The sequence below is a fragment of the Amphiura filiformis genome, chromosome 17 (assembly GCF_039555335.1).
Source record: "Amphiura filiformis chromosome 17, Afil_fr2py, whole genome shotgun sequence".
NCBI classification, from domain to species: domain Eukaryota; kingdom Metazoa; phylum Echinodermata; class Ophiuroidea; order Amphilepidida; family Amphiuridae; genus Amphiura; species Amphiura filiformis.
This window is the reverse complement of record NC_092644.1, coordinates 13,523,072-13,595,160: the sequence shown is the minus strand read 5'-3', so window position 1 is coordinate 13,595,160 and position 72,089 is coordinate 13,523,072. Positions and strand designations below refer to the sequence as shown.

Genomic DNA, 72,089 nt, shown 5'->3' with positions numbered 1-72,089 from the left:
GGAAATTTTTTTCAAGCATTTGTATCTACAATTATTTGTGACATATTTATATCGTGTTGCATAGATCGGGTTACTCAACTTAAAATGAATCATGTTTTTAAATTTTTTAATGGCACCTCAGTTTCTTATCTTTCAGACAATTTCAAACTCTTTTCTGATAAACATGGCTATAACACTCGTTCCAGTGAGTTTAATTTTATTCTTCCCCGTGCCAAAAGTCAAGCGTGCAATACTTTTTATGTTACCTCGATCCAAGATTGGAATTCACTCCCAAATCATATCAAATCCATCAAAAATCAGAATTGTTTTAAAAGTGCAATAAAGACCTACCTAAGTGAAATCAATTCATAATTTCATGGTATTTTTTAAGTGTTTTTATATATGCTTATTTTTCAATTTCTCTTTAAATATATATATAGATTATTTCTTGATTCTGTAATTGAATTTAGTGTGCTTTTCTTATTATATAATATATGTTTTTATAATTGGACCCCAATGGAAATAAGCCCCCTTTTGAAGGCTTTCTTGGGTAATCCAAGATTTTAATTCAACATTGTTTGATACATTGTATTGGTAATTTAAAGTTATATTGTATATTCTGTTTTTTGCTGTAATTTTATGTTGAATTTTAATCGAATAAAATCAATCAATCAATCTATCACTAGATAGCTACAATACTCCCCTTTACAATGACACGGCTGAGTACACGCCTTGTGAATGTAGTGGGGTCTCAAACAGAATTTGCCAAATTGACCATTATTCTGTGCTCAAACAACGGTAGCCACTAACCTCAATAGCGGGTGGAAAAACCACAGGCAGCCACAATAGTCAGGCACCTTCTCCCCATGCTGCTCACCGACCTGGTTACACGTTACTGTGGGATAGAATTCCATTCTTCAACAAGGATTCGTCACAGGTCATTCAATGTGGTTGCATATGGGCTTCTTTGACACGCACAGCACGATCAAGCTGGTCCCACAATAGACTATGAGACAAGACCTGCTAACTGCTCTGCAAAGTGATTCTTGTTGTCCAACTCGGGGCAGAAGATGAAACGTAGTGTAAAGCGAAGCTAATATTATGTCTAATCAATAATTTATCTGTTCCCACTTTCAAAAAATACTGGTTAGCCTGTGTTCAATCGGGTTGAGGTCTGGCCCCCGGGTCTGGACTCTACTCCCATATTCTGTAGGTAGTCGTTGACTACCGTGGCTATGTGGGGCGAGCGGTGTCATCTTGGAGGATTGCATTAGGTCCCAGATTGTGAAGTTATGGGATTGCAGAATTTGGCAAATTCTTTTTGACACCCCACTACATTCACAAGGCGTGTACTCTGCCGTGAAAAATGTTATTGCTTCAAATGGGGTGTCATTGTAAAGGGGAGTATTGTAGCTATCCATTGATATGCAACACGATATGAATATGTCAAAAATAATTTGAGATACAGATGCCTGAAAAAGCTTTCCAAACTTTTGTTGAGGAGTTTATATAATTGTTGTGAGTTAAATCTCCTTGTTGGAATCTCAAGGAAGGAGAGGTACTTGTAGTATTGCAGATTACAATAAGCCCAGGGTGACACAAATCACAGAATTGTGGGTCACTTATTGGAAGAAAAAACGTTAGCCAATTCAAATTCCAAAATGGTCACCATTTTTCGTCATAGCCGCCTTAAATGGTAAATAATGATGCTTATAAAAGATCAAATGATCATAAGAGCACCAAAAGTTACCCTCGCTTTGAATCACTTATTAGAAAAATGTTAGTCAATAAATTGTTAACATTATTGTTCCAAAGGATGAAATGATCATCATGATCATACAAGCTTAAAAAATCGCAGTTAGCCTCCTTTTGATTCACTTGTTTTAAAAAATTCATTAGCCACTTGAAATTTCAAAATGGTGACAATTTTTCAACATGACCGCCAATGAATGACAACCATCTTGACAATTTGTTGTTCTCCTGCATATAAGTTATTCAAATGGAAAATAACTGCAATCGTGCTTATATGGCCGTTTTATCATTTCGAACATTAATATTTCTCATTTACGGTTGAACTTCTGGAAAAAAATGATGCCCACTTCATTGAATATTAATCACACAAACACTTCCACCACCAATTCCACCCTAGCGGTAGGAACTTATGACAACTTCTTGTAAAGCTAAGGTATATTCTCATAAACGTATCGCCATATTCTCCTAAACGTATCTTACAAACCCTTATTAATGCAGATTAATCCATTTTTGTCCAGCTGGCTACATGACTGGCACGTGTGCATTCCATGTAGGTTACCCTAAAAAGGGGAAAGCTTAGTCAATTGAAAATTCAAGATGGTCGCCATTTCTCCAAATGGCCGCCACTAAATGACAAAATATTAATGTTACAAAGGACCACGATGTATTATACAAGCACCATAATTTCAAGTTGCTCTCATTTTGAATCACTTTTTATGAAAAATAGCCAGTTCATTCAAAATCCAAGATGGGGTGCAGGGGTATATGCGTGTGCGGTGTTGGGGTGTTCGCCTAGAGAGGGGTGCAAATGTATGTGTTTGAGCAAGATATATGTAAACGAAACTAATAATAGCAGCATTAACAAGAAACCTAGTAACGGTGTGCTCCTGTAATATACTGTGCCAATAAAGTATCCTTACACTTGGAAAAATAATCACAATTTCCAAACTGAACAATATTGGGGTAAATTTGTTTTCTTAACACTATCTAATTCTGCACATTATGACACCACATTGAATCCAATGCGACTTCAAGAAGCAAAGTTACAAGCATTTGATTTGACGAAGGTCCAGTTTTAAAAGTGACAAACTGGCCTATTCTAAACTCCACAGACTAGACATCTGGTTTGAGAGTGGTGAATGGCTAATTTATGCGTTTGGCTTTAATTTAAAACAAAAGGAACAAAAGAAAACTGAAACAAAAGAACTGACAAATAAAATGAAAGTTATGAAAAGTAATGAAAAAGTATGAAAAATAAAGTCTGCTTTAAATAACGCTTCATTGAAGAAACTGTGTTGTCTCTTCTTGGAATCTTTGTATGGGCCAGGTTGTCACTTTTAAAACTGGACCTTCGCCTGTTCAATTGCTTGTAACTTTCCTTCTTGAGGTTACATTGGATTCAATGTGGTGTCATAATGTGCAGGATTAGATAGTGCATCTATTAAAAAATAAATCTACCCCAATATTGTTCAGTTATGAAATTGGGATTATTTTTCCAAGTGTGAGGATACTTTATTGGCGCAGTATAGAACCTTGCATTACATTAGTAGAGACGTAACAGTCCTAACATTTCATTGATATTTAAATTATGAAACCATTCCAATTCAATCTGTAATATTGATAAGGGCAACTGTAGAAAATTTCTATAGATACCAGCTCCTCATATTCCTGGGGAGCCCATCATAAGTAGATTTCAGTGTGATATAATTTTGTGACTGTATATTTTTATTTACAATATACAGGGAAATATTGTGTTCAAAATTAACTCAAGTAATTTAATTGATAAAATGTTTATAAATATCATAAATATTTTAAAATCAGTAAACTAATCACACACGTATTCAAGCCTCTAATTTCTTAAAATATACCAGAAGTCATAAATAACGGTCCCCTGGTGTCACTACGGTAACCGACAACGTCGTTATAACAATGTCTTTGGGTGGAGTATCAGTTTCCTCCTTGCCTACCTGAGTGAGGAGGGCGTGTATGTCATTATCGGATATCAAATATATATGGAATGGGAAGATGACTTAGTGTTACCATATTTTCTTCAACATGTCAAAGGCGATTAAAATCGTCATAGCGGCTTTGACAGGTAAGTAGCCTTGAACAATAAACAAACAAACAAATAATCAACCACACAAACAAATATACAAACGTTAACACCCCACAAACAAACAAATAAACAAACAAAAACAGACAAAGAGAATGATAAGGCGATTATTCAAATTAAGTGTTTATAAATTGTTATTGTTTTCGCGGACTTCTTCCATGGACACCCGGATAGAGTACCAGCTCATGGGTGGGTTAATGGTAGGGCATGCGCCAAAGGATGCGACTGAAGAATCATGTCCTTTAGCACTCTCTGGTTAAGACACTGTTGGTTTTGTTTGTGTTATTATTACACAGCCGTGACGTTAGTCACGGCTGTGTCTTTTTTCTTACAGGTTCTTCTTTCTTTCTTCTTCTTCTTCTTCTTCTTCTTTTTACACAGCCGTGACGTTAGTCACGGCTGTGTCTTTTTTCTTCTTAGGTTCTTTACACAGCCGTGACGTTAGTCACGGCTGTGTCTTTTTTCTTACAGGTTCTTTCTTTCTTTCTTTTTACACAGCCGTGACGTTAGTCACGGCTGTGTCTTTTTCTTACAGGTTCTTTCTTTCTTTCTTTCTTTCTTTCTTTCTTCTGTCAACCATTACATTTGCTCTAGCACTCACACACTTACATCTATTTTGACCTAACTTGGTCACAATGATCATTGACCATGCCCCTACATGTCACATGAAACTTGTGGGGTCAAAGGTCACGCAGGGGTCATAGGGGTCAAAAACGTGATTTCAACTCAAAATGCATCTTCTCCCACAACTTACGTAGGACAGTGATGCCACTTGCACACATGCATTGTTATTACTCAGTGTCTATGGGGTGTACACAGATTTGGGGTCAAAGGTCATTAAGGGGTCACTTCCGGTATAAAACGAAATACCTTCAAAAATTTTTATTAGATAAGTAAAACATGGGACAGTAACGATATGTTCACACATGATCTGCAGTCACCCAATGTATATGTGGTATTTTTTTATTTGGGGTCAAATCTCATTAAGGGGTCACTTCCGGTATAAAACGAAATACCTTTAAAATGCATCTTCTTCCACAGATTCTGTAGGACAGTGACGCCACTTGCACACATGCATTGTTATTATCCAGTGTCTATGGGGTGTACACAGATTTGGGGTCAAAGGTCATTAAGGGGTCAATTCCGGTATAAAACGAAAATCTTGAAAATGCTTCTTCTTCTTCTACTAATTACGTTGGACAGTGACGCCACTTGCACACATGCATTGTTATAACACAGTGTCTATATGGTGTACACACATTTGGGGTCAAAGGTCAGTAAGGGGTTACTTCCGGTATAAAACGATATACCTTCAAAATATCCCTTCTGCCACAAAAAGCATAGCAAAGTGATGCCACGTGGACATGTGCATTGACATTAACCGATGTCTATGGGGTTTTCATATATTTTGGGGTCAAAGGTGATTAAGGGGTCACAACACGGCTGTGTTCGTGGTCTTAGACCACAGCTAAGTCTAGTTCTTTCTTTCTTTCTTTCTTTCTTTCTTCTGTCAACCTTTACATTTGCTCTAGCACTCACATGCTTACATCGATTTTGACCTAACTTGGTCACAATGATCATTGACCGTGCCCCTACATGTCACATGAAACTCATGGGGTCAAAGGTCACGCAGAGGTCATAGGGGTCAAAACGTGATTTCAACTAAAATGCATCTCCTCCCACAACTTACGTAGGACAGCGACGCCACTAGCACACATGCATTGATATTACCCAGTGTCTATCTGGTGTACACAGATTTGGGGTCAAAGGTCATTAAAAGGTCACTTCCGGTATAAAACGAAATACCTTCAAAAAATTTTATTAGCTAAACAAACAATAGGGCAGTAACGGTATGTTCACATCTGAGTTGCAGTTACCTAGTGTATATGTGATATTTTTTTATATGGGTCAAAGGTCATTAAGGGGTCACGTCCGGCATAAAACGAAATAACCTTTAAAATGCATCTTCTCCCACAAATTACGTAGGACAGTGACGCCACTTGCACACATGTATTGTAATTACCTAGTGTCTATAGGGTGTACACAGATTTGGGGTCAAAGGTCATTAAGGGGTCACTTCCGGTATAAAACGAAATATATTCAAAAAATTTTATTAGCTAAGAAAAACGTAGGACAGTAACGATATATGCACACATAAATTATGGTTGCCCAGTGTATATGTGGTATTTTTTAATTTGGGGTCAAAGGTCATTAAGGGGTCACTTCCGGTATAAAACGAAATACTTATAAAATGCATCTTCTTCCACAAATTACGTAGGACAGTGATACCACTTGCACACATGCATTGGTGTTACCCAGTGTATATGGGGTGTACACAGATTTGGGGTCAAAGGTCATTAAGGGGTCACTTCCGGTATAAAACGAAATATCTTCAAAAAAATTTATTAGCTAAGAAAAACGTAGGACAGTAACGGTATATGCACACATAAATTGTGGTTACCTAGTGTATATGTGGTATTTTTTAATTTGGGGTCAAAGGTCATTAAGGGGTCACTTCCGGTATAAAACGAAATACTTATAAAATGCATCTTCTTCCACAAATTACGTAGGACAGTGATACCACTTGCACACATGCATTGGTGTTACCCAGTGTATATGGGGTGTACACAGATTTGGGGTCAAAGGTCATTAAGGGGTCACTTCCGGTATAAAACGAAATACCTTCAAAAAAAAATTTATTAGCTAAGATAAACAAAGGTCAGTAACGGTATGTTCATATATGAATTGTGGTTACCCAGTGTATATGTGGTATTTTTTTATTTTGGGTCAAAGGTCATCAAGGGGTCACTTCCGGTCTGAGACGAAAACCTTCAAAATGCCCCTACTGCCACAAGTAACATGGCATAGTGATGCCACATGCAAATGTACATTGACACTAGCCAATGTCTATGGGACTTTCATATATTTTGGGGTCAAAGGCCAATAAGGGGTCACAGCACGGCTGTGTTCGTGGTCTTAGACCACAGCTAATGTGACGTTAGTCACGGCTGTTCTCTTACAGGTTCTTTCTTTCTTCTTTCTTCTTCTTTCTTCTTTCTTCTGTCAACCATTACATTTGCTCTAGCACTCACATGCTTACATCGATTTTGACCTAACTTCGTCACAATGATCATTGACCTTGCCCTACATGTCACATGACACTTGTGGGGTCAAAGGTCATGCTGGGGTCACAGGGGTTAAAAACGTGATTTCAACTCAAAATGCACCTTCTCCTACAAATTACGTAGGACAGTGACGCAACTTGCACACATGCATTGTAATTACCCAGTGTCTATAAGGTGTACACATATTTGGGGTCAAAGGTCATTAAGGGGTCACTTCCGGCATAAAACGGAATACCTTCAAATTTTTTTTATTAGCTCAGGAAAACATAGGACAGTAACGGTATGTTCACATTTGAATTGCAGTTACCCAATGTACATGTGGTATTTTTTTATTTGGGGTCAAAAGGTCATTAAGGGGTCACTTCCGGTTTAAAACAAAATACCTTTAAAATGCATCTTCTCCCACAAATTACGTAGGACAATGACACCATTTGCACACATGCATTGTTATTAATCAGTGTCAATGTGGTGTACACATATTTTGGGTCAAAGGTCATTAAGGGGTCACTTCCGGTATAAATCGAAATTTCTTCAAAAAATTGTATAAACTAAGAAAATCATAGGAGAGTGATGATATGTTCACACATGAATTGTGTTTACCCAATGTATATATGGTATTTTTTTATTTGGGGTCAAAGGTCATTAAGGGGTCATTTCCGGTATAAAACGAAATACCTTTAAAATGCATCTTCTCCCACAAATTACGTAGGACAGCGATGCCACTTACACACATGCATTGTTATTACCCAGTGCCTATGGGGTGTACACAGATTTGGGGTCAAAGGTCATTAAGGTGTCACTTCCGGTATAAATCGAAATATCTTCAAAAAATTCTGTTAGCTAAGAGAAACATAGGAGAGTGATGGTATGTTCACACATGAATTGTGTTTACCCAATGTATGTATGGTATTTTTTTATTTGTGGTCAAATGTCATTAAGGGGTCATTTCCGGTATAAAACAAAATACCTTTAAAATACATCTTCTCCCAAAAATTACGTAGGACAGTGATGCCACTGACATACATGCATTGTTATTACCCAGTGTCTATGGGGTGTACACAGATTTGGGGTCAAAGGTCATTAAGGGGTCACTTCCGGTTTGAGACAAAAACTTTCAAAATGCCCTTCTGCCACAAATAACATGGCAAAGTGATGCCACGTACTCACATACATTGACATTAGCTAATGTCTATGGGGTTTTGATATATTTTGTGGTCAAAGGTTATTAAGGGGTAACAACACGGCTGTGTTCGTGGTCTTAGACCACAGCTAAGTCTAGTTCTTTCTTTCTTCTTCTTCTTTCTTCTGTCAACCATTACATTTGCTCTAGCACTCACATGCTTACATCGATTTTGACCTAACTTGGTCACAATGATCATTGACCGTGCCCCTACATGTCACATGAAACTCGTAGGGTCAAAGGTCACAGAGAGGTCATAAGGGGTCAAAAACGTGATTCTAACTAAAAATGCATCTTCTCCCACAGCTTACGTAGGACAGCGGCCCCACTTGCACACATGCATTGTTATTACCCAGTGTCTATGTGGTGTACACAGATTTGGGGTCAAAGGTCATTAAGGGGTCACTTCCGGTATTAAACGAAAAACCTTCACAAATTTTTATTAGCTAAGTAAAACATAGCACAGTAACGGTATGTTCACATATGATCTGCAGTCACCCAATGTATATGTGGTATTTTTTTTATTTGGGGTCAAAGCTCATTAAGGGGTCACTTCCGGTATAAAAAGAAATACCTTTAAAATGCATCTTCTTCCACAAATTATGTGGGACAGAGACGCCATTTGCACACATGCATTGCTAATACCCAGTGTATATGGGGTGTACACAGATTTGGGGTCAAAGGTCATTAAGGGGTCACTTCCGGTATAAAACGAAATACATTCAAAAAATTTTATTAGCTAAGTAAAACATGGGACAGTAACGGTATGTTCACACATGATCTGCAGTCACCCAATGTATATGTGGTATTTTTTTATTTGAGGTCAAATCCCATTAAGGGGTCACTTCGGTATAAAACGAAATACCTTTAAAATGCATCTTCTTCCACAGATTCTGTAGGACAGTGACGCTACTTGTACACATGCATTGTTATTACCCAGTGTCTATGGGGTGTACACAGATTTGGGGTCAAAGGTCATTAAGGGGTCACTTCCGGTATAAAACGAAAAACTTTCAAAAATTTTTATTTGCTAAGAAAAACATAGGACAGTAACAGTATGTTTACACATTAATTGTGGTTACCCAATTCATATGTGTTATTTTTTCATTTGGGGTCAAATGTCATTAAGGGGTCACTTCCGGTCTGAGACGAAAAACCTTCAAAATGCCCCTTCTGCCACAAGTAACATGGCAAAGTGATGCCACGTGCACACATGCGTTGACATTAGACAACGTCTATGGGCGTTTTCATATATTTTGGGGTCAAAGGTCATTAAGGGGTAACAACACGGCTGTGTTCGTGGTCTTAGACCACAGCTAAGTCTAGTCTTTCTTTCTTCTGTCAACCATTACATTTGCTCTAGCACTCACATGCTTACCTCGATTTTAACCTAACTTGGTCACAATGATCATTGACCATGCCCCTACATGTCACATGAAACTCGCGGGGTCAAAGGTCACGCAGGGGTCACAGGGGTCAAAAACGTGATTTCATCTAAAAATGCATCTTCTCTCACAACTTACGTAGGACAGCAACCCCACTTGCACACATGTATTGCTATTACCCAGTGTCTATGTGGTGTACACAGATTTGAGGTCAAAGGTCATTAAGGGGTCACTTCCGGTCTGACACGCCAAACCTTCAAAATTTGTATTAGCTAAATAAAACATAGCACAGTAACAGTATGTTCACATATGATCTGCAGTCACCCAATGTATATGTGGTATTTTTTTTATTTGGGGTCAAAGCTCATTAAGGGGTCACTTCCGGTATAAAAAGAAATACCTTTAAAATGCATCTTCTTCCACAAATTATGCGGGACAGAGACGCCACTTGCACACATGCATTGTTATTACCCAGTGTCTATGGGGTGTACACAGATTTGGGGTCAAAGGTCATTAAGGGGTCACTTCCGGTATAAAACGAAATACCTTCAAAAAATTTTATTAGCTAAGTAAAACATGGGACAGTATCGGTATGTTCACACATGATCTGCAGTCACCCAATGTATATGTGGTATTTTTTTATTTGAGGTCAAATCTCGTTAAGAGGTCACTTCCGGTATAAAACGAAATACCTTTAAAATGCATCTTCTTCCACAGATTATGTAGGACAGTGACGCCACTTGCACACATGCATTGTTATTACCTAGTTTCTATGGGGTGTACACAGATTTGGGGTCAAAGGTCATTAATGGGTCACTTCCGGTATAAATCGAAATATCTTCAACAAATTCTATTAGCTAAGAAAAACATAGGAGAGTGATGGTATGTTTACACATGAATTGTGTTTACCCAATGTATATATGGTATTTTTTTATTTGGGGTCAAAGGTCATTAAGGGGTCATTTCCGGTATAAAACGAAATACCTTTAAAATGCATCTTCTCCCACAAATTACGTAGGACAGTGATGCCACTTACACACATGCATTGTTATTACCCAGTGTCTATGGGGTGTACACAGATTTGGGGTCAAAGGTCATTAAGGGGTCACTTCCGGTATAAAACGAAATAACTTCAAAAAACTTTATCAGCCAAGAAAAATATAGCACAGAGACGGTACATTCACACATGAATTGATGTTACTCAGTGTATACGTGGTATTTTTTTATTTGGGGTAAAAGGTCATTAAAGGGTCACTTCCGGTCTGAGACAAAAAACCCTTCAAAATGCCCCTTCTGCCACAAATAACATGGCAAAGTGATGCCACGTGCACACATATATTGACATTAGCCAATGTCTGTGGGGTTTTCATATATTTTGAGGTCAAAGGTCATTAAGGGGTCACAACACGGCTGTGTTCGTGGTCTTAGACCACAGCTAAGTCTAGTTGATACTGTTTTTGGATCGTATGTAAAAGTTAAATCTGGATAATTGTGTTCATTATAGCCATTATCTGTGCCTGCGGAGCCAATGTCTGCTTCATGGAGCAGCAACCCATCCCAGGTCGTCCTGAATTAGGCTTACGTTGGGTTCTGCCTTATACTAAGGACGTCTTATGTACTTGTACCAAGATTCTGTTCGGAGGAATAAACCTGACACCTCTTTACCATGAGGATCCGTTAACGCTGGTCAACAAGGACGATGTTATGGAGTTACGTGAGATAGTAGGGTGTGCAGCAGCAGATTCGAAAGGTATTTATGTGCATGCAGTATATAAAATGATACACTCTAAATGAAACGGGCGATAGGTTATTGAACTCTCGCAGTAGCGTAGCCAGCAGGGAGGAGGGGCAGGCCCCTCACAAAAGAAGCACATCTTCCCAATAAAGCCTTTTATGGAAGCTCGAAGACATGTACATGCAGTCTCTCTAAAAATCAAAACCGGTAAATATATTGTATGATACAACTGCAATTTATTTTGTCTGTTGGAACATTTTCCAGGGGTCAGATACCTCCACAACACCAACACGCCCCAGCTAGGTTTGTGGTCTATGACCACCATTTGCCACTAGTTTTAACACTTTAACACTTTATCAATATAAAATATTAGGTTGTATTTAATATAAAAACTCCATGTCACTATTGTTTGACGTTATTATTGCGAATTTCTTAAATTAAACGATGTTCTATACAATAAATACTTCGTGTCTTCATCTACTGACAATGCATTAAAAATATTGAATGCTGTTATAAATTTAATTGCAAGTCTATAGTTATCGATATTAAAATTTTCCAATGAAAGATAAACGTGACATGAGTGCATTAATATCATTATTATTATTAATATTATTATTATTATTATTATTATTATTATTATTATTATTATTATTATTATTATTATTATTATTATTATGTCACGGTTGTTGGATGAGATCACTTATTACTTTTTCTAACAAAACATTATCAGTTATTATTCTAAACCTGAATAATACCAACAGCTATCACACTAATAAACTATATAAACACATATATTTTGTAGCAATTTTTAACCTAGATTTTTGTTTCTAAAACAAATTATTCATCTTTTTCTGCTTTTACATTTGTGTGCATATTGAGGACGGTATTTACATATATTTTTATTTTAAATTAGCCAAAAAAATATGAGTTATACCTTACATTTCATGATAACAAGTTTTTTGAAAATTCCCTTGTCATTTGTAAGTCTGTTTGCTGATGTTCTAATATCATTTTACAAGTGCCTCCCCCTTGTAAAGATGCAAACACGATTTTAGATAAATAGCGCCATCATTGTTCAACTTTTCTTAAAAATGAATGTATGAGGGGTTGTCATGTATGTAATGAAAGTGATTTTATGGACTATTTTCATGAAATTTCTTTATTATCACATCAAAGAATGAAGCTTTGTCTTTTACACCACATGGACCATTTAGAAAAAAATAGCCACCATGTCCTCGCGAAAATCCCGCGAGTTTAGGTAATCTGGTTCAAAACTTATTTTTTTCAAGATGGCGCCGGCGGCCACCATCTTGGATTTCTGGGTAAATATGAGTTCGTAATGTCAAAGTAATGTCAAATTTGAAATTCTTGTGGTCGACTTATCCAAAAAAGTGTCTTTGTACACGATTTTAGGTCCTCTTGTTCAAAACTAAATTTTTCAAGATGGTGCCGGCCACCATCTTGGATTTCTGGGTGATAATGATGCCGTAATGTCAAACTAATGTCAGAATCGGAATCCTTGTACTCGACATATCCGAAAAAGTGTCTTTGTGCATGATTATAGGTGCTCTGGTTCAAAACTTAAATTTTCAAAATGGTGGCGGCGGCCATTTTGGATTTTGGCCTCTAGCGAAAAATGCCGGGATTTTCGCGAGGGACATGGTGGCTATTTTTTTCTAAATGGTCCATAGAAGTCGAATCAATCGTCAAACCTTACTAGCCAGAGAGTGGTCACCAAATTGAACTTTTTCACCGGCAAACACCGTCTGAAAATTGGTAGATTGATGGATGGAATGATGTCTTGTTACATATTTTATCGGGAATTAAAGTACGCAGTGTGCTGTCCTTGGAACAGCGCCATTTGGAGAGCTGGGCATTGTTTATAGTTTATTTAGAGCGTATTCTCAATATGTTATTTCAATTCAATATGTTATTATCGTTTGATATTGCCAATAAAAGCACGTGTAAAAAATTTAAATTTCGTGTTAGTTCTTATGACTAACCATTCTAACCCCCAAACTTTAGAAATTTCCCCAGAAAATATCTAATACCATGAGTCTAGACCAGTCATTTGAGGTTAAAATTATCCATAACAAGTCACACAAGTTTTTATTTACATATTATTTTGTAATATTTTAAGAATATTTCAAGAAATTTAGTAGTTTTTATACATTTCTTAATGCTAATAAATTTTCTCTACAATTAGCCTAAAAAACGCCACCCTCCCCACCCCCACCCCCACCCCCACCGGAGAAGAGGAGCAAAGAGAAAAAGGTTAGAAAGAAATCAGAACAATTTTTAAGAATTGGAGCATAATGACTGACAAAATGACATTTGGCAATGTCAAGGGATTTATACATCAAATATTTGGTGGGCCTAGTTCATTATCTTTATCAGGGGCAGACAGCTGCCGCAATGTAGGAACGGTGGTTCTAAAGGATTTGTTAAAGGCATTTGATTTATTGACCGAAATATTCCCAACGAGAAGATTAAATCAAACCATGATCTGAAAGTTTTTCTACTCAGGTATATTTATAACTTGTATCTGTCAGATTATATTTTTATGATAAGAAAATATATCTTAATGTCTGTATACATATTTATCATTCTGGGTTTTTTTTCATCAGCTGCCAAAGTGTCATCACCAAACCAAACCACCACTAACTTGGAAAGTTCTTCTACTAAAGAACATCTCACAACTGAAGGTAACAATGTCTGGGTTGATAATGTCCATCATTATAAAAACACCATTACGTTTTGCTACCTGGAGAAATTTGATCATGTCTCACCTCCTTTTTCAACCAAATCGACGGTAATAACTCTTGTAGTGAGGAATCAACATTTAACCACAATTTGCCTCAGGCAAAACTCACTTCCTGTGAACTAAATACCACACAATTATTTAACTCATTGACCCATTTGTGTTATATACTGCCTCTAGCTATAATGACATCCTTGTGATCTGGTCAACTCATTGACAGATATGAACCTCGGGAGGGAATTCAATTTTTGATCAATTCTCTCCGGTAGTGAAACATAATGCATCTTTTTAACGAACGACTTGTGTTCAATTTATTGTTTTTCACCAACTTGTAGCAAATGTTCCACAATAGCTAGTGTATCAACTAAATTCAGATTTGCTATAGGTTTCTGTCCATCACATAATGTAGTAGGGGGTATAAAATATTTTACGCATATAGAAATAATTTTTTTAGTTTTAAACTCTTCAATGAAAAATGTCTAGCAAGTTTAGATCATCCACCACAAAGTGGTAGTAAAGTCGGCTCTAAATCATTTTCTGTTTATTGCAGCTTTAGAATGACATTTCAACCAGAGTGAAGTTATGGTTCATGAAAGGTCAAATGCCTAATATATTTTACAAAGAAATTCATTTACTGTTTTTGATTGTATCTCAAAATGGAAAATGCCGATTTTACGACCAGTTTCTGGTGGATGGGCACATTTATTAGGTACTACGTTACAAACACTATATTGTTATGATACGAAAGATTTAAATTAAGTCAATGTTCAAATGAACACAATAACTCATAATGACAGTCTGATATTTTGTTTGTTTGTTTTAGCTGCTGCTGAATCAACCACAAGCGAAGTCACCACGAATCCTGGAAGTACTTCTACTACTGAGCAGTTCACAACTGAAGGTATATATATATATACCCGGACCCCGCACTCAGTGCATCCTCGAGTATTGATGCTTGTCGGTGAACTTTAAAAACACCCCCTGTATCATCTCATTTCGCGAAGTTTCCAGGGAAAACAATACAATACAATACAATACAATACAATACACCCTTTTTTGTAGCGATTTCGCGAATTATTTGCCCTTCAACAATACCCCTATTTTCCCTAAAACGCGAACGATATTTCTAATAAATTTATATCCTTTTCTGGCAGAAACACGTAGAGTTGGCTCACAGGCCCTATGGCTAAATGAATGAACTTCAAACACTTGGCCGGGTGCACACACCGGATGCGCCGAACGGGTATTGTGAAAATGCGATATTTTCGTTAAATCACAGAAGATATAATAAAATATTACCTATTTTCTGGAAAAAGCAACAGAAGTGATATTTCGATGAAAATACCATTTTTCAATTTCGCGAGACACATGGTTTGAAAAAACACCCCTTTTTGTGTTTCGCGAATCTCGTTTCTTCATCTGAAAACATCCCCTTTATTTTATATTTTAATACCAACAGATGTACGCGGTGCGGGAACCGGTATATACAACTCATTTCTGTCAGATAATAATAGTCAGTTGGTTTTTAAATTATTTGCCAAAGTAAAGAAAACATTTTTTTTACTCGGTAGTGCATTTATTGAGACACCCTTTGTTATAACGTGTCTTTGTAGTCAGATAATATTATGCAAGAGAAAACAAATGTATTAGAAATTACATTTTATTGTTCTGTTTTATCATCAGATGCCGTAGTGTCATTAACAAGCAAAACCATCACTTTATGTTCAACATAAGAAAACATATTTTAACGAAAGAATAATGTTCAATTGTATATTTCACAACTTGTGGCTGATAATTGTTCATTCATGATTTATTCCATGTTTCAAAATATGGTATTAAATCAACAATATCTGTGTTTACTATACGGTAACATAACTTGTAAGTTCCCCCTAATACTTTTTAAAATTTGTCGAAAAATATTTTACGAAATGTAACAAATGTAAAAAGATATGTATAGCCCTGTTTGTTTTGCGTCAGAAAATAGCCATACCTGGAACTTGTGTGCGCTACATGTTGTTTTCATTATTTTGGAGGAAGCGGCTAAATACTGCTCTTTTATTATGTAGTTCTTTTGCTGCTATCAACAGGAAAGCATCGATCTTCTTGTGTTTAGTGGCAATGACTAAACTGGTCATTCCTCATGAAATAATCGGGTGAACTAGACGATCTTTAGCTTGTTTTCGTTGTTGAAAGGGATTCGATCATGTTTCGCCGTTGTTCATCATCAATTAACAGCAATGCGTCTGCGTCGTCTGCATGGTTTACTTCGCGAGGGCAGCTAAAGCTAAAGCTAAAGCTGCCCTTGCGAAGTAAACCAAGCAGACGACGTAAACGCACCGTTGTTAATCAGTGATGAACAACGTTGAAACATGATTGAATCTAATTACAGAAAACCTGACTGCTATGGGCTCAGGTGCAACTTGTAAAACGGCCTCTTTTCTTACATAATTAACCAGTGTGACTGAACGCAATGATATGTGACGCTATAAATATTTTTACATTTCGTAAAGTATTTTTCGACTTATTTTAAAAAGTATTAGGGGGAAGTTGGAACTTAGATGTTGTGTTACCGTTGAGGTACCGTTTCATCAAATTTGGAATCTAACAATATGAGTTACAAAGTATTTTACGTTTAGGCACAGTTCATTCAGGTTTTGACTGGCGGACAAACACTTTTAAACCAATTTACAAGGTTACAAACACCATTCGCGGTTGCGTCGCCAGCGTACGGGGAAGACGCCCTTCTACACAGTTTGTATACTCCCCGTGGGATTAGGTTAGCGCGTGGACTTCAAGAACTATAAAAGATCATAAACAAAAATCATTTTTTAATAATTTGCCCTAAAATTTGTACTATATCGCGAATTTAAAAAACACACAAAATTATTTGATATCAAAAGGACATTCATATTCGTATTCAGAATGGAATTCGGTATGTCTGATGTGCTCTCATGTCCAAGAAAAACAGTGAGCAAACATTTGCTATCCGTTCCCTCAACAACAAAATACAGAAACATATAAATATATAAACTAACCGTTTCCATAACTTTATTTAGCATACTGGAGTGCCTTCAGTTCCTGGAGCTCTTGTAGTCAATCATGTGGTGGTGGAACTAGGGCTAGAAGCAGGACATGCTTTGATAGTGGTGCTTGCAGTGAATCTTCAAGTGAGTCGGAGGATTGCAACACGCAATTATGCCGTGAGTATTATGAATGTTGACTTGATAATATTGAGCCCTGTCCCGGGGCTTTCCGGGCATGTTGTGCGTCCTACTACTGCTCTCCAGGCTTTCTGTCTTTGAACCGTGTCAGCAGACTTGTAGTACCCGTACCCGTACTCGTACCCGTACCCGTACTCGAGTCCCAATTTCCGTACCCGTACCCGTACTCGTACCCGTGGCTTCGGACCCGTACCCGTACCCGTACTCATGCCGTACTTTGACTTCGTACCCGTACCCGTACCCGTACTCATGGACTGGGACCCGTACCCGTACCCGTACCCATGACCTGGGACCCGTACCCGTACCCGTACCCATGGCTTGGGACCCGTACCCGTACCCGTACTCATGGTCCGGGACCCGTACCCGTACCCGTACTCATGACGGGTCCCAATACTACAAGTCTGCGTGTCAGCTATGTTTACCTCTCTTTACATTTGCGCCATCGACGTTGGTTTTGGTCGCGCAACATGGCATCTAGCTTTCCTTTGACAGGGCTTAGCGTGCTGGGGTTTCTTCTGGGAGTCTGTATAGATGACCTACCCATTATGTGCCTTCTTTTCATTAATGATTTTGCTGCATATGATTCAGTATTTATGTTTGTATATAGGTCGTTATTTTGTCCAATTTTGAACAGGCTATTATTTGGGTACTTTGGCACTTTTGCAGCTCAGATCTTCATGTATAGACATGGCTCTTCTGTACACGGGGCCGATAGCTTCCCAGCAAACACAAAAACGTTTTAAAAAAGTTGTATTTTGGCTTTTGGTTCAGGTAAAACGTTTTAATAACATTAAAATGTCGGGTTATATAAAGGTCATGATAACGTTTTAAAACGTTTTGTATGAAAACACACTAAAATAATATTTTTTTAATGTTTTCAAAAATGTTCTTTTAAACTATTTTTGCAAACATGTTTGCCAAATATTTTGTCAATACTTAAATAACATTATGTTAAAATATTTGAACCCAGCAAACACAGAAATGTTCTTAAAACGTTCTTTTCAAAACCTTTTAATAACATTTAAATGTCGGGTTATATAAAGGTCAGGAAAACGTTTTTAAAACGTTATTGAAAATATTTTGGGCAAACATTTTTCGCAAAATATTTTTTCAACCCCAAAATAACATTCTGTTTAGAATGTTTTGTATCACGTTTTCAAGAATGTTTTTGAAATGTTATTAAAACGTTTTTATACCCTTTATATAACCCGAAATTTAAACGTTTTCTGTAAAACATTTTTGTTTGCTGAGCAGTAGATTATCAAAAAAGGTAAAGAAAACGTTTTATACTCTTAATATACCCTTTATATAACCCGACATTTAAACGTTTTCTGACAACCTTTTATAACCTTTTGCGGATGATGTCGAAAACGTTTTGTGTTTGCTGGGTTAACGTCCTTTCCGAAGGATATGAACAAACAACATGAAAAGACAACTGATTAACTTGAAACTGGTTTCCTACTTAATTATTTTCGAATATGAACTCTTATAAGATTGAATTTTGGAAAAACTACATTCTGCTTTAGATTTTTACCACAAAGCACACAAACGTTGTATTGCATTTTGTATATTGATACTAATTTATTATAAATGCTGTCTCTGTATTATATTATTCATTTGTACCATTTGTGTGTCGAGATGAAATAAACTGAACTGAACGTTGGCGTATAATTTTCTTCAACTTTCCTTCAAGTAGGCTATAATGCATTTATTGGACCAACAATCTATTGTTTTTGTATTCAATTCAAATATATTCATAACCTTAGCAATCACCTGGCCAATGGGAACGTACGGTCTACTGAAGCCAACTACTGGATGTCCAAGCCAATGGGCAACAGGACAACGATATCATGACACCGAAGACAATAATTCATCGAATGCATGGTCTTCTCCGTGCCATATGAGTGGTTCATACAACACGAACAACATGTATCAGCATTTCTGTATGAAGACAATAGATAAAGCGGGTACCGATGATGGGAGCTGGCCGACTGGACAGTATTGTATCTTTCGAAAGGGAGGCAGTTGTCCTTCTGGTGATTATATTCTTTTATTTACACTTTGACATTCTCAAAAAAGTTATTGCTGTTTACTTTTTAGACGACCATTTCTTTTTTAACATAAAGAATTCCTGCGAGGAAGGAGGTTACGCGTGGGTCTTTCTCCACTTTGTATATTGATTTTATTTTAGTGTTATTTTACAAATTTAGAAATAGACCCAATGGGCTAGTCTGGAGGTAGGTGTCCGAAGCATCGCGACACTGTAACCAAGAGGCGTGACTCCTTCTAGCCATCGGGGCTTTTACATATTTAGGTAGGCTATACACTACTGCACAATATAAGATGGAAATCAGACAGGTGAATTTGATATTGTTAAGAATTGCGGGTTAGCATAATAAAAGTGTTTGAATGTGTTATGTTTTAATGTTTCATTGTACGATGAGGTTCTTACCTATGTAGTCCATGATGTCAACTTTATGTACCTCTTGATATCAGTATAATTGTGACGTGTCATGTCAAAAGGAGACACTTTTGGGCAGGATCGTAGGAAAAATAGCAAAAGATCTGTCCGGGGTGATTTTTTCACAATTTGGGTTTGTTGCGAATTTGTGATGTTATTAATGTTAAGAATATTATCAGATAGTTTCAGACCGGAATATAACTGCCATCTTGTATTTTTGGAGAGTTTTTTGGAGATTTTGGAGATTTTTCAAGGTAATTCCTACATTGTCAATAATATTTTTAAAGGCCGATATCTCAATTTCCAATTTTATAATACCATAACTTACGAACTCAATATCTTCGCTTAGGAATGTCCGATTTCATTGGGAAAAACGGGGTTGTGGAGCAAATTATTTCTATATTTAAGAAAAAACCTCAAAATTGATAACCTGCCCAAAAGTGTCTCCTTTTGACATGACACGTCACAATTATCTTTACTTCCACACCTGAAGTGATACCTACCAGCCTCTCTGGCTCACCAATTATATGCATTATGCATATACGATGTAAAAATTGAGCCAACAGCGTCACTCACCAATCCCCATGATGTACTATTACCAACAAGATACAAAAATAGAGTTGTCCGGTCTTTCCATATTTATTTCTTCAGACATGTTAGGAGGCGCGGTTTATTGGGATGACGAAAATGATAATAATATGAACAGCTACAGTGGTGAACTACCCGATGGCATCTACGACACGAATACTCGCATCGAATTTTGCTGTCAAACCAGTGGGCATACTTCTAATCCTATTTACCTGCCAACGGATACGAGCTTCTTTCTTTTCAAATTCAACAACGAATGTCAACAGGTAAAAACATTTCACTAGCAATGTGTTGGCAATAAATCCACAGCTAAACCGGTAGACTTGTACCCTCGCCATAGATTAAAAAGATATTCCTGGCTTCATCTTCATTTTCACCTTTTATAGGCTGCAGTTTATGTCCAGGAGAATATAATTAATCAAATTTTTTTGATCATATTCCGCATAAATCGTGCAAACATTGGTTGTAGTATTTATCCAGAGTCTTCTTCTTCTTCTTCCTTATAAATGCCCCCCTCATATGTATGAGTATTATCGCACTGCGTACAGACAACCTGTACTTACTTTTTACTCTGGAACCTAGCGTAGATGAGGGTATTTTTGAAGTACAGTTAACAGTACCGGGATGATCCCCTGCTCTTTTCGAATAGCCTGTGACGTTCTTTAACGTGCACACTACATTAATGTGAGAAAATATGCATGTACACGGGACCGACAGCTTAAAGTGCCCTCCGAAGCACTAAGCAAGTTGAGTGAAGTGCCTTGCTCAAGGACACAAAGAGCCAGCCGAGCTTAGGCGGACCTGGGATTCGAACCCTAGACCCTTGGATTCACAGTCCAACGCCTTAACCGCTAGGCCACGCTCGCCTCTCCTCTTCTTGTGATTTGCGTTATAATCGGATGAAATATCAGATTTGTGTCGAATTTTGCCCAACATAGAGAATAATTTACTTTTACGTTGAGTAAACATTTCTTATAGCGTAAACAACATGCGTCAATTTTATTCGTCTGTTTGTTTGTTGTTGTTTTTTTGGTCTGATTTATTGTTGTTGTTTTGTTTTTATTTTTAATTGATATCAACTTTATTGTAACTTTTTTGCAGGTTGATGGAATGCAAGCCACAAGTGAATACTTTCATTGGGATACCCAGGATGTTTTATTTAATAGCAACGATGACTATGTTACTGGATACTACCCTTACGAAGGCGTTGTTTATGATGGTATAAGACTTGAGTTTTGCTATTATGAACGAATATAGTGAAGTAACAGGAACGCGCACGATTGTATCTTTATATATAGACATTATTAAATATTCAACAACGTTCATCTGTGTTGGTATAAATCAAGATTTTTATTTAAACTTTTGATCCAAACACAAAGAATTTTTGACGAGTTGGACAAGTTGTTCAAAAATTAAAGCATTTGCAAAACGAAATTGGAAAGGATCCGAGTCCACTGTAACCTGACACGTATGACGAAATCAGAGGTCACGAAGAGGTCAAGAGCACGACACATGTAATAACGTCAACGGTGTACGTTTGCTTGTTTCGTGGAGAAGAAAGAACAACAGGATAAACGCAAATTTAACAACAATATTGTCGCGGATTGCATCTCGAAATGGGTTAAGAACTGTACCCAACGTATTCTGAGTGATCCAGAATTATATACATGTTCTCGCTCGCGGTTTGAACTTCGCTGTTACTGAGGATGGTATAAATCAAGATTTTGATTTAAACTTTTGATCCCAACACAAAGAATTAATTCCTACGCTCACTTTTGAACGTCAAAATTGGACAAGTTGTTAAAAAATTAAAGCATGTGGACAACGAAAAGGATGCGAGTCCACTGTCACCTGACGACAAAGCGGAAGTGAAAACAGGTGTGACGAAATCAGAGGTCAAAGAGCACGACACATGTAAACAAAGTCAACAGTGTAAGTTTGCTTGTCTCGTGGAAATGAAAGAACAACAGGATAATTTAACAACAATATTGCCGCGGAATGCATCTCGAAATTGGTTAAGAACTGTTCCCACCGTATTCGAAGTGATCCAGAATTAGTAAGTGGTCTCGCTCGCGGTTTGTGGAATTTGTCACAGCTACAGAGTCTGAATGTCGGAATTTACCCGATACCCAAGAAAATGGATTCTACCATTAGTACATACGAAAGGAAGGCGGTTCAGGACCCATCAAAATATTAAACTATTCGTATTTTACCAGCCGATAAAAATCGACAAGAAAAATTCCAAATGGACACTTGAAGCTATCATGAAAACTCGAGCTCACAAAACGAACGATGTGGGCTATAAACGCCTAAATAAATAAATGCCACGTAGTACCCTACATAATAAATTTTAAAATAAATTTTGGATTTATAAAGCGCCTTTCTCCAGATCTTAGAGGACTCAAAGCGCTGTAATTTCGCTGCAATGGTGAATCATCACAATCAGATCGCATCAACTAGGTTGCTGCCGAACGGCGCACACCTATCCGCATTTAGATTGTAACATCCACCAATTATCTGTGCAGCTCCCCAAATTCCATTGGGTGAAGGAAGTTTTGATAACCAAACAACTAATCACCGATTTTTGCGATACAGGAGGAAACCGGAGAAACCTGCGAGAGCGAGCATGGAATCGGGATAAACCAAGTGCACACGAGTCCTTGGGCCGCGCCGGGGCTTGAACCCGGGACCTCAGTGGTGCAAAGCGAGGGAATTACCGCTGCGCTAACTCGCCCTACATACAAGATACCTCTGACGCTATTAGAGGGAGCTTTAGCAACTATGGTGTTCACGTGTTCTTCAAAGCAACCCACACACTATATCACACAAGGGCAAGATAGATTAGAAGGACATTAGCCTACAGGTCCCGTATACTGCATCCCTTACCAGGAGGCCTAGTAGTACAAAAACCACAGGTCTCAAACCACATTCACATCGAGTCTCCTGGACATTTCGTGGATTTGGACAAAGTTCCCATACTCGACAGGGACAGCAGTTCACATCAAAGCCAGCCAACCATCTCTCAACAAAGACAAGGCCAGTTCAAACTTTCAGGAGTCTACGAGTCTGTTATCAGGTCAGAGGTTAAAAACATACAGCCACTCACATGATGATGAAAGATGGAGTACCATCTGCAAATTCCGAGGCATGAATTAATTTTTGTGTTTGGATCAAAAGTTTAAATCAATATCAGATATTATAAGATGTTGCAAATAACAAGACAACAATTAAGGTATTGCACATGAACTTAAGCTTATATCTGGAGAAATATACCTATTGCTGTAGCCCTATCACAGGTTCACAACCCAGTTCTCGGTGATTAGCGTTTCTCAGAGTATAGTGTGTTAAAAAGGGCTCTGTGGTAGGGCTACTGTAACTGTAATAAACTGTAACTACACTTTTTAAGCGTTATAACCAAAATACTTCGGTGTGAAATAAAATTTGACCAACGCGCACCGCCCATTGACCCGTACTAACCTTGTAAAGTATTTTGCCAAACGGACTGTTTGGTTTAAACTCTATATCCAGTGGCGTGGCCCGGACGTTTTCAGGGTGGAAAAAAAAGGGGGGGGGGGACAAGATAAATTTTTAGGGTGGCAAACATTGACAAAAATGGTCAAAAGGCTTAAATTTTTTAAGTATCGGGACCATCCCACAGGGGTTGGGGCAAAACTTTTTCACAGGGGGCAGCCCACTCACTTCCAGATATTTGTTCGGCACGACTTAAACTTAATTGTGAGACTATCCGTTGCACTCATTTAGCGAGAAAAAGACTGGCCTTACCCTTGGTTAGCGGGTGCAATCTAAGCTCTATTAGTTTTGCTCTCATTATTCTAAGGGCTATTGATTTCAACCTTTGTATTAACTTTAGAATATTAATTTCTTTTCATATAAGTTTTGATGAATATTGCATGTTTCTATGATTTTTAGCCGAAAATCGATTTAGTCTGTATAATTATTGTAAAGAAATCGGATTGTCCATATTTCTTGAGGGCGTACTCACATAATGACGTCATAATGATATAATATGGACATTGATGTTACTATAGAGGAGACCCATAGCTACACGTTGGTATCAAACACTAGAATATGAACACTAGGATATGCCGCCGCCACTGTCGATCTTATTTATAAACCCAAACTTGGCCAAATGAGTGCACATGCCTTCCTCACGGTGAGGGGGCTTCCAGATTTTGGCCTGGCCCAGGGCCCGCCAAAAAGTAAATCCGGCCCTGCGTGCGAATTAGGCGGAGGCGTCGTATTTAACGTTAGCTTTGGACATATAATTTTTTTTAAATTGATTTTTCACCCGGGTAAGCCGGGTGGAAAATTAAGAAAATAATTAAATATCCAGAGCTAACGCTAAATACGGCGAGCACGCAAACCCTTACACGAGCGCTTGCAATCCGGCGAACCCACAAACACTTGCGCGCACGTGTGTGTACCCGCAAACTTCCGCGTGTTCCCGCAAAACAAAGCGACTGCACACATGTAAAAGTTGTTCATGGCTTTCTTTGTTAATTTTGCTTGTAAATAGCCAAAAATGCTTAAGGGATGTCTTCTTTCACATGTCATGATGATCACACACCTAAACAAAACCAAAATTGAAATCAAACAGATCACTTCAACTACACAGGCCTAACAGAAGTCAGTCATACTCAGTCAATCCTACTGTTGTTTGATGTATATAGACTTGGCTTCATTATTAACTAAATGCAAACTATAGATGGCGCTATTTATCCTAAATCATATTTCTTAATTTGCAATGGGTAGGTGATCAATACTGGCTTTAAAACAGATGGAATAGGTGAAACAAGCAGCAAAGAAATTTTATAAACATATTTCATCAAAAAATAAAAGAAACTGGTTGTATTAAAAGCTTGAAAAAGTAATTTTCAGTAACTAAATAGCGCCACCAATTTTGTCATAAATAGATACATTTTATATCCGAAAAGCTTTAAAAAAAGGCTGTAAATGTGAATAATTTTGTAAAAGAGGAGAAATTTAAAGTTGAAAACGACTCAAAAGCATCTGTATACATTAGCATGATATCGCTTTTAGCTGTTTAAGCCTAAAATTGGATTGTACATGAAAAACTAATAAATGATCATATCAAACAACCGTACAAAACCCTGATTTTTCAGTTTATGGACCTTATTAATGTCATGTGCAAGTTGAATGTTCTAGACTAGCTGTCTAGGCCTACATGTATATACTCTAGCTCACGCCAGTGTAAGAATATTTCCTGTAAACTTAAAGTCAACACTTCAGTCTAAGGCAAGCCATTTTTGAGCACATTTCCAAATCGTCATATCTAGCAGAAAACTTGCCCAAAACAGAAAAAAACACTTAATTTGGTTAAATATTATTGTAAATGACAATTTTCTATCGCGGAGATGTAAACAAAGCGTGTCGTCTTCACGAATGTTCCTATACACAGATCTCATACCACCAAATAAATCCACATAGAGATATGTACCAAATTTGCCTCAAGAAAACGTAATTTTTTCTTCGCAGGAGCGACTCAGTTCTTGGCGACAAATATGATGGTTGAAATTAGCCCTATAGCCTGATCCCTCTGACTGAGGAAAAATTAGGTTGACTGTTATTGTTTTTTACGACTGGCCCTCGAAGTCTATGATGTCTTGGAATTGCCTAATTTACATGCAAAATCATGCCAGTGTTTCTGTATAGAAAAGGCTGCTTAAAATCATTAAAAAATACTCGATCTCTTCCATCTGGGGTACACTTGCAGGATTTGATATTACTAATCATGACCAATCCAAATTTCTGAAGGGGCTGTGGATTTACCCGATGTTCACGTAATGTAAGGGAGAAAAACGAGAACTGCCGTATTCTCCTGTGAGCTTCGATCAAAGTGCAAAATGTGACCACTTTAAACTTAAACAACCATTATTTCAATGTTCATTTTCCCAAAAAAATGACGATTTGGGTATACGATAACTCAGTAAATGCAGCATCTAATAGGTAAGCAATTATGCTCATCATAAAAGCATGATCGACTCATGTTTTTGTATATTTTTGTCTATTTCCGATTTTAGGCATCATATTGTGCAAATGGGCATTTGTGAATTTTAAAAAGTTCATTTTGATGCCTTTCATGGTCAATATCTGAAAAAATAAAGCCAATATCAAAAAACTAAAAAAACACACGGTTTTTAGAATGGAGCCTCAAGATTAAGAAAAAAATGGAAATAGTGTTTTTTTGTTATGATGTACCCAAAAAATTGCCAAAAATTACTTGTTTGTGATTTTCTTAATAATTGTTGTCTTTACACCAAATCTGTATTTATAATTTATTGATGTCTTTCCTTTATAAAAATATATACTTTCATATGTCTTGCGTGAATAATTGCAAAGTTATTGCACTATTACTACATGCATGTCTGAGAGTACACAGCTGCCTTAATGTATAAAATATGTAAATTGAAAGAAATGTGGTCTGGTGGTTTTGTTATAGCGGAAAACCTTAAATACAAAACAACAGGATATCAGATTTAGTCACGTTTGGTAACTATCAGTTTGTACGGTTCTGGATGTAGGACAAGCCCGTCGATTGGTTTCAAGGTAGGCATCGGTGCGTCCTCAGACGTCTTCTCAAATTTGAACTAATGTAGAATGTGTGTAAAGAAGATGAAGAGTTCTTGTCTCGCGAGAGCTTCACCAAGACAAGCACGGCGCCCTGCAGAAAGGATACAAATATATTTGATCATGCAATAAGAAAATGTCATAATGGGCATATCTACACTGAATAACACAATGACAACGAATGAAATTTTAAACAGTCATGCCTCAATGAGCACGTTTCAAAGAAAGCGCATTAAATGGTCACATAACTACATTTGTTATTTTAAAATGTCACCTCTATTTTGTTGTATTTTCTCAAATCAAATTATCTTGAATCGGTCAGAGCGGGAGAACGTATCTTCCTCCAATCAAGTCATATTTAATTACGATGAGACATACAATTTTTCATACCTGCCGTTTTTGATTGATATCCTAATTGAGTTTTAAATTCTTTGAGAAATTGCCTCTTAGAGATCCGTCAATGTCGACAACGAATGAAATTTTAAACAGTCATGCCTCAATGCGCACGTTTCAAAGAAAGCGAGAAAGCGCTTTAAATGGTCACATAACTCCATTTGTTATTTTAAAAATGTCACCTCTATTTTGTTGTATTTTCTCAAATCAAATTATCTTGAATCGGTCAGAGCGGGAGAACGTATCTTCCTCCAATCAAGTCATGAGACATTCAATTTTTCATACCTGCCGTTTTCTTTGATATCCTAATTGAGTTTTAAATTCTTTGAGAAATTGCCTTTTAGAGATCCGTCAATGTCGATCCTACGTTTTTCCCTATTTCCCTGGTCCCCGGACTCCGTGTATCCGCGGGTCTTCCTGCATGTCGGCAAAGTTGGAAAACACCCCATTTTGCATCTCATTTCGCGAACCTTTCAGAGGTAAAACACTCCTTTTTTAGCCATACCGCGAATTGCTTTCTTCAAAAATGCCCCCTTTTTTTGGTTAAATTCAGAACGATATTTAATAATTTGCCATAAATTTGTATAATATCGCGATTTCAAACGATTTGAAAATTATTTGATACCATTCGCATTCAGAATGCAATTTGTTGTGTCTGATGTGCTCTCAGGTTATGCAACAAAGTGTAGTATTATAGTACGTAACTCTATCTCTCACTTTTAAGGTGTACTACGTACAAAATCTGAATGCTTGGCTTTCTCAGTATTAATCTGGTTAGTTACCATGGTTACCTACCTATTCCAAATGGAATAACTTTGTTCGACTCACGAAAGTTACCGTCATATTCCAAAAAGCGTTCTGGTCTGAACTCTTCTGGATCGCCCCACAGCTCAGGGCTGTGCATCACTGCATAAAAGTTAGATATCACCACGCTATTCTTCGGGATGGTGTAACCACGGAAAGTTGTCGTGTCTGCAGCTACATGAAAAGCAGACAGCGGTGCGAGTGAAATGATTCGATGAAGCTCCGCAATAAAGGCTTGTGTATAAGGAAGAATCGGTTTATCTGCTAACTTCGGTAACCTATTACGACCGATTACCGTATCGATTTCGCGACGTATGCGATCCTGCACCTTAGGGTATCGAACAAGGTATTGAGTGCCCCATCGAAGTGCATTTGAAGTTGTGTCTGTCCCCCCGAAAAAAAGACTTAATATTTGTCCGACCATATTATCTGGATTTCGGAAAGAATAAGGATTATCGGATTTGTGAAGTCGTATTTCATTCAACCACATATCGATTACGTCACTCAGGTTGTTGGGGTCAAAGTTGTTACGATGACTTTCAATCATGCTGTTTATGAACTCATGCAGCTCATCAACAACGTTTTGCATTTCCTGCTTCGCTTGACTTGGGATGTTGATCGGGATAAACATTTCCAAACCATCTGCCCCAAACAATTCACCTAGCCGATTCAAAAGACTCGTAAGTCGATGAACATGATGAATGCGCTCGTCGGAAAGTTCAAATCGGGTTCCAAAAACGACTTTACAGATTATGTTTGATACAGCATTATTGAAATGCCAAGTAAGATCGACCGCTTGACCTTTAAGGTTGACCAACTCCTCGATCAGATATGTACTCTCGTTGCTGATAGGCTCCTCAAAACGAGATGTACCGATACCAAATTGACGGAAGCAGGCTAGAACAAATATCCGGTATGGTCCCATACTATCCCATTTGAAATCTATAAGCAATTGACAAGAACATAGAACAGAATCGGTTATTATAAATTTACATTTATCTTCTTTTCCTCAGTGATTGTGAATAACAAAAACTTAAATGTTTTTTGTGTCAAATATATCCTTTCGTTGTTAAGTAAGCATATCTCGAGATTAAAACAGGCAAATTGAACAGACTAAACGGCATTTGAGAGCTAAGACTATGCCCTTGACGTAGATGTAAGCATTATATCACAACGGTATTTTCTAATTGCCACAGAGGGCGCTTTTCACTTGCACAATTTTTTTTTGAGACAGGCTGTATTTGACATTTGACCACAGTGATTTAACTTGTTAGGCCAAAGAGTAGACTCTTATCATACTTAATAGTACATACTTTACATATTGGATTATAATCAAATACGAAATAATGGTCACATGACATTGGTTGAAGATGGTTTAACTGATAATTTACATTCACCATATGAACTACTTACTAGATCTGCTGACGATCTTGGCTTGCGTTTCATTTTCACCTCTATCACTCAGTTTGCTATCTTGAAAAGCCTCGCGTATTGCTTGATATTCATTCAGAACCACGACAGGCATCCCAAGTGCTGTGAAGGAAAATACATGTCCGTACTTGTTACCAAGCTTCGTCAACAACTTGTAGAGTGGTTCGCCTTTGTAGAGCGAGTAAGGGATGTTGGGAGCAAATCCAATGTAAGGAAATGGAGTCCATGGTCCTGGCGTTAAGTTGCTCTTTTTGGAAAGAAAGAAGAACACAGTCAGAAGTATAACAACCAGAAGAAAAATAATAGTAAAAAATGATCCCAAAATCATTGATAGAAAAGCTGTACTTGCTGCCATTTTGGATTCGAATAGTCTGAATATACAATAATTATGAAACCAGCCAAATATCTGTGTCAACATGCTAGAATTGGTTATTTGATAAATAGCTAGATATGTAAATAATATCGTAAATACCGATAACACTCCACTATCAATACTATATACGTATAATTCTATTGTCTATTCCACAATTGAGTAATCGGTATCTTCGGTTACATGTGAATCCGAAGGGTTAGTAGTCATACTTACCCTAACCTTATCCCTATAACTTAAGCCCTAATCCCAACCCTAAACATAACCCTCACACTGTTCCTAAACATAACCATAACTCTTTCTAATCCTATACCTTAAGCTAACTCTAATCCTAACCAAAATGCTCTAAATCAAAAGATTGTGGACTAATGACCCTTTAGACAAAGGGACTGGTCCCGTATTTGTGTACAGGTGGTATTGTACAGTTATGAAGAGATCAATAATACTTTATTAACATATTATTATGTTCCCTAGTAGTTCAAATGCTCTTTAACCTTTTCTCAATGCTCCCAATATGAAATATACAGTAGTCGACGAAAATGGCCTCATGGGTGTGAAGTTGCGTACTTTGTTACTTAAGTACAACCAGGAGTACGCAGATTCAGAATTTGCCAGGTGCCAAGAAGGCATCCTTGAGCAAATTAAGTTATTGAAGTCAATAGTCACACAAGGGTATTATATTTTTAAATGCCATGAAAGTTCGTCTGTTATTTGACAAGTCTAATTTTAGGTGAGCAACTTCACGTGTTGTGAACAAAAGTTCAATTCTTCATTTATTTGATTAATAACACAGATGAACTTTCATGATACTTTAAGAAGTTTAAGGATTGCTTAAACAACGTGAAACTCTTGGAACGACACTGAAAGAAAATCGCACGTTTTCGGAACCATCTCCGTTTTTGAAATCGATGCATTTGTAGGATTGTAGAAATTAAACTTGATTAGATGTTTTATTGCCAAATCAAAAAAAAAAACTTTCGCCATCTTGGCTGATGGCTTCTTCAGAATGACCATTGGGATCCACTTTTCTTGCGGGATTGGCCGCTGCTTCCACCGATTTTCGCATCCCTCGGTGGCTTAGTTCTTATAAGTGGATCGTATACATGGTCTAGAGAGTAAATACCGATGACCCTGATGACTGTTTTGTCCCCCGTCTTTCAATTCAAATTGTTTTTCTGATCAGTCTTGTTTGTTGGTTTCCGTTTTTCTCGAGTAAGTTAGGCTCCTCCCAATTTACGACATGGTTCACGATTGCGATGTGGTCAGTTATGGCGGACAGAATAGCCAACAGCCCCCACGTGCCAAATATTGGGGCTGAAGACGTCCAAGAGAATACTGGATGAAAGCTTCCTCTCGGTAAGCAATTTCAAGTTTGAAGTTAAAAACATCGTTAAAAGGACATGGAGCAGGTAACATTATCAAGAAAGCGGAATCTAAACTACTGGGAGAACGAATAAGACAAACTGTGTTCACGATTGGAATTCTAAAACGTCAAAGTGAGGAATTTAAATCGGACATTTTTTCCCGGTTGAGTAGTGACCTTTACTCGCGTATCGCGGAAGTTGTGACACGGTCAGCGGAAGTTGAACATCGTAATTGTAAACAGCGTCAGGTTTCCAAATTCGACAGGCTACAGGAGAAATCGAGCGACATCGGTGGTGAAAAAATACCAAATCCACTTCAAGATCGATGGGTAGTGAATAAATCCGATCATGTGCTCTCTCAGGATGAGTCCTCGCTACTGTGCAGAGGTTTAAATTTCTCTGTTGCGCCCGATCATGTGCCTGTTGTGGATTTAATTACCAGCGTGGAAAACGCAGTTCGTAAGCTTGACAAACCAGAAGCAAATCAAGTAAGGGCTGAGTCTGTCAGAATTATCGGGTCTAGTCATCCGCCCAAGAGTAATCTTACCAAAGGTTAGCGTAATGCCTTGAAAGATCTGAAGAAAGATAAGAATATAACAATTTTACCGGCTGACAAGGGTCGTTGCACTGTCGTAATGAATACTGTTGACTATCATCAAAAAGCAAATGATTTGTTGAAGGACAGTGATACTTATGTAAAACTAAGTAAAGATCCTACTAGGAAATACAAAGAACAGTTGAAGAAAATTGTCAAACGATTGCTTGAAGAAGACAGTATCACTAAGGCACAGTACTACTTGCTCCTTCCACCTTCAGAGTCGGTGCCTAGATTTTACCGTCTCCCAAAAATACACAAGGCTTCGTGTCCTCTCAGACCCATTGTTTCCTCCATTGGATCAGTTTCATACCAAGCTGCTCGCTACGTCGCGGACATTATTTCTCCGTTGGTTGGTTCTCAAGAACTCAGCTGATTTTGTTGACAAGATCAGTAATCTCACGCTAGGACCAGGGGTTGTTATGGTGTCATATGACGTCACAGCCTTGTTTACCAAGACGCCGATACCTGATACGCTTCGCATCATTCGCGAATTGTTGAACAACGACTCTACTCTCAGTTATCGCACCTCAGTCGACAACATCATGGAACTGTTAACTTTCTGTGTAAACACCACCTATTTCATGTTCCAAGGAGACATTTTCCGTCAGGAAAATGGTGCGGCCATGGGTTCGCCTGTTTCCCCCTTGGTAGCGAATTTGTTTATGGAATGGTTCGAGCAGCAGGCTCTTAGCACTTACCCAGCGCCACCATCGTTCTGGGCTAGATATGTCGACGATACCTTCGTGGTAATTCAAGAACAACAAGTCGATGCCTTCACCACACACATAAATAACATTTCGCCTTCCATTAAATGTACTATCGAGCGCGAGGAAAACGGACAAATCGCCATGTTGGACACCATGATTAGCAGAAAGGAGGACGGTACTCTCAAGGTCACTATCTACCGCAAGCCGACACACACTGATCAGTACCTGTCTATGGACTCACATCATCCACTCCAGCACAAACTAGGTGTTATCAGAACTTTAGAACATCGCGCGAATACTTTGGTGTCTGACGCAGAGGACAAAATCGCTGAACTGGAACACATCAGACAGGTGACTCAGAATAGCCAACAGCGCCCCCACGTGCCAAATATTGGGGCTGAAGACGTCCAAGAGAATACTGGATGAAAGCTTCCTCTCGGTAAGCAATTTCAAGTTTGTGAGAAATAAGAAAAGTTAAACATTATGGCGGATTTGTTTAGTTCTGAAGTTGACATTGTTCTATTTTTTCTGGTATATTTTCTCTTTGCTACTTTTTTCCGCATCTTTCTGGTGTTCTTTTAGTCTTACTCCAAATGGACGGCCTGTCTCGCCAATGTACGACTTGTCACACGCTTTGCAACCAATCTCGTAGACAACCCCACTGGTCGTGATGGTATCGACTTTGTCCTCTGGGTGAACTAACAGTCTTTTTAGTGTTTTATGCGGATTCATGGCGACTGATATTTTGTGCTTGCGAAATATTCTCTGCAGTTTTTTTTTCGATAAACCTTTCACGTATGGAATTACCACCATGCTCTTAGTTTCTTTCTCCTGAGTGGTGTTCTTTTGCTCTTGGTTCTTTTTCAATTCTGATTTGCCTTCTACCTATTGTTTCGCCTTGTCAAACGCCCACTTTGGATAGCCGCAATTGATGACTGCCTTTTTTTATTCTACTCTCTTCTTCCTCCTTATCTTTGTCTTCCGTCACGATGGGATGTATTCTGTCAAGCAATGTTCTTACGACGCCGATCTTTTGATGAAATGGGTGTTGTGAATCAAAATTTAAGTATTGATCCGTGTGAGTTTTCTTTCTGTAGACCAGGGGCTTTACTGTTCCATCTTCCTTTCTCACAATAAGCGTGCCTAAGAACGGGAAATTGCCCATGCACTCTTCTTCATTTGTAAACTTTATGTTACCTGTGGTATGTACAGTATTCAAGTACTCAGTTAGTTGTTCTGTGGTGTCTTTCTTGATAATTTCCAGCACATCGTCGACGTAACGACACCATAGCCGGGGTTTAAATTCTAACGGTGCGGTGGCGATGGCCTTCTCCAACCACTCCATGAAAAGGTTAGCGATTGTTGTGACGATAATTCATTTGCAAATTTTGCCTTAAGCCATGATACCCGTTCATTAAGTGAACGTGGTATTATCCCGGCGTCAATTGAGCGATGTATTGTGTGTGCTTTGCTAAATACGTCACTCCTTGTTGACCCTGCAACCGGGACGGGCCGTGCGTAACCAGGCTCATCTCCTAATGTTTAGTTTAGATTGGTCAACATGATGGCGAATATATTGTCATCATGTCTTGCACGTGAATAATATTTAGAGAATAAAGGTATTGTTTTTAGCCCCTGGAGTGCATCTATCGTCTCATATAACACGGGCGACATCATTATTTTTAAGTAAAACAACGAGGCGAAGCCGAGTTGTTTTACGCCAAAAATAATGTTTCGCGGCTAAAAACAATACCTTTATTCTCATTCTTAAACACTTCAATTCAAATAAAAATATCATAAGTATTACAAATTTTAATCAAAGTAAATCCTACATTTTGCAAGGAATTATACCTACGACTTAAAATCGAGCAGTCCCGTTGTTGCTAATGCGCCTCCGATTGGTTCAAATTGCTAGTACGCGTATTGCGTCGATGCACACGCGCTGACCCGTGTGATATCGTGTCATATCACACGGGTAAGAACCAATAAGATTTCAGGAATATTCTCAAGTGTTTAAGAATCAATTATACTTATTATGCTGCAATGTGACTCTGGTAAGAATTGTTAACACATACATTATGTTTAATATTTTGATCCGTTTGACTGATGATGTAAATTCACAGTAAATCTCTTAAACTTATTTCCGTTTCACCTGGCTCATTTCGTGTTAGTCATTCCCGTTCCCGTTCATTCCCTCATCCCTTGGGACTCCAAATCCGGTATCTCGCTCTGCTTTTCCCTTGGATTAATTCCTCAATTATCGCACTAACCGGACTTACTAAGCCACCGAGGGATGCGAAAAGCCCGCGGGAAAAGTGGATCCCAATGGTCATTCTGAAGAAGCCATCAGCCAATATGGCGAAAGTCTAAAACTAGTTTGGATTTTGCAATCAAAAAATCTAATCAAGTTCATCTCCGTTTTTATTTGCACTGCAAACGAGTTTACGACTGTCCAGTACGGTTAAAGGAAACAATGCAAATAACAAAAATTAGAAAACATTGCCTTTTAGTAGTGTGTTACCTGATGCAATCAAAAAGGGAATTAAATCAGGTACTGGATAACCTTGGTTTTTTAGTCAGAATCAAAAGCATGCTGTTTGAAAGAGGCAGAGACTCGGTAACCATTAAAGTTCCAATCATTATGCCCTCTATCGCCCAGATCAGATATTATAATCTTTGTCGCCTTGTTCTCCTTCGTGACGAATGAGCACAATCCAGTTTGGAACAGAGACTAGCAATATTTAACACCGGTGATTTGTAAGAGCGGCAAAAAAGATTTAATTTTTGTGTACGTAACTCAAGGGGCGTCAAAAAATTACGCGTTGACGTCACCTAAAGAAATCCAGTCTCTTCTACAATCGTATTGTCACACTTGGCCATGACGCATTGTAAACATCGATATTTTTCAATCGAGAAGAAGAGATGTGAAAGGCAATAGTAAAAAAAAGACTATTGCCCGGGAATAGTTCAGTTTTTACGTAATTCTTAAAAAGAGGCATAGCTAATTCAATGACCGCACTTTTAACCAATCAGATGACATGAATCTGTATATGAGGTATATAATTAAGAAATAAAGGGTGATGCATGATCCTTTACACGAAAATAATGTGTCCGAGGCAGTAAAAACGTAAATAATGGGTGAGGCGCAGCCGAACCCATTATTTAAATGTTTTTACTGCCAAGGACACATTATTTGCGTTTAAAGGATAATGCTGCACCCTTTATTTCTATTCTATTACCACAAAATAGTGTGATTTAAAGAGAAAATATCAAATTTTTTGCCCAAGGTGGAGCGCATACGCGTAGCCAAAGCGTATGCACGTTCCAATAACACAATCTAACATTCCATTCTCCCCTATAAGCAGGTATGCACATGCAATAACACATCCCTGACATTCCATTCTCCCCTACATAAGCAGATGTGCTGTGCGCTCTGCTGTGCGCTGTGATGATAGAAGAACATAAAGTTCGTTGCCCTTGACACTTTATCGCTAATTAATGGTCTGTCACGTGACGCGTTTCAACAAATCACAGTGCGCGATTTTGAATAATGGGTCGTGGGGGTAATAGAATTAAGAATAACCGGCAGTAAAGTCAAATTTTTATATTTTGGCAAATTTGTATAATGCTGTGACAATCAAGCCTAAAGACCTGTTCAAAGTCTAATATTAGTTTATGCTCTCTTACTTTTAGCAAATACATTTTCTATTTTATTTTATAACCAATTATTAAAATGCTTTGACTCAAAATCTTTTGTTGACAGTCTGCGACATGGTTCATGTTTATATCAAATTGAATACACTAATTATTTATTAATGAACATTTAATTGATGTATCGTTGGAAACGCATTAAATGATCTCTAACTAATGGAACTTTCCAATTCCATGATTCCATTTGTAATATTCATTAAGGGCAACTGTAGAAATTTGCCATGGATACCGTATTCCTGGGGAGCCCACTATTTCGGTGTGATACAATTTATATATTTGTGGCTGTATATTTTTATTTGCAATATACAGGTCAATATTTTGTTCATAATGCTTCATAACCAACGCAAGTGATTTAATTGATCTAAAGTGCAAATTTATAGGTGAACCTTATAATATCGTGAACATTTCAAAATAGTAACAAATTATACAAGGGACAAATGTATTAAAACTTTAATTTCTTAAATATACCAGAAATCATAAATAACGGTCCCCCTATGTCACTACGGTAACAGACAGCGTCTTTATAATGATGTTTTCGGGAGGAGCATTAGTTTCCTCCTTGCCTACCAGTGAGAAGGATGTATACGTCATTATCAGATATCAATATTATTTAGATTGGGAAGATGACTTAGAGTTACCAAATTTACTTCAACATCAAAATGTCTAAGGCGATTACAATCGTCATAGCGGCTTTGACAGGTAAGTAGCATTGAACAAACAAACAAACAAACTTATAATCAATCAATCACACATATAAACAAACATACGTACAAACATTAATACCATACACACACAAACAAACAAACAAACAAACAAACATACTTACAAACATTAATACCATACACACACAAACACAAACAAACAAACAAACAAACAAACAAACACACAAACAAGTGAACAAACAAACAAAGAGAAGCTTAGGACGATTATTGAAGCTAATTTTGTTGTTGTAATTGCTTTTATTATTCTTATATTTCTCGGACATCCGGGATAGACACACGGGATTGAGTGCCAGCTCCCGGATGGGTTAAGGGATAGGGCATGCGGCAAAGGATATCATAAAGAATCATGCCCTTTTATACCCTCTAGTTAAAACGCTGCTGTTTTATTTGTGTTGTTATTGATAAAGTTGTTGGATCGTATTTTGCTTATTATAGTCATTACCTATGCCTGCGGAGCCAATGTCTGCTTCATGCAGAAGCAACCTGTAAGATCCAATAGATTTAGGGGTTGTTTACTCACTGTAATAACAGACACATTTCACTACTCAAGTTGACAAGTACTTTCATGGTCGACGCCATTTTATCTTGTGACCTTTGTTGAAACCTAGCAACCAAATAGATGGCGCTATACTGTTTTCTCTCAGAGGGGGTTGGTAAGCTTGAACATTACATCTCTCCCCTTTTTAGATAAAAGTCACTTTGCTTATTGTAAACACTGAATGTTAATGTCCATGAGTTCAAGAGTTCTCAACAAATTGTTCACTGTTAAGCAACTTGTATAGTGCTATGAACTTGTAAGTTTATACCAGATTAAATAGCAATGTTCATTAAAACTCAGAAGATGATCAACATACTTTGAGTCTGGTGTTTTTTGTATTGACCTGTTTTGCATTTTGTTTTTTATAACACCAAAACAATTAATACAACGTGTTCCAAAAACTCCAAAACAACACTGAGCACAACTTGCTCAAATTATCAAACTTTGGCACTTGGTATCTTTCCAGTGCTAAGATAAAGTTTAAAGTCTCACTGGTACACATGTCTTGTGCACTTTAACTATCAATTTTCAAAGAACAGTTTCAAACAGGGAACTTTGAACATGACGCGATTACGCACTAAATGCGCTTACGCACCAAAACAACCTAATAACATGCGCTTTACTTATGCGGGTAAATATAAGTATGCACTTTACAGAGTGTTACGCTTTTAGAGCGCTAGGTAACATAACTCTCAAGTTTCTTGGGTGGCTGTCTGATCCTTGTGGACCGTCTTGGTTGACTTGTGCTGAGTTGAGATGGCTGCAATTCAACAGGAGGTTCTGCTGGAGTCTCAGCTGCTGCTGGTTGATCAGAAGTCACAGGGAACATTGAGGCAGGGGTATCTGCATCTGGGAGTTCCACAGGGTCGTGTGTGGGGACCATTTCTAGATTCATGGGAGTGTCTGCAGGGAGTCTCTTGATGAAGGATACATTCCTTGTAAGTCTTGCCTCACCTCTTTGGACAGTTATAGCGTTTCCTCTCCTTTCAACTACTATGAAGGGATGAGGATTGTATGGTGGATCGAGCATGTTTTTTCTGTTCTGTTTCACTAACACCCGATCACCTACTTTGATGTTGGATTCAGTCACATGGAGATGCTTGTCGGCGTTTGCTTTGATTTTGCCCTTTTGTTCAGCATTTCTACTGCGAATTTTGTCGTTGACAGTCTTTGTCGGGACTTGTGGAAGGGTCGTTCTCATCTTTCTGCCGTTCAGTGCTTCACTGGGCGAAACACCTGTCGTCGCGTGTGGGGTAGCACGGTATTGGCGAAGAAAACCCCACAACTCTTGCTTCCAGTTGCTTGCTGTCCGGATAGCTTTCACCAATGTTCTCATAAACCGCTCAACTTCCCCGTTTGCTCGCGGCCACAACGGTGTACATTTACGATGAGTGAAACCGTAGAATTCTGCGAACTTAGTAAATTCACTGCCATTGAACGGCGGTCCATTGTCCGTGCGTACTATTTCAGGGATACCCTGACGAGCAAATACTGCGTCTAGTTTAGGAATTACCGATCTTGCTGACGTAGAGCTTACTATTTCCACTTCAGGAAAACGACTAAAGTCATCAACTATCACGAGCAAGTATTCACCAGTCGGAAAGGGACCTTTAAAGTCAACCGAGACTTCCTGCCAGGGACCATCCGGTAGTTGAGTCATTCGTAGTGGCTCAGGAGGGATCTTTCCTGACGTTGTCGCTGCTTGACATGGGACACATCCGCGAACCTTGTGTTCAACTTTGGAGTCTATGCCGGGGAACCATATCTTTTCACGTAACAGTTTCTTTGTTTTAACGATTCCTTGGTGCGAATCATGTGCAAGATCGATGGCTCGTTCTCTCAGGGCTGACGGTAGAACTAATCGCGTATCACGTAGGATGACCTCATTGTCCAATACCATAAGCTCGTGGCGTATTTGCTTAAAGTCACTGATCGCGTTGTCATTCCAGTCCTTTTCTTTTCCACTTAGAAGGGCTGCTTTGATCTTCTGTAGTGTGGAATCATGTTTTGTCGCTTCGACGACTTCCTCGTATGTCATTGCTTTTGGAACTGCGTTATGACATACGTAATGAACGTATTCATCAGATACTGATACTTGCGATGCAAGGTTAGGGTCGGTGTGACTGGGTGGGTGCCTGGACAAATAGTCAGACGGATTGTCTTTCCCAGGTTGATAGACGAGTGTGTAGTCATACTGCTGAAGTTTTAACAACCACAGTTCAATGCGTGCATTTGGCTTTGAGTTCTTGTTATTAAACAATGGCAGAAGTGGCTTGTGGTCAGTACATACTACAAAATCACTACCGAACAAGTACATGCGAAAGTGCAAAATTGCCCAAGTCACGCCAAGCGCTTCGCGCTCAATTTGTGAGTATCTAGATTCTGTATCCTTAAGCGCGCGGCTTGCGTACGCTACCACGTGACCTTCTTGACATAACATCGCTCCTAGGCCGCTGGGGCTAGCGTCCACAACAACAGTTGATTTTTTGGCAGGGTCAAAGTACACGGTTACTCCTGATCCAGCGAGGTCGCTCTTCAGATTATCAAAAGACTGTTGTTCATCGGTTCCCCACTTCCACTCTATATCTTTGTGGGTTAGCTGGCGCAAGGGAGCGGTGATTGATGCATAGTGTGGTATGAACCGGGCGACATATTGTGCCATTCCAAGCAAAGACATGACCTCTTTCGCATTGCTAGGGGGCGCTGCATTGACTATAGCCGCTATCTTTTGCGGGTCAGGGGTGACGCCTTCTGCGCTGAATACATGTCCGAAGAATTGTACTTTGTGCTGCGAAAACGTGCACTTGCTTTTGTTTAAGCGCGCGTTACATTCGCGCAGTCGCTGAAGCACCGCTGCAAGATTCTTGTCATGTTCCTGCTGCGTACTGCCATAAACAATTATGTCGTCAGACATGTTGCGACATCCATCCAAACCTGCTAACATACGCGCTACCGCATTTTGGAAGATTTCTGAGGCCGCGTTTACCCCAAACATTAATCTTTTATACCTGTACAATCCTGAATGGGTTGTAAACGTGGTAATGTACCTACTCTCTGGGTGTAATTCAAATTGATGGTAGCCTGCTTTTAGGTCAAGTGTACTAAAGACAGTGGCTCCGTTCAAATCTGTGATAACTTCCTCAATGGTAGGCATGGGGTGTTGTTCACGCTGTATTGCCTGATTTGCTTCCCTCATATCAACACACACGCGCACTGATTTGTCTTTTTTAGGCACTATCACAACAGGGCTAATCCAAGGTGTTGGACCTGTCGCGCACTCGATTACATCATCATCGAGTAGCTGCTCAATTGCTACGTCAACATCTTTTCTCACATGAAAAGGAATTCTCCTATGTTTTTGGATTTTTGGTTGCACGTTTTCATCTATGTGTCATTTTTCACCTTACCAATACCATTGAAAAGATCATCATAACTTGCTATCATGTCATCAGTATTGTTTGTGACTGAGACATTGTTTGTGATTTCAATTAGCCTAAGCTCAGATGAAGTTCCAAATGACAATAAATTGCCTGCGCTGCCCTCTACAACACTGAATTTGGTTGTTACCTGCGCATTTCCAACACTTACACGCGCTTTAATCTCACCAATGACAGGGAGGGGAGCTTTTGCATTATAACCAAAAACCGGCGTACTTGATTCTCGCAAGCTGGTTGAGGGCGCACTAGTTTCCTTGCGGAGGCGATTAAAGGATGCGCTATCCATGATATTGACACTGGCTTGTGAGTCAATACCGGCTTTTAGGACTACGCCGCCAATTACCATGTCGCATGAGGGGAGCCGATCTTTTTTACGCGAGCTGGTGTTTGCGAACACGTATTCTGAATCGTCATCCTCTTGCGCGTTTGTTGCTGCGCCTACAGATGAACTTGCACTTACTGCGTTTGCTTTTTTTGAAGATGAACTATAGCAGTATTTCTCAAAATGATTGCTCCGCCCACACGAGTGACATATTTTACCTGCTGCTGGGCACGGCGATTGCGTATGCGGATAAACGCCACCACAATTCCTGCATTTGTTTGACGCTGGGCATGGCGATTGCGGATTATGCGGCCATGCGCCACCACAATTTCGGCATGTTTTCTTTCCTTTGCGCTTTCCTGATCGCGCGTTAGCTTTGTTTGCGCGCTGCTGATTTGATCTACGGTGTGCTTTAGGCTTTCTTGCACCTGCACTATGCACAGTGGCAGTATTAGGCTCGAGCGTGGCTGTATCTGACATAGTAGTACATGGTGTTACGTAACCCAGTGCAAAATTTGCTACATTAGTGGAACCAATGCTTTTTAGCTTCTAAATACCCCTATAAACAAAACCTGAGTTGGTTCCATTTTTTTTAATGTGTCTTCGGCGGCCATTTTGAAATTCAAAATGGCCACTATATTTAGCCTTGTTTAAGCCATATTTGTCCCGAAAGTGCACAAAGTCATATTTTTCTTACTGATTATTTATGCTTTTGATTGTCAAATCCACTAAGAACATAATTAGGATCATTTTCTAGAATCCAAGATGGCTGCCAAATCCAAAATGGCCGCCAATTTGTCTAAAATGGTCTGCCAGCTATAAGGACATTGATTTCTTTCCTTTTTTTTTTTTTTATTCACTACTTATGTTTATGAGAATCTACTGAGAAATAAAAACTTAATTTGGTCCATTTTCTCCAATCCAAGATGGCCTCTAAATCCAAAATGGCCGCCTTTTATTAAAATATGGCATACCGCTTTAGGCAATTACTATCATTGAGAGTAAAATACATGTATCTCATTTCTGTCAGATATGGATAAGAAAATGATTCTAAACATCTTAAATAGTGCAACAACATTGTTTAAGGAGAAAATAGGTGCATTTCACCTTTCAAAATGGCCACCAAAGTATCTTGAAATTGGCTAAGATTTTCAGCTAATTTGTCAGCATTTATGCAATGAAATGCAGAAAATCGCGTTGTAAAAAGTTTAAATTTCAATATTGTAATTCAACTTTAGACGTTTATGATAGAGCTGACCTTGAGGCATTTTAATGCCTAGTTGTCATCATCTATGTTATCAGTATTTTCAAGTTCCTCAGCATAGCTGTATTGCTCCACAAGCACATGCTTCTGTACAAGTCAGATTGTGTCGTCTGCAGGAACATCTGCGGGAGCATTTGCTTATTCCACATCCACACCTAACAACAAGCTCGACAACAGACTCTGGAGCTATTGCAATGTCTGACAGGATAGGTACTGGAATGTTATCTGCATCACTCGACCATCCCAGCTTGAACGGGGCTGGAATATTTGGATTTACCACAAGGTCTTGACTCCAAATATATGCTTGCATATGCGCCCGCAGAATGTGTTGATGCCACGCACCAGAAGTTGGAGGATTTTATCAATCCCCTGGTTAACTCTTGAAGCGTTTCCATCTCAGTTTTTCAACTGTGTTAGCCTGTAGGTCATTTTTTGTGCCCATGAGCCTGCACAAAAACCTCTCACAGCCTGAAACAACACTTTGAGATGGCATTTCTGCATCACCAAGTTAAATCAGTGCTGTGAGTTCTTCAGGTGTTGCTTCAGTGAAGGCATTGAAGGCAGTCTTCTTGCCTATACCTCTGATATGTCCACATGTGTCGCATCCTGCTTTTGATGTCCCAAAACGGATATGTATTGCTTTCAGCAAGATTTTCCTTCTGTTGTCACCTGTTCCCATAAGCATGATTGTCTGAAGACCAAGAACCCAAGAACCGTTAGTCTTCGAAGAGCAATGACCATAACACCTGTATCTTGGGTACATTCTGTCCAGCTTCAGAGATCTCTGCTGCATATAGCATGATTAGAGTGTCTGCTTCCTCTTGTGTACTAAAACATGTCGATGGCTGAACATGATTCATGTTGCTTCTCACATGCAGACGTGTTACAGTGACTACTGGAATCTTCAGCTTCAAAACTTTGTTTGCCAGGTAGATTGCAAGGGTGTCCTTAGTTTCATTGTTAGCCAAAAACAGTTTTGAGTCATGGATGGGGGTTGTGTCAGCAACAATGTAGGCTCTCGCTGATGATTGGACTCCTAACTTGCGACGCCTGATTATATCTTTGATTGAGTTTTCTCTTCCATAATTATCAAAGATGACCCGGCAACCTTCATAGTCACTGTAACATATCTGCATGTGAAAACAAAACGAATGATGTTCAGACATCGACAGGTGTTAGTACACAAGAGGAAAGCAGACACTCTAATCATGCTACATGCAGCAGAGATCTCTGAAGCTGGAAAGAATGTCCATATCATGACCCAAGATACATGCATACATACAACGTTTTTTTTATAGCGCAATTTCAAAGAAATGATCAAAAACTTACGCTACTACTAAAGGCTACAAGAAAACAAAAAACATGCAAAAGAAACAACATCAGCAATGTTTAAAAAGATGGGTTTTCAGGCTACATTTGAAAGTAGTAACTGTGGGAGATGACCTAATGGACGAAGGAAGATTGTTCCAGATCCTGTTCCAGATTCCAGATACAGATGTTATGGTCCTTGCTCTTCGAAGACTCACGGTTCATGGTCTTCAGACAACCATGCTTATGGGGACAGGTGACAACAGAAGGAAAATCTTGCTGAAACCAATACATATCCGTTTTAGGACATCAAAGTGTTGTTTCAGGCTGTGAGAGGTTTTTGTGCAGGCTCAAAAAAAAAAAAAATGACCTCCAGGCTAACACAGATGAAAAACTGAGATGGAAATAATTCAAGAGCCAAACAGGGGGGTTTGATAAAATCGGGCGCATATATGCAAGCATAATGTTTGTAGTCTTGTGGTAAATCCAAATATTCCAGACCCGTTCGAGCTGGGATGGTCGAGTGATGCAGATAACATTCCAGTACCTATCCTGTCATACATTGCAATAGCTCCCGAGTCTGTTGTCGAGCTTGTTAGGTGCGGATGTTGAATAAGCAAATGCTCCAGAAGTTGTTCCTGCAGACGACACAATCTGACTTGTACAGAAGCATGTGCTTGTGGAGCAATACAGCTGTGCTGAGGAACTTGAAAATACTGATAACATGGATGATGACAACTAGGCATTTAAATGCCTCAAGGTCAGCTCTATCATAAATGTCTGAAGTTGAATTACAATATTGAAATTTCAACTTTTAAAAACATGATTTTCTGCATTTCATTGCATAAATGCTGACATATTAATCTTAGCCAATTTCAAGACATTTTGGCGGCCATTTTGAAAGGTGAAATGCACCTATATTCTCCTTAAACAATGTTGTTGCACTACTTTAGGATGTTTACAATCATTTTCTTATCCATATCTAACAGAAATGAGATACGTGTATTTTACTCTCAATGGTAGTAATTAATTGCCTAAAGCGGTATACTATATTTTAATAAACGGCGGCCATTTTGGATTTAGAGGATTGGAGACAATGGACCAAATTAAGTTTTTAGTTCTCAGTGGATTCTCAGAAACATTAGTAGTGAAAATAATCAGCAAAAAAGGAAAGAAATCAATGTCCTTATAGCTGGCAGAACATCAGACAAATTGGCGGCCATTTTGGATTTGGCAGCCATCTTGGATTCTTGAAAATGATCCTAATTATGTTTTTAGTGGATTTTGACAATCAAAATTATAAATAATCATTAAAAAATATGACTTTGTGCACTTTCGGGACAAATATGGCTTAAAAAAGGCTAAATATAGTGGCCATTTTGAATTTCAAAATGGCCGCCGAAGACACATTCGAAAAAAATGGAACCAACTCAGGTCTTGTTACCTAGGGTATAAGGGTGCAAAAAACCTTGGTTCCACTAATGTAGCAAATTTTGCACTGACTTATGATAATTCTACGTAACACCATGTACTAAACTGACTAAATATTGATGTCACAGCGTACAATTAAATCAATAATAATAATAATAATAATAATAATAGCTTTATTTATACACGGTAAAAACACAGTATTGTTCTTCCACATGTCCGTGTGGATATTAAAAATATTACTAACAAACACAAGTTAGTTTAAAATATAATACATTAGTGTACATACACTAAAAACTAAAATTAATACGATCTTTTACAAAAGACAAAATATATATAATAAATAAAATAGTAACCCTGCATTCTTCCTCATACAGTCACACTCTCACATGCACTCCTCTCTCACCCTCTCAACACACACCCTCCATACATCTTTCAAAATAAAACGTTATTATATGATTTATGTACAAGTTATATTTAACTTGTAGCCCAAGATTTGAAAGCTGCAGTAAATTCTATTGATTTTGCATTCAGTGTAATGGAAGGAAATCTGTGTAATGATATCTGAGTGTTTTTGTATTGTAAAAATTTGTATGTAAGTGCAACTTTTAAATCTGGACCTCTCACTCCATTAAATTGACCGGTGTTTTATTGTTTTCTGGGCTATCGTATCAAATGAGGTGTCAAAATGCGCAGAAATAAATTCTGCTTCCAACGCATTTTACAGATTTGCAATAAAATAGCCCGTTTATGAATAAAAAATATTTCAGGGGGTTAGTTCCTTTTTTTGAGATGTTTATTTAACCGAGCAATTTTAAACTTGACCTTATAAAGGTTCAACGACATTGTCCCACTAAATACGGGCGCGGTTGAAATGCCTCCATAGCCTATTAATGATCAAATTTTAAATGATATGAACAATTGTTAAGGGAATGATGCCACAATAATGTTCACTCTAAATTACAGGGATTTAAATTCAAATCCAAAAGACTTACTTTCAAAACTTTCAGAGACTGTAGTTAGGGACCAATCAATATACAGGGTGTCCAAAAAAAAAAGAGGCCCCTCATTGCGCCCTGTTTTTCTCCTATTTCTGAAAAGTTGATCAAATATCTTTTGATATGTAAAGAAACCTTAAGTCGTTAGCTTTAATTAACCAAAACAATTATATCATTCGGCTCACAACTTTTGAAGATATGCTCGTTTAAAGAAATGTACCCGTTATTCACTCTGTCCACGGAGAAGGTTTGGCTACTTCAAAGATTGAAAAGGAGTACACATATCATGCATGATTATCAAACATTCTTCAATGATAACTTTATAAAATAACTTTATTTATGGAATAGGCTTTACCGATGGGTTTATGGGCAATGGATTTTGTTAACAGTGTCATTAATTTGTGGGTAAAATGGATGCCGAATGGGACTTCTTTTGCTTTACTTGCAATTACTTATTTTTTCTTGGTAATTTATGCCTTTTTGTTTTATTATGTTTCTTACTTTCTTACTTTGTTGTTTCTTGCTTTCTTTTTATTTACAACAAAAGTCATTTCTCTTTTAGGATAAAAGGTAGCCCTAAACGCTGTTTGGTTTGTCTTTGGTTCTTCTGAAGTGAGTTTACTGTGCTGCTCTGCCCTCTACCTGGTTGCCTCCTTGGCAAATACAGGTTTCAGCCCTGGTCCTCATTGCATCAATTGCGTTGCGTACCATCCTTGTGCGCCGGATACTTGCAAATGCATTCAGTAATACGTTTGCGAAGATCTTGGATTTTGCCACAGAGGAAAAAATCAAGTGGTGTGAGGTCTGGTGATCGTGCAGACTATCCGTGGACAGAGTGAAAAACGGGTATTTTGATTCAAAAGGGCATATCTTCAAAAGTTGTGAGCCGATTGATATAATTGTTTTGGTTTATTAAAGCTAACGATAAATTTCAGTCCCACAGGGATTTAAAAATGCAAGTCCATTGGATTTAATATTCAAGTCCTTTAAGATTTACTTTTAAGCATATCTGGGATTTATTTCAAAATAATATAAATATTTATGGGGATTTAAATATCGATATTAAATACAAGTCTGTGTGACTTCTTATCAAGCAATACGTCTATTCACGGCAGTAATACCAAGTAAGGACTACTTCTTTCATAAAGTTCAAGCAATAGTCTGTAGTGCCAGTGATAATTCCAGTGTCACTGCGGTGGCCGAGTGTGATCATTCATGGAAATAAGCTTACCCATAAATTATATTATGTGTATAGGTAAGCTTACAGTAGAAGCACAGACTACTACCTCGGCGATTGAAGATAATGTTCACACTGGCCCTTCGTGCACAACAATGTAAGCTTTTTCATGGAAGTTATAGTCACTGACATTGGCAATTACAGCATCTAGGATGCCATTCTGCAAAACAAATTCGTCCATATCACTTCATTCATTCGCTCGCCACCACACGAAATCGCAAAAGAAAGATGGCGGCTGAGCAGTCCAGGAAAACGTTTCGATTTGATCACGTGCACGCACCATCGCGTTGTGATTGGTTAATGTTTAAGTCTTTTGAAAGATTTAAAAATAGATTTTCTTTTTCTCGATCCCAAAGAAAATTTAAATCAAACCCCGCGTAAAATAAATCTTAAAGACTTAAAAATTTACAAGTCTCAACTAAGATTTAAATTTTAAGTCTTTCTAATTTAGAGTGTTCCTATCTGGTGTTTTGGAGGAATTTGTTAAGGGGACTCGATCTTTTGTGAGTAATTATAGAGGGCCAGGGGATTCACTCTATCATTAAAAAAATCATTTGAAGAGGCCAAAGAGCTCTAAGAGTAAAAACTGTAGTGTAATTCACGCCAGACACAATTCCTTTATATGACAAAAAATAATTTTTGTAATCGATCAAAAAACAAACGTTTTATATCAATTTTAAATTTAGCCTGAATCCGTAAATATGGTACCTCTCGCCCTTTTTTAGGTCAAGGCTGTTTTTACCATTATGCAGCGAACCATTGTTGAAGCTATTTCACATACATGTATAAAACGTTCTAGAGAAAGAATGATGCCATATACTGTTGAAATATCTTTTGTTGATTTCGAATGATAATGTCATGAAGTCGTAAATTTTAAGGTCAAATTCCTAAAACCAAAACAACACATTGCGACGCAGATATTTCCCGACTTACGCAATTTCATCATCACATCAATGTCTTTATTATTTGTTTGAAACCTTTCCCAAGCTTTCGTGCTCTTTATGCATAAAACGGCTAATTAGAGTCACGCGGTAGCCGTGACCAGCAAGTTTAAAAAAAAAAGACTGATAAAGAAGACTAATAACAGATGCTCCCGCGAGACTATATTTACACCTAACATTAAAACACTTGACTTCTATTGTTCGATGTTATTTTTCGCTGGGTACAAAATGTATCTAAAACCATGCTAAATGTTATTTACAGTCCCAGGTGTAATATCTTGACAACTCATTAATTCCAAAAGGGCCACCAATCCTACAGTCAATCATTGTTTGTAATAAACAAATATTTTTGCTTCCCTTTCACGCGGTTTTTCATAGCGAAAATTAGTTGCAAATCATACTGATCCAGAATTTTTAGACACTGCTACAGGTTTACCTGGTTATCACCTTCACATTACTTTTTTCAGATTCACTTTCGAATATACCCTAGCAATTTCTGAGATACCCTACATACAAATTCTGAGCCCCATGCGACAAAAAATCAAGTTTTTCACAATTCTTTTGTTCTTATCGGACGACGCATCCATTTATAAAATAAATGCTGTATTTCGACAAAGTAGAGAGTTTACGGAATGAAGTTACTGGAACTTTAACGGCAACTTCAAAAATATTGATTGGATTTCTTGCTCAAATTCACTTCAACGCGAACGTCACATTGGTTTCTGTACCAACAGCGTCTTGTTGCTTAAACTCGGGACATGTGTATCAATGTGCGTTCAAAAGAAGGGCATGTGTAAGAGCTTGTTACCAACTACATCCAAATGTCTCTCTTTTGTTTAGTCAAATGGTTATTAGTCCCACTTCAAGACAAAAGACTCTACCTTAAAAGAGCTTCGTTTGAGTAAACATGAATGAACTCGCGATACCACTCAACATGGATTATGTCGGGACCCAGCGTTAATCTCCTTATCATATTATTTTGAAACTAGCTAGGCCCTATACGTTTCAATTAATATTCTTACGATAGTTATAGGCCTATATATATATATAATATTATTTAATAAAGGCTCGTCAGCTTTGTCAATTCCATATTCCAATTTACTTCGCAAAGCCTAATGAAATACATATTCTTTATTTCTTTCCCATCCTTCTGAATCTCTCTCCCCTTCCCCTCCTGTTTCCCCTTCCCTACATTCTCCTTATTTTCCCCTCCTTCTCCCCTCTATCTGTAGGCCTACTCGCTCTCTCAAACTTGACCCTCCTATAATTACCCACTCGCACTCCTGTTTCCCCCTCCCCAGTGATTTTGTCAGGGGTTTTCTGTTAGGAGGGCGTGGGCCGATTCTCAAAGGAAACGTTTTTACAAAATGGGCTTAAAATGGCAGAAAAAGGCCTAAAAGCGTAAAATATCACGGCGGCCAGCATCCAAAAGGGAAGGGTCAAGAAGGAAGAGAAGATGTCCCACGGGGAGCCCCCCCCGCCCCCGGCTACCAGCAAAGCACCTCCCTGTCCACTTCCAATGCCCTCCCACTCCTCCGCCCTACCCCCCTCTCTCTCTCTTACCAGGCACAACCTATGACATGTTATATAAAAAATGTTATGCACCTGCTTTAGGCCTACTCTTCCAGAAGTATCGTACACTGCTGGCTCAAGTAAAATCAGACCATTTTACGGGAACTTAATCCCCTTGGCGTTGAAGTCAAGCCAAAAACTTGGTTCCGCAAGCTGATTTGGTGTACGTCATGAGCACACACAAAATTATATATCAAGTGTGACGTTTGGAACAAAATTTATTTTGATTTAATTCAATCAGTAATTTTCAGCAACATGTAGCATGTTTTTTACCCAAACCAAATTAGATTTCCAATAATTGGTCTATTAACTAGATAATACATAAGTGGTAATTATGTAGTCTATGAGGAAATAGGCAAACTATTGTTCTAAAGTATGACGTATTTCATCATAATTTACGGCACACTATAGATTCTCGCGTTAACTTTAACTTCAAGCGGCTTTAATGGCAGAGTGGTTTTGAATACATAATCCTCTATAATCCTCTAGACGTTAAAGTTAAAGTTAAAGTAACTTCATTCCGCAAGGTCTCTAGTAATTTACAGCAGAGGCCCGTGGGCTAATGGTTAGGGCGCTTGACTCCAGATACGCTGTCCCGAGTTCGAAACCCGGTGACCAACTGATTTTTTTTTCAATGTTTTATTAAACAATTTATTGTCATTAATCAAGGATAACATAATTTTAAACATCCAGTGCTATTGTGATATTATTATTTTTTATTAAAGCAAGTTGTTTGATTCTCAGGGAAATTGTTTGTGTTAAGGGCCTATTTAAAAACACGGCATGGTGTGATACAACACCATCAAGGATCAAAAGAAATCTGAATAACACAAGAAACTAGATCAGGTATTTATTGTTTATAGGGTATGCAATACGACGTTACTCATTGTTATTCTCATTTAAATATATTTTGTCCTACCACGGGCAAATTCGCATGATAATAGGACAATAAAACATGATTGTGATATGTATGAATGGTTGTTGAATCGATTTAGAGACCTGACTCTCTCATCTTCAGCTATCCAGTCAGCTACCTGCACAACCGATTCTTTTGTTCTGCAAGGCTCACTCAGTCATTTAATGAGGCAATACAAACGATCGAAATTGGTGTTGAAATGAGCAAAATTTTGAGTTACACCTTTTCAGTGTAAAAATTTTTCTCAGCCAAATGAAAAGCAATAATTTTCATTTTTTCAGTAAATGGCTGGAAAAACTATAATGCTTGATACTGATTTTTTTAAAATCCTGGTGTTAAACTTAGGCCTAAAATTCAGTCATTTAGTGTAAGATATTCGATTTTTATAGGCTTCAGCTCGGCCCGCGAGCTTTTTTCTTGGATCAACCTTTTAGCTTTTCAAAGTAATATAGTTCGCTAATGAAGGATTTTCCCCAACTTTCTAAAGCACATCACCGTGAGCTATATATCATAGTTTTGTCAGAATTTCCGTTTGATTTCACCATCTTTCACTGTCGGCTGAAAAAATTTCTAAATCAACACGTGAAATCTAAAGGCTAATACTAGCATTGTGGATCGATATCCCTGGGTTTAATAGGAATACCGGCATGGCTATAGTGTTGCCAGAACTTCAATATAGCAAAGAAATTCCCAGACCTATAGCGCTCCTACTGATCATGTTTAACCAGAACACCCAATTGGGGATTTAATCGCTGGTCGGGCAATTTGCTTTCAATGAAAAATTGACCTGGATAACAACAAAGGAAATATCGACTATTTCTGCTGGTTGCTCTCGAGATAAAAGTACTCACCATTGCCTACTTTTACTTAGTTTGACATTTTCTGAGCATGAATGGAAAAAGGGTAAAACAAAACGGAAATTCTGACAAAACTATAACATATAGACCCACACGATGTGCTTTACAGAGGTGGGAAATATCTTTCTTTAGCAAACTATGTTAGTTTGAGACGCTAAAACATCAATTCCGTAAAAAGCTCGCAGGCGAATTCAAGGCCTATAAAATCAAAAATATCACACTAAAAGACACAATTTGATGCTTAATTTTAACACCAGGATTTAAAAAAAATGTATATTCAAGCACCAAGTTTTTAACTGACATTACTGAAGAAAAAATATTGCTTTATATTTGACCGAGAAAATTAATTTCATAGCAAAAAGGTGTATCTCTGAATTGTGCTGATTTTTACATGTATCGATCGACTTTTAGCGCGACTAAGCATTTCTAAAGAATTGGTTGTCCAGGCGGCAGACTGTATCGTAGAACATGAAAATTGTCATACCGTCCCGGTAGGTTGATTACAAACACTCTGTAGGTGTGGAAAATTGTTCCGCTAGTATGGAAGGCCAGCAGGAAAAAAATATCCAAATAACATTTATCAAGCATATATAGTACGGAAGCGTCTATGTGACACAACTTGACAAGATAATTATCTTGCCATGTCTATCAATGTTTATCAACATGGCAAGATAAATTATCATGCTAAGTCGACATACCAAAAATGGATGTCGTCTTCGCGAAATAAATTATTATGCCAAGTCAATTTAGCAACACATTAATGTCTACATAGCAGGATATTTTGTCACGTCCATAAAGTCAACATGGTAAGATAAATTATCATACCAAGGAATAGTAAGTTTTGACACCATATAATTTAAATTATTGAAAAGCATCCTCGGGATGTAGAGGAGGGGGCGGCCCGAAATTAAAGGGAAAATTAAATCTCAAAAGACCGCCGACAACCGCCGCTCAATAGGGATATCCAACTAGATTGCCCCGCAGGACTCAAGAACCACAAATCTTGAAATATGGATATCCAACAAATTAAATCCACAAACCGCGAAAAACCGCCAACAACTGCCGCTCAATATAAATATCCAACTAGATTGCCCCGGAGGGCTACAAAGAACCACAAACCGCGAAATTTGGATATCCAACTAGATTGCCCCGCAGGGCTATAAAGAACCACACACCGCGAAATATGGATGTCCAACAAGTTTTAACTATAAATTAGCCCTCGATAGATGACAAGGCTTGAAGGATAAGGAAAATCATAACCACGAACCGCGAAAGACCTCTAACAACCGCCGCTCAATAGAGATATCCAACTAGATTGCCTGCAGGGCTACAAAGAACCACAAACGGTGAAATTTGGATATCCAACTAGATTGCCCCACAGGGCTACAAAGAACCACACACCGCGAAATATGGATATCCAACAAGCATAAACAATAAATTAGCCACGATAGAGGACAGGGCTTGAAGAATAAAGGAATACCACAAACCGCGAAAGACCGCCAACAACCGCCGCTCAATAGAGATATCCAACTAGATTGCCCCAGGGCTACAAAGAACCACGTAAATTTTAGTTATAGGTCTAGCTACGTCTAGATACATAACTTCTATTTTCGCTTTATTCGTCTTATGGAGTACTTCGTAACCGGATGACTTTTCAAGCTTGGAGCTACTCGGCTTCATTCATAATAAGAAAGGAAATCTACCAAAAATCGTTGACAACGTAAAAGAAAGCAGCAAGTTTAAAAAGCCCCACCTCGGCTCACTTTTTGAAACTTGGTCCCATTTTGAACATCAACAGCAAAATCGGCGTTTTTATTTTATTTTTTAAAACAAAATACAGCGTTTCCAACAAGTTATAACGTTTTAATAATAGCATGACTGGCATTATATTCCTACTTGTTATTCATTTAATTCGATCATTAATCATGAAATTAATATTGTAAAACAAAATATATATAGGATGTTCGCTTACCATGCAAGAACAAGATTATAACCTTTCTGATCTTACAAATTAATATCGCATCGGCACATTAAAGACACATAACACATAGATCTGGAAATGTTTGAAGTTGATAATATTATGATAAAGTTTAAATCAATCCCAGGAAATCAGTGCGTTTTACAAATGGGACCAAGTTTCAAAAAGTGAGCCGAGGTGGGGCTTTTTAAACTTGCTGCTTTCTTTACGTTGTCAACGATTTTTCTTTACAAAACGCGTCTTTTTGTAGTAAACAAAAGGCTAAAGATGGCATTATGAGATTTATCATTTATCATTACACTCCTCCATTCAGCTGCCACCGTGGCCGACGCGTAATCGAAGGAAGTTTCGAATCGAAGGAAGTTTCGAATCTCTGGTTCGAATCCCAACGAAGCCTGTGGAAACTTTTTTTCTTCAAAATTCATGATCGCATTCCGAAATGAGTCACTTGTCGATAAATCATGTATCGTACATGTATCCTTAATGGAGAATAGCTGATGCACTAACACGAAAACGTAGTCCGCATGATTTATAGTGAACAGATATCATTATCAGGTATCATGTCGTCACATGTGAAAGTAATTTTGACTTTCCAGCGGCAGGTGCCTTCTCATGTCTCATATTGTTGATTGTACTTGGTCTTTGTTACTGTTTGTTTGTTTGTTTTGGTGCACGTTGGTGGAGTGAGGTATTGTGGGAGTCTTTGTGTAAGTGTTTGTGTGATTATTAAATAAACTGTGGTGTGTGAGGAGGCAGTGTAGTGATGCATGCAAGTGTATATGTTTGCGCAAAACGAAACCAATAATGGCAGTATCAACAAGAAACATTTCGATATGATTTCCTAAAGTTTTTAAGTGACAAAACAAATTCAACAAATTCAACTAAGGGAATTAACCTTGGATTTTTGACGCGTGACATGATTTATGCTTATATCAAATTTGATATGCTATATTAATAATGCCAGGTAAGTATTTAATGAACATTGCATTGAGGTATCGTTGGAAACGCATTTACATACATCTAAATAATGTAACTCCAATTCCATCTGTAATATTGATAAGGGCAATTGTAGAAAATTGCCATGGATACCAGTGTGATACAATTTTGTGAATATATATTTTTATTTGCAATATACAGGGCTATATTTTGTTTATAATTAACTCAAGTAATTTAATTGATCAAAAGTGCGCACTTATGGGTGAACCTTATAAAATCATGAACATTTCAAAGTCAGTAAAATGATCACAAATACAAGGGACAGAGGTATTCAAACTCTTAATTTCTTAAACATAGCAGAAGTCATAAATAGCGATCCCCAGTGTCACTACGGTAACAGACAACGTCGTTATAGTGATGTATTTGGGATGAGTAGGATGTGTATGACATTATCAGATATCAATTAGTTGGATTGGGAAGATGACTTAGAGTTACCAATTTTTCTTCAACATGTCAAAGGCGATTAAAATCGCCATAGCGGCTTTGACAGGTAAGTAGCCTTGAACAAACAAACAAATAATCTATCACACAAACAAACAACCATACAAACTTTAACACCACACAAACAAACAGACAGACAAAGAGATGAATAGGATGTTTATTGAAGTTAACTGTTTGGTTGAAATTGTTGTTATTATTTTCGCGGACTTCTCCCATGGACACCTAGGATAGAATGCCAGCTAACAGGTGCGTTAAGGGGTCAGGCATGCGACAAAGGATATAACTGAATAATTATGCCCCTGATCACCTTTGGTTAAAACACTGTTGATTTTGTTTGTGTTATTATTGATATCGTTGTTGGATCATATGTAAAAGAATAAATGTTGATAATTTTGCTCATTACAGCCATTATCTGTGCCTGTCGAGCCAATGTCTGCTTCCTGGAGCAGCAACCCATTCCAGGTCATCCTGAATTGGGTTTACGTTGGGTTCTGCCTTATTCTAAGGACGTCTTATGCACTTGTACCAAGATTCTCTTCGGAGGAATGAACCCGACACCTCTCCCAAGATCAGAGGTCTTATACCCGGATGATCCGTTAACACTTATCAACAAGGACAATGTCTTGGAGTTACGAGACGCACTAGGGTGTGCAGCTACAGACTCGAGAGGTAGGCATACTTAATATGCATGTATAATAAAAATAAAAAATAAAATAAAACAAACGAAGACGGGAAACAGTTGTACAGCAAATTTTCGGTACTGGGCGTACCTTCTTCAGGCTTTATTACATATGAAATGACACAAGAAAACAATCTAAAAACAAGCAAGAAAATTAATGCGTAACGCGTAAAAAAACAAGCATAAAAAGATCGCGACTTAAAAACAACGCAGTGTGAAGGCGCATCTATAAAACGCGCGCGAGAAAAGAGGGGGGGGGGGGACCTATTCAATAAGATTAAGGCCTTCGGGTTGAAGGGAATGAAGTTTGTTGATCCAGAATTTCTCGCGCTGCTGACGTCTAAATTTGGATTGGCGACCAAGTGATTCAATGACCGTGACTTTGACATCATCGATGCTATGATCTGGAAGGGAAAAGTGCACGGCAACTGGCTTGTCTGCGTGTTTGGCGTGGTGCTTGATAATATGTATAATAACAACATTATACACTCTAAATAAAGCAGACGCCTGGTTTTGAACACTTGACGCGGAATTCTGAACATATTCGCTCAGTATTATTTTATCCCTTGTCCTCAATGTACTCGTATGTATCCACTTTTCTGTAGCGCTTTCTTATTTTTACCAAATAATTTAAAAACCATGAAAATGTGGCATTGCATTAAAGCTTTTTAACATAATGAGAAAAACATAAATTTCACCATTTTTACTTTTGAACGCCTGTTGCGTTCTCTGAAGTGTTTAGGTTTTCAAAACGTATTGCATAAAAGGCGTCATGGAACATGTTTTGAACACTAGTGGTCAATGTTGATGAACATTTGAACACATACAAACAATAATACAACCGACGCTAGATGTATCTCCAGCGTAGGTCTTGGTGTTGCCAGTTGATTTTCCATCTGGGGATTTTCTTGTTTCTTAAACCCAGTTCTAGAAACTCATCAAAAATGTGTGACAGTTGATACTGTCCGTCATCTCTGTTCATGGTGGTGCCCCTCCTCTTTCTAATTTCTATAGCCTCCCCGATCCAATAACATGATTTTTAACCAAGTTTTAACCTAAATGATATAAACATTTGATCATAAATAATCATACATTTTAATAATATTTGCATTTCAATAATATTTCAAACATCATTATGAACAACGTTGTCTATAACCTTTTTGAAAACATTGTAACAACGTGAAAACGTTTTGGTAGAGCTGTGGTCATTGCTTATAATGCTTTGGTTCAAAATTAATTTACTTGGATTGATGTTTGTTTGTTATTTCTTTCGCCACTTATTATCTATGCCCGTGGAACGGTGGCATAGATATTGTATTTGTTGTGTTTAGTCTTCTCCTTCTCCTTCTCCTTCTCCTCCTTCTCCTTCTCAAGACCAACCCTTTGCTCTCTAGCTCAAGAACTAAAGTAGCCTCGGGGCCCATACTTGGTACAATGATGGCCCATGACCCCTAGAAATATCCTAGGGTATCCCCGACCCCAGAGGTCAAAGGTCATGGGCTACAGGGGGCAATATGTGTAATTTGTCTCCCATCCACTCAGGAGGCCATGACCAACGAAATGTTCAATGAGTATGAGGGCAGCAGTGGTCTCCCATCCACTCAGCAGGCCATGACCAACGAAATGTTCAATGTGTATGAGGGCAATGCAAAATAGCGGCAAATGGTTGAATTCATACTGTTTTTAATAACGTTTCGGATATAAAGAAGCTGTTTTGAACGATGGCAGTGGATTGAAGTATGTTTTGTACTTGTTTATTTGTATACTTAAGGGGAAGGGGGGTTAGGTGTGGTCACGGGCATAGATATTCGTGTTTGGTCAAACACAACTGTGGTTTCTAGTTCATCTTCTGCTATTGTGGTACGTTAACTCCTTACTTGAAATTCTTGGTGACTTTCCATGACGCACAAGTACTTTTTCATAAAATTTAAAAATGTAAATATTACTTTCTTTGGTCAAAAATCACCAAAAAATTGCATATTCACCCATAAATTAAATACATATATTGAATTAATATAAGTGATGACTTTGTTAAACAAATATCCATGTGTCATGTATTCTGCACACCAAATATGTGGTATGCACATCACCATGAAGATGTAAACCTTGCATGCTATATTATTCAGTGATAATGCCAGCAATAAAACCGTTGTTAAGGAAACGATTGTTCCATTAACATGATTAAGCCCAAATTCAAGCGTAGAACGGTTGAGTGTGTTAAACGAATCCATTTAGAGTAGTAAATAACCTTACCAAAAATGCTTGCATTTTATATAAACTTATTTACTCTTAAGATTATAATGATGTTTTTCATTTTAATTAGTTAACTTATGTCATTAATATTTTAAACGGTTGTGGTTTCAACCAATGCTGGAATGATCAGCTAATCCTTAATCCAAACTGGCTCCAAAAGAGATTATCAAAGGTTTGACCAATTTGTTCAAACTTGACTCTCCGAAGTTTTGTTCACAAGATTAACTTTCTTTTTGTTTGTTACATGTTGCCTTGTACACCCCATTGTGGGTAATTGAAGGTTTAAAAATACCAATTTGAAACACGAATTTAATTTAAATATTATGAAATAAGCAGTGTTGCCGGTTTATTTCTGCCAATACTAGTTTAAAACAACGTTCAAAGTAGTGTTGTCAGAAATGTCCACTTTTCCCCAATGTACATGTATGACCTGACCACAATACCGTGATTGGTCAATATGGTCTCAAGAAATTAATTTGGAGCATACGGGAAGGGAACTTTAAATCCCCGTATCTCCATATTTGATGATATGTACCCCGGTGTTTTGGTACATTTTTAACAGTTTTCAGTTGCTTCATCTGAAACCCATTGTCCGTGAAACAGAACTGCTCATAATGTAGGCATATTTCTAAATTAGACGAATAAGTCATGATATGAAAAGGAATATGACATTTATCGCCATGCAACATGTGGAACAATAGAGGAATTTAGATGCGACGGTTGTCAAGTAACCTATATTACTCTTGATTAGGTTCCCTGGCGACCAATTATAGACGACAAGTATAGACGTATACATCATGATATTTAAAAGGATATGTCACTCATAAAGTATTTCTTTTACCTAGGGAAATAATATAAAAGCGATATATATTTGGTCAATTCCAGCCAAAGCGGGACAAAATTCTCTCTGGGGGCCATTTGGAAAATGTTTTCCTTTTCAATTCTAGACTTATCAAATGAGACGATCATATCTAGTGAATCATCAGGTGGAAGTGCCATCGGATTGAAAAAAAAATTTTCTTGCTAGACCAAATAAAGTGTTAAATGCGCATATGCATGTTACCCACGAATTCAAGCCTTTTTCACCTATTGTACGCCATAAAATTTCACTTTCTTTAATATCTTTCAATATTTTATGTGTGACTTATATACACTAGATATCGGTGAAGACTTTGAACGTAAAATTGAATTTTATTACATATATCTACAAAGAAATATTTTGGTTATTACAAATTTTAAGAAAGAACCAGGTGTACAGTTAAGATTGTGTCAATTCTTCGAACTCTTTCCAAAGTGGCTGTCATTTAACATTACTGTATTATTTCGAAAGATTAGAATAAATGCTTCATATAAATGTAAAGTTAGATTTTGTATCTCGTCGCAGGATGAGGATCTCGGATGGATTCGTGGGTAACAGCGTCTGGAAAATAGCAATTCCTATTAATTTTTTTTAATAAAAATAAAAAATACTTTTGCGTATGTCAATAATTCAGGCTACAATGGCACTAAAATGAATTTTAATCAAAATACAAACTACATGGAATATTTAGAATGGATCATTATGGCATTTTGGGTATAAAAATATTGAGAATAATGAAGTTGCCAAATTCAAATAGACAGAGCAAACAGTTTTATATTATTATATTAGTAAAATCATTCCATATTTTCATGCAGCAATATTCTATTAACTCGTGTTTGACGGTTCCTATGAACTAAAACACTATCAATACATTGTTAACTATAATTTAAGTAGGGATTCGTGGGTAACCAAAATGTTCGTGGGTAACACATATTTGAAGGTATGTATTGGTAAGCGGCAAAATAGAAAATATTACAGAAGGTTGGAAACCATCATGCGGTTATTCTTCCATTGTGTTTCAATGATTCCCGTTTCTCTAACCAATTGCATTTACCCAAAAATGGTAATTTAGGATAATCAATCAAAACTTCATGATACAGCTTCAGTATACCATCAAGAGGACGCTATTTAACAGGACTGTTTTGGAACCTATTTCGCATGTTTTCAAAATGTTAAGATGCATAAGAAACATATAATTTACGAGTAAATCCTTGGATTCGTGGGTAACGCCGAATTCGTGGGTAAAGCTATAAGTACTATAGTACCGTTTGGGGTTTGCCTTTCTTAGGTGCATAAACTGTAAGTACTGTAAAAATTATAGCATACCCATGGCTTGAATATGTGCTGATTTAAACTTAAAATAAACAATCTCCTTGTTTTTCAAGGTTAGCATCTATTCGGGATTCGTGGGTAACAAAAGTTTAAAGCGTCGTAGATTCTTTTTTAAAGCGGTGAACGTATTTTTACGATTTACAATTTTAAGCGCTTGTCAAACTAAATTCAGTGTCCAAAGTTATGGCAATTATATTTGTTGGACTCGTGGGTAACAGTTGATACGTACGTGGGTAACGTCAAATTTGATTTTTTGGAATTTTATGGGTAAAACGTATTTGCACAAAATAATCACTTGGACCTCAGAATTATAGAACGAAACTTCGTTTCATGATATAGTCATTTATGGCATATTCACTTAACATTTTCAGAACGATCATTTTATTTTTGATACGCGGGTAACAAAATTATTAGCCAAATTGACTTAATGGCCTCTAGAGTCCACAAACTTTGGTGGAATTCAATCGTTTTACATATGATGAGAGATCATGCAAACGTCTTTCTAACGGTAATAATTTCATTTTGATCGAAGGACATTCAGTGACATATATGGTGCTTTATCTTTGAATTCGTGGGTAACGCCAATTCATTTAAGCTATCATAACTTGTCCCTGGTATGACTTGCTAGTAAAGGCCTATATGCACAAAGAGAGCACATTGGACGTGACATGATATGCTCCATCAATAACGTGATTTCCTTTATTAATGACATTTTAAAGTGGAAAGTTAACATAGAGAGAATTTTGTCCGCTTTCGCTGGAATTGACCATTTATGCTCGCTTAGGCTAATTGAATAATGGAAGTGACAAGAATGTTATTAAGGTCTCCATGTAACTTTATTCATCCTGATTTTTTCATTAGACATGATTTGACCTCCGACTATTATTTTTGGAAGAAAAAAATTCTAGATAAAAAAAATTAAAATTTTGTTACGTTTTGCTGGAATTTGTGTCTCTTTTTCTATTCAGTACCCCGACGCATACCGTAGCAAACCTGGTCTTTATGTATTTTAAGCTCCAGTTTTAGACGGGTCTAATGTTTTGTTACGTTATGTGTTTTGTGTCAAAAATTCTTTTATCCGATTTTTTTTTTGTGCATGAATTGACTTGACTTGACCTCCGGGTAATATTTATTGAATTCAAGTAAGTTTCGTAACAACATAATTTATGGTACGTGCATTACCAGCCTAACGCAAAAAGTGTGGTACCTAAGAACAGTGGACTTCGGGTATATATTATATAAATGCGCTTTTATAAATGCGCACGTGACATCTACAAGTCGCCATACCGTGTTCAACGATGTAAGGTATCCGGATGTACACAAATTCCACACGCAAAAGTATAGGCGAAAATGACAGGTTACAAGGAAAATTATTTTTGCAAAATAGTGGCATTGATTGCAAAGGGCAAAATAATTTGAGCGAAACATACACTCTTTATTTAGATTTTCCATTACAGACAAAAAAATTAATGACGGAAAAGCTAGATATAGCTGATTTAAAAACTTGTATTTCAGTATTTCCGTGCAAAATGGGCGTGGCAATTGGCCATATTGATGACGAAATGTGATTTTTGGAATAATGACCCTGGCTAGATGTCCCCGCCCGACCTCCTCAACCCCAACTTACTCATTCGCTCGCTCACATTCAAGTATCAAAATGGACAAAAAACCAAATTCAAAATGTGTTTTTAACCTTTTTGTGTCTCCCATGCTAATCGGTAATCTGTACACCCTTTGACGTACAATTTAGAGTATAAATACGTAGATGACTGTACATGATCTAATCATCCCGGCTGGAAGATGTTGATGAAGACTCATATACTATACATCACGCTCATACGTTATATGACAATTTGACGTACAATTACGTATGTTATGCATGGTTAATTCTTCTAGTATGGTCGTCATACACATTATTGTCATGGTATTATATATTGTAATTGTATACGTCAATTTTGTTCAGTTTGGTTCAAACGGCTTATAAAGTTTTACTTTACACGGAAGGGGAAACTTAGCAAAAAAACAATTAATTTATTTATGAGTGTAAAAGAGGGGAGGGTGGGTTTTGCCTAGCCGAAAGGGGGAACAAATAATATTTATAAAATTATAAGTAAGGCTAAGAAAAAAGAAACTCTGTTCTACGGGCGGACGGACCTTTCAAGTAGGGTCGGTCGGTCGGTTTTTTGTTGTTGACATAACCCAAAAAGTCACCAAAATCTGTAAATAATTTGCAATTTGAGAAAATAAAAAAACATTTATTTGTACCGAAAAAAAATATTTCTCAAATTGTTCAAAATCTGGGTCGGTCGGGCCCGTAGAACAGGGTTTTCTTTTTTCGTCATAATAAAGTAAAAATAAATAAATAAATAAATAAATAAATAAATAAATAAATAAATAAATAAAAAAATAAATAAATAAATAAATAAATAAATAAATAAATAAATAAATAAATAAATAAAAATTAGTTATGTTTGTACATGGGGGGGGGGTGCTGTGCAATAATCATGACCCTTCGATATCCATGATTTATCCTTGCAAATTTATAGCATCGAACCTCCAGCCAATGTTCCTTGCCAATGGTAGCCACGAATCAAGGTCACAACTGTAGCCACTCCCTCAATGGTCGTCATTTCAGTGATTGACAGTGATGTAATGCAAATATGGCGCTGGCCATCTGGTCACGTGCGTATTTATAAAAGCGCATTTATATAATTATATAACCGAAGTCTACTGAAGAAAGGAACACTTAAAGGCCCATTCAGTGATTTGCTCATCCGGACGATCATAAAAATCATCAAAATTCAGATTTTGGTACCTTTGTAATTGGCATAGATGTGCTAACATAGCCTGCTAGTGGTTCGGTCGAAAGCCGTGTATTTTAGACAAAATAAAGCATTTGCATGATTCTGGACTTTTGATACTGACAGTACAAAAAGTCCGACTCGAGATCGAAAGAAGCTCACTCTCCACGTACCAACACGCGTTGCGTATTGTTTCTACTACTTATTACATCAGTAGCTACTATTTTAAACAAAATACACAATTTTAACTGTTTTTCATATTTGAATTGACCGTTAGTTTGCCTCGGTGACCTTTAATTGCTTATTTTGTTTTCTACTACAAAAATTAAGCGTCTGTTTTAAATCAATTTAGACTCTACTTCCCCGTGTTAGAAACACTGGACTAGGAAGTTTTTCCAGTCGATTGGTGGCGCACTGTACGAAAATCTCGAGTCGATCTGAGTTGAAGTAGAAAACCTTTCTAAAACTTCTGTTTTTGACTAATTTGTCGATGTATTCAGGGAAAAGTGGTTTAATGAAATTCTGTAGACTTATTCTTTATTTCTAAGCAACTCTGACAAATTTCCATTTTTTTTTATGTTCCTGTGAAATCACTGAAAGGGCCTTTAATCTTATTCACAACAAAGTTGTAAAGGGACCCCAGGGGTTCAGCCAAGGGAGGGATTCAGGTAGTAAACTCAAAACTGAAAAACTCAAACTGAACAGTGACAAAACGGGAATTTTTCATTGCCGGTTCCCATGATCGGCTTTAAAAGCTTCCGAATCTTGAACTCAAAGTTGGTCAAAGCATCATAAAACCATCTCCAAATGTTCGTAACCTCGGGATGATTTTGACAGTCATATGTCTATGACAAAACAAGTGAACTCCATCGTTTCCTCCTCTGTCAACATCCAGCTTGGCAACATTTGGATACAGACACAAAACACTATGTTGTCCGGGCCCTTATAGTCCCTCAGCTAGCATCGATTTAATCACCCCTCGGGTTCCAAAATTCTGACAGAGTCTATCTTATTCAGAATTTTCCACAGAATTCAAAAATCAATTTCTTACTCGCCAAAGCGCTGGCCATGGGGGTTTCACTTTTTTACCAAAAACCTCCATTTTAATAGGAAAATCCTCAAAATCAGTATTTTGATTATTTCATCAGTATTTGGTAAGCTCTTGATATCTTTTTGGTGTCAAATTAAAGCTACGCAACTGTTCCTGACAATCAATTTGAAATCGTTTTCATATAAGGTAATATTAATGTTGAAAAAAGACAAAATTTGGGCAAAAATCATGTTTTTTAATCATTTTAATACTTTTGGCTTTTCAAATGTTTTGAAATCTCTAATGTGACTTAAAATACAACTCTGTATGTTTAGCCTAAGAGACAATATTCTTCTGATTACAAAAATGTCTTTTTTTCAAAAAAAATAGTGAATTTAAAGGTAAGAAATGCATTTTTACTAAAAACCTCCATTTTAAAGTAAAATTCTAAAAATCAGTATTTTAACCATTTGCTCAGTATTTGGTGAGCTATTGATGTCTTTTTGGTGTCAAATTAAAGCTACGCAACATTTCTTGACAATTATTTGTAATATTTTTCACATAAAGTCATTTAATGTTGAAAAAAGACCAAATTTGTGCAAAAATCATGTTTTTTATAATTTTTATTAATTTATGTTTTTTCAAATGTTTTCAAATATTTATGTCACTTAAAACACAATTCTGAATAATAAGCCTAAAAGACAATATTGTTCTGATTACAAAAATGTCTTTTTTCCCCCAAAAAATAGTGAATTTAAAGGTAAGAAATGCAAGTTTTACCAAAAACCTCCATTTTAAAGTAAAAATTCTAAAAATCAGTATTTTGACCATTTGCTCAGTATTTGGTGAGCTATTGATGTCTTTTTGGTGTCAAATTAAAGCTACGCAACATTTCTTGACAATTATTTGTAATCTTCTTCACATAAAGTCATTTAATGTTGAAAAAAGACAAAATCATGTTTTTTATAATTTTTATTAATTTTTGGTTTTTCAAATGTTTTTAAATATTTTATGTTACTTAAAACACAATTCTGTATAATAAGCCTAAAAGACAATATTCTGCTGATTACAAAAATATGTCTTTTTTTCATGAATATAGTAAATATAAATGTGCGAATTGGATTTTTTACCAAAAATCCCATTAAAAAATTCTAAAAATCGGTATTGTGACCATTTTATCAATATTTGGTGAGCTATTGATGTGTTTTTGATGTCAAGTTAAAGCCATGTAACTGCTCATGACAATCAAATGTAATCTCTTTCACACGAAGTACTTCTATGTTCAAAAATACCAAAGTTGGGCAAAATCATGAATAATAACTTTTGTTTCTTTTTTAAATCACATTAAATGTTTCAAAAACATTAAAATGTTTTTGAAACATTAAATGTGATTTGAAACATAATTTTGCATGTTTACCGTAAGAGGCATTATACTTTTGATTGCAAACATATCTTTTTTCATGAAAATAGTGAATGCAAAGTTGAGAAATGCATTGTTTTAAACCAAACACCCTCATTTAAAAGGAAAATGCCCAATATTGTTATTTTGACCATTTTTAGGCTATTAAGTAAGTTATTGATGTCTCTTGGTGTCACATGAAAGCCATATAGTTGTTCCTGGCAATACATTTGTAATATTTTGGATTATGAAGTACTTAATCTAACTACCAAGTTAAAAGTCCATTATACTTTAGAATAATTTGACAAGGGCAAAATAAAAATCAGGGAGTTTACTGCAGAAACCAATTGCGAAGTTCACCAACACCAACCCCATAGGTCAACATTGATGGTGGCCATGATGGGTTATCATTTTAAGTATGGATCTACGTTTAGCTTTGGTCATTCAGTTAGTATGCCTGAGATGAAACCATAAGGGGGTTCTACTAGTTCAGGACCCTATGACGTGCCAGTGGGACCCTGGTACAACATCGTGACAGATAGTAAGTGTCACTTATCTGCCTTCAAATCTCTTCATATGACATCTACACTCTCTACCAGCAAGGGAAGATCCGCCAAATGAGCTGCGCTAATACGTGCAGGGATTGACAGAACACTGGTGCATCAGATGTCATGAATTGGGTGCTGGTCTACAGCTCAGTCACAAAATAGATGCAAGGAGAAGTCTAAACACATTCACAGGACCCCCCCGTGTAAAAACTAGTCATCACGACTGTAGTATGCTCCAAGGAATAGGAGTACTAGACCAAGTAAAACCACAATATCAATCTCATTCTTGAATCGGTGATTTCAATGCCAGAATAAGAATCTTGGACAACCATCTTTCTAATCATCTGGTCATTCGACGCAACCACTTCCATAGAAACACCGACAATGGTGACCGACTGGTCAACGTGTGCCAGGAATACAACCTTAGACCTGCCCATATGAGATTTCTCCAGCCCAGAAACTGTCTTTGGACTTGGTGTCATCCAGCTGGATGGATGCACATGGGACCACATTCTATTTTACAGCAAGTTATAGTGTGAGTACTTTTTCTGCGACAGTTGTTCCTACAATACAGTAGAATTGGATTCCGACCAATGTGTCATCAGTATCCTATACTTCTTACCAGTCTGCGAACTAGCAAAAGGAAGCCTGCCAAAAGACCCAAGTTCAACTGAATGAAGCTGCAAGAATCTGCTCTGAGGCTTCAAGTTGGAGCTGCCAAACTAATTCTAAGCCCTGGATTTGGATGACACATCATCAACAATCTCTGGCAGGTATGATATCTTTGAAAACGCAATCCGACAAGTGGCAGAGAGAATAGTTGTCAAGCATTCATTTAAGCTGGGTTTCAGACAAGACAATCAAACTGAAATAGAAAGGGATGAGGACAAGAAGAATGAAGAACTTGAACACCTTCCTGAATGAATCCTACAAAGTGGATAAACTTGATGCAATCATCAAACAGATGAAACTGGTAATTTACGATACACAGCCACCTGTAAAATCAACCAAGCTTTTCATTTCTTGCCGGTATTCACTTTCATGGGTATAAATTCAAATTTGGTGGAGAATCATCATGTGGTTTTAAACTGGTTACGGTATTTGAATGTTCCAAACTGTGGGGGGGGGGGCACTCATGTATAAAAGTTGTAAGCATCCGCGTAAATTGACTTTAAAAAATGACCCTAGGCTAGGATATTGAAAATGTGTCAAACTAACCCTAAACGAGGATTTTACTCAAATAAAAACACCCTAGGCGAGGAATTAGTTTGAAATTTGCCCCTAAACAAGGATAGACATTAGTATAAAACCCTAAGCGAGAGATTGGTTTGAAATGTGCCACACTAAAGCAGGATAGACATTGCGTGTGTCGGTATGAGTGTCATTCATCGGCAGGCTTAAAATTAAAATGAACCCCCTTATGTTTTCATCTCAGGCATACTAACTGAATGACCAAAGCTAAACGTAGATCCATACTTAAAATGATAACCCATCATGGCCACCATTAATGTTGACCTATGGGGTTGGTGTTGGTGAAGCTCGCAATTGGTTTCTACAGTAAACTCCATGATTTTTATGTTGCCCTTGTCAAATTATTCTAAAGTATAATGGACTTTTAACTTGGTAGTTAGATTAAGTACTTCATAATCCAAAATATTACGAATGTATTGCCAGGAACAACTATATGGCTTTCATGTGACATCAAGAGACATCAATAGCTTACTTCATAGCCTAAAATGGTCAAAATAACAATATTGGGCATTTTCCTTTTAAATGAGGGTGTTTGGTTTAAAACAATGCATTTCTCACCTTTGCATTCACTATTTTCATGAATTTGTATGTGTTTGCAATTAAAAGTATAATGCCTCTTACGGTAAACATACAAAATTATGTTTCAAATCACATTTAATGTTTCAAAAACATTTTAATGTTTTTGAAACATTTAATGTGATTTAAAAAATAAACAAAAGTTATTATTCATGATTTTGCCCAACTTTGGTATTTTGAACATAAGAAGTACTTCGTGTGAAAGAGATTACATTTGATTGTCATGAGCAGTTACATGGCTTTAACTTGACATCAAAACACATCAATAGCTCACCAAATATTGATAAAATGGTCACAATACCGATTTTAGAATTTTTAATGGGGATTTTTGGTAAAAATCCAATTCGCACATTTATATTTACTATATTCATGAAAAAGACATATTTTTGTAATCAGCCGAATATTGTCTTTTAGGCTTATTATACAGAATTGTGTTTTAAGTAACATAAATATTTCAAAACATTTGAAAAACCAAAAATTAATAAAAAAATTATAAAAAACACGATTTTTGCCCAAATTTTGTCTTTTTCAACATTAAATGACTTTATGTGAAGAAGATTACAAATAATTGTCAAGAAATGTAGCGTAGCTTTAATTTGACACCAAAAAGACATCAATAGCTCACCAAATACTGAGCAAATTGTCAAAATACTGATTTTTAGAATTTTTACTTTAAAATGGAGGTTTTTGGTAAAAAATGCATTTCTTACCTTTAAATTCACTATTTTTGGGGAAAAAGACATTTTGTAATCAGAACAATATTGTCTTTTAGGCTTATTATACAGAATTGTGTTTTAAGTGACATAAATATTTCAAAACATTTGAAAAACCAAAAATTAATAAAAATTATAAAAAACATGATTTTGGCCCAAATTTTGTCTTTTTTCAACATTTAATGACTTTATGTTAAAAAGATTACAAACAATTGCCACGAAATGTTGCGTAGCTTTAATTTGACACCAAAAAGACATCAATAGCTCACCAAATACTGAGCAAATGGTCAAAATACTGATTTTTAGAATTTTACTTTAAAATGGAGGTTTTGGGTAAAAAATGCATTTCTTACCTTTAAATTCACAATTTTTTTGAAAAAAAGACATTTTTGTAATCAGAAGAATATTGTCTCTTAGGCTAAATATACAGAGTTGTATTTTAAGTCACATTAGAGATTTCAAAATATTTGAAAAGCCAAAAAGTATTTAAAATGATTAAAAAACATGATTTTTGCCCAAATTTTAATAAAATTAATATTACCTTATATGAAAACGATTTCAAATTGATTGTCAGGAACAGTTGCGTAGCTTTAATTTGACACCAAAAAGATATCAAAAGCTTACCAAATACTGATGAAATAATCAAAATACTGATTTTGAGGATTTTCCTATTAAAATGGAGGTTTTTGGTAAAAAAGTGAAATTTTCACCCCCATGGCCAGCGCTTTGGCAAGTAAGAAATTGATTTTTGAATTCTGTGGAAAATTCTGAATAAGATAGACTCTGTCAGAATTTTGGAACCCGAGGGATGATTAAATCGATGCTAGCTGAGGGACTATTATACTTTCGCGTTTGGACTATGGTAACAGCCTTCTCTATGGACTCAAGTCTCAAGATCTTCGCCGCCTTCAATCACTTCAAAGCCTCCAAGCTAATTTTCTCTGTTCCTAGACGCAGTGATCCAAGACCTCTGCCCTCATGAACAATCTTCATTGGCTTCCGATAAGCAACCGCATCCAACTCAAACTATGTCTTCTGATTTAAAGTGCCTGACTGACCCTGCTCCCCGATTCCTCATCGATTCAATTAGTCAGCAGCCAGCACCTTCCAATGGCCCTGTTACAAGATCTGCCCTGGACAGAACTCACCTAAGCATTCCCATGTGCAAGTTAACCTACGGTGATAAGTCATTTACAGCTGTTGGACCGTCCATCTGGAACAGCCTGCCGCTGAACATACGGGAAGTTCTACACTCACACAATTTAAAAAGATGCTGAAAACTCACTTGTACAGTTATTAGTATTTTTCATTTTTGTCGTTGCATTGATATTTCTAGTTTTCCACTGGCTGCTTATTGTTTGTTGTTGGTATTGTGCGCGTTTATAACAATTTTTTTGCAGCGCCTTGACGATCATACCTTGGTGCATTCTTTTGCGACAATATTATGAAAACGTTTATTCCACAAATACCAAATTGGAATTCGGCACTTTTTCAGCCTAGGTCTTCATGTACATGCAGATATTGCTCTTCTATACACGGGATCTAAATACACCATTGAGAGAGCGGAAAACTGAATCTAAAGTACAGATGTTGCCAATTAAATTCAGACTTTTTTCAAATTAATATCCCACAAGCTTTCAATCACATGAAATGGAATCCGGGACCTCATGCAAAAGAAGCGAGAATTCTAACCACTGACCACGCTCTCCTCTTACGAAAAAACATCAAAGCATACAAATAGATAACCTTACTGTTTCTCTAACTTTATTCAGCACACTGGAGTGCCTGGAGCTCTTGTAGTAAATCATGTGGTGGTGGAACTAGTGTTGGTGCCAATTTAGGCTTTTAAGCATTTATGTGAGGTGCGCCCTTAATTCAGTAAGCGATCTAAATTTAGCTCAACTCTGGACTTGCGCAGAAGTCGTGTAAACAATCAGACAGACAAAATGGCGGAAAGTTACCCGTGGTAATTACAATTTGTTCTACCACTGAATACACAAAATCACTAAAATCAGACTAAATAGATATCGTACAGTATTGTGAATTACCAACGAGTATTAAAGAGATATTAAAGAATTGGTTTGTAAGTGAAAACTGTGTTTGGTGCGTATGTTCAACGAATCCCAGGTTACATTCTGCAAAGTAGGGATCGATCTGTCTCAAATACTATAGGCCAAGAGTTCGTTCGTCAGGGCGAAGTTTTGGTAAAACCCCTACATTAAGTAGAACAAATAATAAATGTTCTAATGCAAATCAAAGGTTTATGACATGCTATAAGGTTCATAAGTTGAACCATTGTCATAAAATAGAACAGGTATTGCCGTAGAGTCGCAAATTGGCGAGATTTATGGCGAATAAACAAGGTTCTATTTATAGAGCAGTGCAGTGTCGAGTGACAACAACACACAGTGCAGTACGCCTGTGTGTGTATACTGTATTGCAATTAGCTTTTCTGTGATATCAATCAGGGCTGTACAGCAATCGGTACATGTACATGTGTATAGCAAATAAGCTTATAGAAATACAGTACGTCTGTAAACAAGCTAAGAGTTATTTCTGGGCTATTCACATGACAGTGCATGTACATCAGTATAGCATACACGCTAAAATAAATAAATCAGGGCTAAAACAGTCATGTGACCGTGTTTCTCATGTCTGTTCGGCAAGCATATTTAAATGAAAATCGAAGCTCTACAGTGCATCTCGTGTCTGTTCAGCGAGCATATTGAGGCTCTACAGTGTTTTGTGTGCGTAAACTCTGTATAGCAAATAATTATTCGAGCAAGCTTATTAATTAAGCAAAAATTAAGATTCTGCATATGCATAGCACGCCGCAAATTTGCGCGTAACAACGCATACACACATGCAGACATACTCCTATTGATTTTAGGATTTTAAGGCAGATATACACGCACGACAGACGCTTTCTTGATTTCGAGCATAAATCAAGGCTTTTCGAATGAAAATATAAGCGTGCTTTGGCGAAAATAGGCCTACATCAATAGGATTCGGTACAGACTGTGTACAATAAATCGCAATCGCATAAGAATCGTGTGTAAATAAATGCCGCATTATAAGCCATGCCACACCCATAGCATGTGTGTCAAAGCTACAATTGAGGAGCTTATTTAAGCAAAATTAAGTTCCGGTGCTTCTCGCATATTATATTGCATCAGCATAGCACGCCGCAAATTTGCGCGTAACAATAAGACGCGTCCCTTTCTTGATTTTAGGGCGGTAACGAATCAAGGCATACATACACGCATACAAAATATATACTTGATTTTAGGGTGCATGCAATAGTTATACCCCTTTCTTGATTTAAGGGCGATATTCGAATCAAGGCATACTTACATGCAATACTTACCCCTTTCTTGATTTAAGGGCGAACTCGAATCAAGGTCAA

The 72,089-nt window shown here is 37.3% G+C and overlaps 5 protein-coding genes and 1 non-coding gene across 6 annotated transcripts; 2 read left to right on the top strand and 4 right to left on the bottom strand.

Annotated features, from left to right (window-relative positions):
* The first annotated feature begins 19,023 nt into the window (after positions 1-19,023).
* Positions 19,024-21,557, top strand: LOC140136985 (uncharacterized). Its single transcript, XM_072158648.1, has 3 exons — positions 19,024-19,254; positions 20,364-20,566; positions 21,402-21,557. Exons 1-3 carry the CDS (start codon positions 19,032-19,034, stop codon positions 21,555-21,557), a joined length of 582 nt encoding a protein of 193 aa, XP_072014749.1. The 5' UTR covers positions 19,024-19,031.
* Trnah-gug (transfer RNA histidin (anticodon GUG)) lies at positions 21,094-21,167 on the bottom strand. Its single transcript has one exon. It is a non-coding gene; the product is annotated as a tRNA-His (tRNA).
* Positions 21,558-26,929: 5,372 nt separating the features above from the next.
* Positions 26,930-29,892, bottom strand: LOC140136984 (cytochrome P450 2G1-like). The gene is made up of 3 exons (XM_072158647.1): positions 29,520-29,892; positions 28,098-29,048; positions 26,930-27,003 (listed from the first exon to the last, which is right to left on the bottom strand). Exons 1-3 carry the CDS (start codon positions 29,890-29,892, stop codon positions 26,930-26,932), a joined length of 1,398 nt encoding a protein of 465 aa, XP_072014748.1.
* Positions 29,893-30,421: 529 nt separating this feature from the next.
* On the top strand, positions 30,422-33,278 carry LOC140136983 (uncharacterized). The gene is made up of 4 exons (XM_072158646.1): positions 30,422-30,579; positions 31,537-31,759; positions 32,088-32,927; positions 33,159-33,278. Exons 1-4 carry the CDS (start codon positions 30,422-30,424, stop codon positions 33,276-33,278), a joined length of 1,341 nt encoding a protein of 446 aa, XP_072014747.1.
* A 199-nt stretch (positions 33,279-33,477) lies between these two features.
* Positions 33,478-33,921, bottom strand: LOC140136982 (uncharacterized). The gene has a single exon (XM_072158645.1). The coding sequence runs from the start codon at positions 33,919-33,921 to the stop codon at positions 33,478-33,480; it is 444 nt and encodes a 147-aa protein (XP_072014746.1).
* A 7,010-nt stretch (positions 33,922-40,931) lies between these two features.
* Positions 40,932-41,330, bottom strand: LOC140136981 (uncharacterized). Its single transcript, XM_072158644.1, has one exon. It carries the CDS (start codon positions 41,328-41,330, stop codon positions 40,932-40,934), a length of 399 nt encoding a protein of 132 aa, XP_072014745.1.
* Positions 41,331-72,089: the final 30,759 nt, after the last annotated feature.

Coding starts and splice junctions, on each gene's coding strand:
- LOC140136985 (XM_072158648.1), top strand. CDS start 19,032: ATGGGAACGTACGGTCTACTGAAGCCAACTACTGGATGTCCAAGCCAA. Junction 19,255..20,363: donor CTGGCCGACTGGACAGTATT/GTATCTTTCGAA, acceptor TTATTTCTTCAG/ACATGTTAGGAGGCGCGGTT. Junction 20,567..21,401: donor TCAACAACGAATGTCAACAG/GTAAAAACATTT, acceptor ACTTTTTTGCAG/GTTGATGGAATGCAAGCCAC.
- LOC140136982 (XM_072158645.1), bottom strand. CDS start 33,921: ATGGAGTGGTTGGAGAAGGCCATCGCCACCGCACCGTTAGAATTTAAA.
- LOC140136981 (XM_072158644.1), bottom strand. CDS start 41,330: ATGGTAATTGGCGGCGTAGTCCTAAAAGCCGGTATTGACTCACAAGCC.
- LOC140136984 (XM_072158647.1), bottom strand. CDS start 29,892: ATGGCAGCAAGTACAGCTTTTCTATCAATGATTTTGGGATCATTTTTT. Junction 29,049..29,519: donor CAAGATCGTCAGCAGATCTA/GTAAGTAGTTCA, acceptor AATTGCTTATAG/ATTTCAAATGGGATAGTATG. Junction 27,004..28,097: donor AGTTATTCCATTTGGAATAG/GTAGGTAACCAT, acceptor TCCTTTCTGCAG/GGCGCCGTGCTTGTCTTGGT.
- LOC140136983 (XM_072158646.1), top strand. CDS start 30,422: ATGAAATATACAGTAGTCGACGAAAATGGCCTCATGGGTGTGAAGTTG. Junction 30,580..31,536: donor AAGTCAATAGTCACACAAGG/GTATTATATTTT, acceptor CAAATTCGACAG/GCTACAGGAGAAATCGAGCG. Junction 32,928..33,158: donor AACTGGAACACATCAGACAG/GTGACTCAGAAT, acceptor GTGTTCTTTTAG/TCTTACTCCAAATGGACGGC.